Source organism: Episyrphus balteatus, chromosome 3 (assembly GCF_945859705.1).
Source record: "Episyrphus balteatus chromosome 3, idEpiBalt1.1, whole genome shotgun sequence".
Classification (NCBI taxonomy): domain Eukaryota; kingdom Metazoa; phylum Arthropoda; class Insecta; order Diptera; family Syrphidae; genus Episyrphus; species Episyrphus balteatus.
In genome coordinates, this window is record NC_079136.1 from 3,718,947 (window position 1) to 3,791,035 (window position 72,089).

General features: G+C 32.1%; 1 protein-coding gene across 1 annotated transcript; it reads right to left on the reverse strand.

Annotated features, from left to right (window-relative positions):
• Window positions 1-16,008: 16,008 nt before the first annotated feature.
• Window positions 16,009-52,819, reverse strand: LOC129917164 (homeotic protein empty spiracles). The gene is made up of 3 exons (XM_055997549.1): window positions 51,959-52,819; window positions 27,732-27,889; window positions 16,009-16,519 (listed from the first exon to the last, which is right to left on the reverse strand). Exons 1-3 carry the CDS (start codon window positions 52,749-52,751, stop codon window positions 16,151-16,153), a joined length of 1,320 nt encoding a protein of 439 aa, XP_055853524.1. The 5' UTR covers window positions 52,752-52,819; the 3' UTR covers window positions 16,009-16,150.
• Between the last annotated feature and the right edge of the window lie 19,270 nt (window positions 52,820-72,089).

Below are 72,089 nucleotides of genomic sequence, written 5' to 3' on the forward strand. Positions count from 1 at the left end.
TACATTTGAAATGTGTCTCGCTTTCACCATATAAATGCAAGAAAATCAAATTCAGATGACGTCAACAATATGCCGGGTGTATATTATAGCGTAAATTTGTAAATCTTGATTGTTAGTAACCAAAAGACTTTTATTTTTTTCTCTCAGCGATAAAAGTCATCTGTTGACCAAAACCTAAAAAAAAAGAAAATAAAAGTTTCCCACTGACGGAAACCAAAAAAACACTTTGTGAGTGAACCGGTTATTAAGGGATCGTAAATAAAAATCTCAATATTATTTAAAGACCTGCGAAAAAGTTGACTTTTACTTTCAATCTCTGGTTTTATAGTATAATGATATTCCAAAAAAAACTTATTAATAAAAAGATGTACTTTTTTAAAAACTAATATTAGAATTTTTGTATAAAAATTTTTGTGTGCCATTTTTGAGAAAATTTAACTTTTCTGAAATTGGTAAATGCCAGGTTATTTTTGATCTTAAAAAAATTAATCCAAAAACCCATCTGGAGAGTTTCCTCATACAGACAGACTTGTGGAAACCACTTCTATGTGCATTATTTCTCACCGCAATATTATGTTTGATTCCTATCTTAATTTTTTTTTTTTTTAATAATTCATAACATGATTTACAAGGTATACCAAAAGTACTAGTCCAACCGAAATATGCTGTTTATCTTTGCGGGCCCTATATTTTGTTGAAAGCTGAAAACTATTTTTTTTTTAAATAGTTGCAACTCGTTTGTGACGTTATTAAACCACCCGCTACAGGGATAAATCCGTCTAAATTCATGATTTGTAATCTAATTCTTATGCAAGTTATAAGTCCACTTAATAGAAAAATCAAAACACAAATATTGATAAATAAGTGGATATTAACGAACAAATGTTTGCATACTCAACAAACAGCTGATCTTAATCAAATCAAATTTCTTAACTAACTTACGTGCTCAATTTCATTCCCGTTTAAAAAAAGCAGACATACGACGAAATTTGTATCTGATTTATTAGCAATCATAATTTATAATGGTTACCAACCTCACACACTCTGGCCATTAAATCAAACAATCGCTTATCCCACCCGCACTTACCGCCGGAGTCACCCTCACACTATTACTACTTTTAGCTCAGTTTGGTACTAATTTATGTTTGCAGTTGCCATAAATTCCACATCAAATATGAGAGCGCATTAATTTCATATGGGACACCCTCTTTAAAGCCAGGCTCATTCATAGTAAAGTGAATTGAAGTGAATTCGCCGCAATTCGAGTTCGCGCCAATGTAAAATTAATCGGCGGCGTCAATTTCAAATGAAATTAAAATGTGATTTGATTGCTACAACAACAACACAAACATTTGCCAGTCGTCGTCAATAAAAATTTCAAATCAAAATGATTTACATGGTTGAATGCATGATCTATCAAATATCCAATTCAGCCCCAGAGCAAGTTAAGTTTTTCACGGAGGAGGCTTCCGGCAAAATGAGCCACTATTCCCTCTCTGACATTTGAGAGAGATGCGAAGGGGACTTTAATAGCTGTGGAAAATTATTGTATTCCACCAAAGTACTGCTGTTCTTTGCGTTTAGCTTTCAATTAAAATTGATTGCAATTTAATCACACAGTATGAGTTGCATAGCGAACTTATCTCTCTCTCTCTTCGGTTAGAAGGGGGCAGCTTTTTAACAGCAACAAGAACAAAATTTCAAATAAAAAAATAAATAAAATAATAATAAGAAAAGAACATTCATTTGAGGTTGGAGCGATTAAAATAACTGCCAGCTCGATGGAACGGTGGTGTAGGATTTGCGGTGCCTTAAAGCCAGAGCTATGGGATAGAGACTACGACCGACACGATTACGAGAAATGCGAAGCAAATTAATTGGAAATTAATTAAGAGAATTGCAACATGCAATTTGTCATCGTCCGTTCCGTATAGAGAATGATTTCACGGATATTGTGGCATTGTGGAATTGTGGCATCTGAGTTGCTTGTTTCTGTTCGTTGTTGTTGTAAATAATTCTCGTGCTATAATAAAGTAATTGATACCTGCATTAGCGAAATAATTTATTAGCCTGGTAATTATGGTTCGTAATTTTCAATTCTTCCAGAACGTGTTTTGATTTATTTAATAATTGATGAGGAAAAGAAAGCCAGTGCAATTGAAAATGCAATCAATTTACAACAAGTCTTCATGAATAAATAAGTTAGAATCTATTGGTTTTAGTTTTCATTAAAAAGGGGTTAAAAAAAAAAGAATATTTTGTGAGTTATTTTTCGAAGAATTTTACTATCCACACACAGGTACAATGCGATACAAGAATTAATTCGTTAACAGTCAGGACCTTTAACACAATTTGGGTTAAAAATGTAACTAAATGTACGGAATTAAGATCTTAAGCATCCGCAATGAGTTGGAAAAAGAGTTTTAATTCATTTAATTACTCTTCGGCGAAAATGTCAGCAAGAATTTTTTTCAAGTTTTTTATTTTTTAACAACATGTTGTAGGTATAGCATCCATCTCCCCATTTTGGGTTAACAAGATGAATGATATGATAACAGAGAAAAATGCTTTAAAAAACATTTATAGTTGTAAGGATGCTGCTGGGTTTTATGAGCAATATAATCTCCTTTCACAGCTTCTTGTCTTCTGTATCAATTCTTATCATGTTGACAGATTTAGGTTAAGGATACAAAGAAATGAAACCAACTTCTTAACAAGTATGTTGTTAACAATGTCATATTTCCATGTAGACAAAGATAAAAATATCTTGACCATACAATATTTTTTTTTTTTTTTTAAACAGTTTTAGAATATAACTTTAAGTAATGGTTTTTCTAAATTGTAGTTCTTAGAATAGAAGATAAAAAGGTAAGAAGAGAAAAAAAAATCTTTGAATTATAGGTATCTTTAATAGACATCACTTTTTTTTCTCAAGTTAAATCAATGGAGTCATGTGTTTTTTAAGAAATACTTACGGTAAAACTAATTTTATTTAAAATAGTGATAAAAGGAGATGACTCACTCTTCTATGGAACCTGCTGCCCAATTCCGAAAGAGTGAGTTTTTATGTGTCCACGATAAAAAGCGTAAATTGCATTGCGAACTTGAGCCCCTGATGGGACCAGTGTGTACATTAACAAAATTGGTATCAAATGAAAGGTGAGGCTAAGCATATATTATTTGGGTAAAATATTTTTAAAACCGTTGGTAGGGTTTTCGAGATATTTGAGATTAAAGTTGCAGATTTCAAAATCAAGATTTTAGCTGTTTTTGCAAATAGTTGACTGTAGAATGCGTAATAAGTAAATATTAAAGTTTATGACTTTTGCCTCATATTTGCCTAAAATCTTGATTTTGAGATCCGCAACTTCAGGTTCAAATATCTTGAAAACCCAACCAACGATTTTGAAAATATTTTACCCACATAATTTGCTTAGACTCAAATTTCTTTTGATACTAATGGAAGACATGAAAAAGCTGTATTTTTTTTATTCAAAATAGCTGCTTCAAAATGGAGGGCAAAAATAGGCAAGAAATAGACTATTTTTTGGTTATATTGTTCCCAGCTAGTTTTGTTATACTCAACTCGAATCTAGAATTTAAAAAAAAAGTCTATTAGTGGAGTCAATTTTTCTGATTTTTCATGGTTTTTGACTGGCTCCAGAACCTTGGCTATTATATGTAGGAAGCTTATACTTACCAAATATTAAATATAGATATTTTTCAACAAAATAAATCTAAAATGAACTTGATGGCTGTACTCCTTATGCAAAAATTTTAAGTTCAAATTATTGAGTATTTTAAAAAAGCTAATTTTTATACTGTCATTTTCTACGATTTGACTAAACGAAGAAATGTGAAACTTACAGTGTGTTAAGTTAAGAGTACGAACTAAATATGCTATTAATTTCATGCTTCTATCTTATGTCAAACATAGTGCAATCATAGCCTTAAGTAGGGGTTATTTTGGCTTTTTAGCATTTTTGCGAATTTTCAAACAAGCGGTACACTAAGAAGATATGAAAATAACACAATTTTATTTAGAGGACTTAAAGTTAAAAGTTTCAACTTGACACACTGCTAGTTTCATGTTTCTATCTTAAGTCAAATCGTAAAAAATCATAGTATAAAAAAATATTTTTTCAAAAAACTCAAAACTTTGAACTTAAAATTTTTGCAGAAGGAGTACAGCCATCAAGTTCATTTTAGATTTATTTTGTTGAAAAATATCTATATTTAATATTTGCTTCCTACATATAATAAGCCAAGGTTCTGGAGCCAGTCAAAAACCATGAAAAATCAGCAAAATTACCAGTTTTTCAAAAATTATTTTTAATTCAGAGATAATTATTACGTAATTTTTTAATATATATTCAAAAATTACTATTTTTAAGCTTTAAAATGGCGTTTCAAACAAAAAGATATCTTTACTAGACGCAAAGCTATAATAACATAAAAATGAAATTCTGAAAAGTTCTAATGCGGGTAGCGGGGAAACCACGCAACTTAAAATTAAATCTTCATGGAGTTGCTTCTTTACAGTCCTAGAGAACATCCCTACAAAGTTTGAGCAAAATCTTAAATGAGACAGCAATTCCGATTGACACTTGCATACGGAATGACAGTAAACGGTCCATAAAAACTGTTGTAATCGAGAGCGGTGAAATTTTTTTTTTTAACTTTCTTATTTGACCCTTATATAATGCAGCCCTATACTCGTTTTTCAGATGCATCGACTTTCCCTGGATTCCAAGATTTTACAAATTTTATGTTTAATTTGACTCGACTATATGTAATCAAAAGTTTTGATATTATTTTATTTTAATCTTGTGAATTCTTCATTTTTCAAGACTAAAAGCCAATTTTTCAATAGCCAGATAACCCGAGTTAAGGCTTATTCCTAGTAATAAATTATGTATATTGAAATTTATTCTTCTGATAGTCTAACTGACGATTGAAAAATCAAGGCTAAAAGGAAAGAAAAAAAACTATATTCAGAACTGATATACATAATTTTTTTTTTCATGTACCTATCTACAAAAGTTTAGTTTTTCTTTGCTTTATATTTTGGTCGTCAAAAATTATGATCTTTAACACAATTTGGGTTAAAAATTTAACTAAATGTACCGAATTAAGATTTTAAGCGTCCGAAATGAGTTGGAAAAATCGTTTCATTTCATTTAATTACTCTTCGGCGAAATGATGTTCATGTTTTATTTGTTTTGTGTCATTTTTTTTAAATCTTGTGTTCTTACCAACATGCCCGACTAACAATTTTGCTTCTGTAAAGCTTTATACATGCTTCTTTTGCTTCTATAAAGCTTTATAGAAGCAAAATTGTTAGTTGGGTGTTGTTTAGCATCTTTATATCTGATACGAAGATGAATGATAAAAGAGAAAGGGCTTGAAAGGATGCTCGTACTTTTATGATAAATTTAATCTCCTTTCACAGCTTCTTGTCTTTTGTAACAATTCTTATCATGTTGACAGATTAAGGTTATAGATGAAAAGAAATGAAACCAACTTCTTAACAAGATTGTTGTTAACAATGTCATATTTTTATGTACACAAAGATAGTGTATCTTAACCATACAAAATTGTTTTATAGCCCAACGAAAAACGAGAAAGTGAATTAAGGTATTTTTATTACTAAAATAAAACCTTACTTTTTTTTTAATTGAAATTTCTTAGAAATAGAACTAAAATAGTCAAATGAAGGTGAAACAAATCAAAAATTGAGCTCATTTTAATTATTTAATGTATGTTTGTATATAACTCGTATTTTTTAGGAGTGAATATGAAAATATGCGTTTTATGTATTTTTGTAAATTTTAACATTATTAATAGTATCATTCCATATTGATGTCATGATTTATAGAGAATTGTTTAAAATTTGTTTTTCCAACTAAACACAAGCTGGTTGTCAAAAACTACAGGAAACTAATAACCCCCTCAACCTCAATCCATCCAAGATTCATAAATAATAGCTGTTGATTTCTCGTTCCCCTGTTAGCCGCAGCTTGTTAACTTCAAAACCTGACCACTTAATGAAGCACTTAAGCTTATTGCTCGATAAATTAATAGCGTCAATTCATCACGAGTTCATCCTCTTGCAATGAAAATAAAAATAAATACAACATAAAAAAAAAAAAACACAATATTGTACATAATTTCGAAAAATTACTTCAATACGTTGTCGATTAATGTGAGGACAGACATATACGCTCCAACGTATGAGCTAGAGAAGACTTACATACACCCTGACAAGAGAGGAAGACGAAGACAACAACGAACGACGCCAATGACGATGTAGAGAGATGGTGCAGAGCAGACAAATTGCCCTCAGATTAATTTCCTATCCTCGGGAAGTAATGAAAAGCTCTTTCAAAACAGGCTAAAACTTAATTTTTCATCTGCAAACGACAACACCGCACATCATCATGATGACGACGCGACGGCCGGCCGGCGCAGTGCGATGATGTTATGGAGTTCGTGATTCCGGGGGGAATCGAAGGAAAGAACCCAGGCACATTGAATTTAATAACTTTGCCATAGCAAATCCGACCGGACACACATCATGGAACCGAATACAAACAGCCAATTTAGATTATCGCCATTGATCGAGGAGGTGATCCCAAAGCCGAAGCCAAGACGATATTGTTAGGAGACCGCATCCAGAAAAACCAAGGTCCTCCAAACACAACAATAAGACCTGAAAGTCTTTCTGTTTGGGGGAGCTCTTGTTGTGAATAGGAGAGCGCAGAGAGATGTTAATCATCGTTCATTATTTGAAATTTCGTTGAAGGAAACATTTTTATTCTGGCGGACAAAAACATCGGGAGCTATGATTATTACAATACATACCTCCTTTTTCAAATAGAATTGAAGAGGAAGGAAGAGGATCACAAATTGAGCGAGAGAAGAAATTACCAAGTTGCAAGGAATGCCAAAGCCACTTATCACCTCGTGTAATTTATCTGCCCCTTGTTGGCTTCGATTTGCACGCCGATTCAATGGTATCTCTTTTTAACATTTTTATAGTGTGCATTCGATTATGTTTAAGAAATACTCACGATGTTTGTAGAATAGTCTGATGAGATGGCTGAGTTGGTAGATTTGGGCTATATAAATTGGCCAGAGGATAAACATAGCTACTTAATGGGCCATAGATACCTATTGTGTTATGCAAGTATGTACGGTTGTGCTGAGCTTTTTATAATATATGTTCTGAATACTTCTGATTTATTCCTTGTAACAAGGCTTGTATGCTTGGAAAACAGGAAACGGTCCTAATTTAAGGTTAAATTGTATTTGAACTGTCTTCTTCTTCTTCTTTTTCTTCTTTTTCTTCTTTTTCTTCTTTTTCTTCTTACTCTTCTTCTTCTTCTTCTTCTTCTTCATCGTCTTCTTCTTCTTCTCCGTCTTCTTCTTCTTCTTTTTCTTCTTCATCGTCTTCTTCTCCGTCTTCTTCTTCTTCTTCTTCTTCTTCTTCGTCGTCTTTTCTTTTCTTCTTTTTCGTCTCTTTCTTCTTTTTCTTTTTCTTCTTCTTCTTCCTCTTTTTTTTTTTCTTCGTCGTCTTCTTTTTCTTTTCTTCTTTTCTTCTTCTCCGTCTTCTTCTTCTTCTTTTTCTTCTTCATCGTCTTCTTCTCCGTCTTCTTCTTCTTCTTCTTCTTCTTCTTCTTCTTCTTCTTCTTCTTCTTCTTCTTCTTCTTCTTCTTCTTCTTCTTCTTCGTCGTCTTTTCTTTTCTTCTTTTTCGTCTCTTTCTTCTTCTTCTTTTTCTTCTTCTTCTTCTTCTTCTTCTTTTTCTTCTTCGTCGTCTTCTTTTTCTTTTCTTCTTTTTCTTCTTCGTCTTCTTCTTCTTCTTCTTCTTCTTCTTCTTCTTCTTCTTCTTCTTCTTCTTCTTCTTCTTCTTCTTCTTCTTCTTCTTCTTCTTCTTCTTCTTCTTCTTCTTCTTCTTCTTCTTCTTCTTCTTCTTCTTCTTCTTCTTCTTCTTCTTCTTCTTCTTCTTCTTCTTCTTCTTCTTCTTCTTGTCTTCATATTAGGACACTTAAATTTCTTAAGAGGAAAATTTTTATTAAAATTGATTGAAGTTCACTTTGATTTTATCAGGTTTTAAAAGAATTCCATTTATTTTTATAAGAAATCTTATTGTTTTAAGAAGATACATTTAAAAAGAGCATCATCTTGATTTAACCTTCCGATAACAACACACTTTTTGGTTGTGCTAGGATTAAATTAAAAAAAAAAAACTTTTACGTATAATAAATATTATTTATTTAATCATAACACTTCATTTAACAGAATCCGAAAATAGATAATTCATAAAAAAAAAATAATAATTTTCAAAAAAAAACAAAGAAAGACAAATCAAGTCTGGGGTGTTATCATCGGAAGATAAAGTGTCTATTTTTCTCTGTGTAGATTCCAACTACTAGTTCTAGCTAGCTTTTACGCAGCATCTTTATTTGGGCGAACATAATCAGCCAAAATAAGTAATGACTCACTACCTATTTTAAACAATTGCAGAACTTCTTAAAGTCCCCGCAACGAAAAAGTTTAATTAAACTTCTTTTTATATTGAATGAACCAAGGAGAGTCGCAGAAGATTATAACTTCTGAAAATACTTCATTTCTTCAGTGTCTTCAGCCAATAATAGAAAAAAAGGAACACCAGTTCAGTTTTTAGAAGATTGATCAAATGCATAAGATCACCGACCTAATAAAAAAAGTTAAAGAAATCTAAAGTTAAAATTTGAACAAGTTGAAAAAAAGATACTTCGATTCTAAGGGGGCTGTTGCGGAAAAACTAGAGAAAAATTTGGCCTTACTCAGCACTTACCGGTTGTCCTAGCAGGTTTAAGAAAGGTTGCAATACTAATGCTTAGTTGCTTCTAAAAGTCCGAGAACATTCTATTCTATGGGGTACACTTCTTCCCTCCTTACTTATTCATTACTAAAGAACTGTAAAAATTGAAAATTTTACATTTTCTTCGACTTTAGGTCATCTTAAATTAACATCATACATTGAATGCAGGCCTTATAGATGTGTTCGTTTTATATTAGTTTAGCAATGATATCATGTAATCAGATATCTTTTATCAATAGCTTCAATCAAATATATTTTCTGATACGATTTCGTTACCTCATTTAGATAGCTTCATCAAAAAATTGAAAAGTTAAGACTGTCATTATGGCAAAAAATTATTTAAACAACATGGTATTCATTTAAAAACCTTGCATACAAAGTAACTATTCATAAGAATGTTTGACTACTACAGCTTTTATACTTTGTATCATACTCGTAAAACGAAAAACCCTCCTTTAGGGAAATATAACAAAAGCTAAATAAATGCATATTTCAACCTCCATACTTAAACCATCCAATCTAGGACAATACCTGTCCAATTATCGTGGATCTAATGGTACCTCAAATACCATCCACGGCATTATACTAATTTCAAAGTCACGAATTCCGGAAGCATTGCTACCCCGTGTTTTTATATAAACTCTCTACCATTCAAACGAAATACTTAACAACATTTAGTAGGAAATTTGTAGATTTATTCATACCGCACATCACGTTGAATATGCCCTTCGGTTGCATAGTGCATTCCCCCATATTCTGACAGTTGAATTTACTAGCAGCATTACAGCAATTTCACGATTGTGCCCTCTCATGGATTTATCTATGAGTTAAAAAAAGGGAGGTAATCATATATGTAACATAAGAGTAAGTATCTTTATGCACACGAGGACGAGGAGGATTAACAACACACTACCACATTCTTGCCTTTGCAAACGAGAAGTGTTAAAAGCACACACATGAAGTGATGATTGCTTAATTGAACTTTGCAATAAATTTTCACTTGAATAAGAGTGGCTGACACTTGTAAGGAAGTTGAGCGCCCAGACTATGTTTATGACGTGACTGTGGCATTCAGCAGCAGCAGCAGAAAAGAGTTTTAAGGGAACGAGGAGTTTTTGTGGCGCTGGGATGCAGTAAATGGGATGTGTTTTGGATTAAATTGGCGAAATTGAGTACCTTAAGAAATATGTAGAGAAGAAGGCGAAATGGCACCTTTTGAGGAGTTAATAGGTTATAACGTTCGATATAGTGTTGAAGGCTTCAATTACAGGGTATAGCGTATAGATGATGTGTTAAAAGAATGCTGGAGCTACATTTTTTAGATTTACCTTAGACAAATCACTAAATAGGTATAAAAACGAAAACATAAACGAAATTGTTTTTATTTTTTACTGATTTTTATTTTATAAAAAAATGACAGTAGATCAAAGATCTATAGTAGATTCCAAAATTTCATTTCAATATCAAATTATTTATGTAATTTGTCCATGCAAACGAAATATTTATGGCATATATGTATCTTTCTTCTTCAGCAATACATTTTTAATCTCAGAGGTCGAGTATAATTTTAGGATTGTCAAAATGGCCAAGTAAACAGGGCCCTCTTATCTAGAAGAAATAATGACAAAATGACATGTCATGATCAAGAGTCTTGGAGTTTTTGGAGCCACTCTAAACGCAATAATCTTCTATACAATTTGTTTCGAATTTTAACGGCCTGCGTGAGCAAGCTTAACAAACTTGGTAAGAAAAAATTAGCATTCAATCGGTTGGAGAGGTAAAAAATGAGGTATCAAACTCCTTACCGAAGCCAGGAAATTTTTTTTTAATGAAATGAATATGAAATTATCCCAGCTCAAACAATATCGTAATCCTTCTCGCTAGTTTAATTTTATTTCTATCAATACTGAGAATATAGAAAATACAACTTTTGTTCTTAATTTTATTAATAAATTGCTCAGGAAGATATTATACTACTTAACATTGGCTTTAAAAAAAGTTAAGAATAAAAAGTAATAGAGGTTTTATTTCTGTAAACTCTGTTGTCACTTACGCTAAATTGGCAAAAACGGCTCGATAACCTGGGACACCACCAGAAATATAATAATGAAAATACTCCAAACACATAAACTACTCAAATGAAGTGACTCGAACGCAAAGCTATATAAAAGAATATTGTCTTGCAGCCTAAACTGGGGACACAAGAAACATTAAAGGTTGCATTGCGAATCGATTTGTTTATTCAAACTTAACCTTTTTTTTATTCTTATTATTTTGGAATTGATAGATATTTTATTTTTAATAGTCACTGTTTGGCAAATGCTGATAATTTTCTTTTGATAGTGAGAACTTAACGTCAAAAACTCAAAATAACTGTGGCTAAAAAGGAATGAAATTGGTTGATGTTTGGAGAGTTACAAGAACAAATTTAAATAAAATGCACGACTGGGTCGCACGAACTTGCTCTTGGAGTTAAAGTTGCTTAAATTTTTAAGACTTTTTATATAGAAATTTGGAAAATAAAATAAAATTAGTTTTAAAAAAAAATAAAATCTGAAATTAAATTGCCCTCCAAAACAAGTATGCAGTTTTGATTAATATAATAACGTGCATTTTTAGAAAAAAAAATTTCAAAATCGTTAGAGCCGTTTTTTAAAAAAACAATTTTTTATAAATAATTTTTTGGAAAAAAGTTTTAAAATAAAATTGTAATGCCATTTTGTAGAAATCACTAATCAACATCTAAAAACAAAATTTCAAAAAAATTCAATGTCCCGTTTTCGAAAATTTGATTTTTCAAAAAAAAAATTTCAAAATTTTTTTAAAAATCCAAAAATTATTTTTTTGGAAATTTTATTTTTGGTTTATATTTAAATTATATAAATGCTTCTTCACAAAAAGTTTCGTTGAAATCGAATAAGAAATTTGGGAGATATTCGAATTTGAAAAAAAACGGTTCTATGGCAGGTACCGTTAATAATGATTTTCAAAAAAAATTTTTTTCATTGAAATATAGACCTTAGCTTAAAACTAACATTTGAATTTTTTAAACAAAATCGTTGGAGCCGTTTTCGAGATATTTTAATTTTACTAAAATCGGTATATGACAAGTACCGTTATTTTTGGTCCAAAAAAATTAATTCCAAAAACCCCTCTGGAGAGTCGCCAAATAACGCTACATACCAAGTTTGACATTAATCGGTCCATCCGTTTAGGCTGTAGCTCCTTATACAGACAGACAGACAGACAGACTGACAGACAGACAGACAGACAAACGGACTTCCGGGACCCACTTTTTTGGCATTGTCTACCATCGTAATGTCATGGAAAAATGTTATCTCAACTTTTTTTTTTGTACGAATGCATAACTTGATATATAGTACCTATATCGCAAGTAAAAATACTTCCACCATTAAGCCTAAACTACATAGAAACACAAAGTGAAAAAAGTACAAAAAATTTTCTAATTTTTCAAATAATTTATATTTTTAAAAGTCACATCAATAAATTTTGTTTTTGTTATTTTGTACTTTTGTTTACTTTTTATACTTTTTTTGCCTTTGTGTTTCGATGTAGTTCCAGCTTAGAACTAAAAACTTAAATATCGGGCAGTGATAAAATTGTTTTGGATGGATTAGCCCGAATTGAAATTCATTGGAAGATCATAGAACCTTAAGAACACCTTGCTCCTTTGACGTGAACCGTCAAAAAATGAAGGCTCAGAACAGCAACCACCACAAAAACCATCGATAGACCCATAAAATAGTATGCAACGAGAAGCGTGTTAAAGTAAGTGGAATATCCGAAACATATCGTGCACAAAGAATTAGCCATTAAAAAGGAAAATTTGCATCGTTTATAGAATGATCCGATTGAATTTGTGTAGCAATTTATTACCATCTACGAGACTTGGCCCATCCCCGATCGTCTCTGCAGGAAATATTGTGCCAAGAGATTTTTGGGATGTGATAACGATTCTGTTGGTCAATCTATTTTAGAACAACTTTTTTGATCAACTGGAGACAAAATTCATGTTCCTGTTTCTGGTTCCTGTTTTGTATCTTTTTTAATGGCAACTAAAGTTTTTTAACGTCTCTCAAATCTATTTTCTTCCATAATGAAAAATTTCTTCCAAATTCAGCAATTTATGAATTTATTGAGAAATTATGATTTTGAACCAAATTTCATTTATTTTGATGAAATAAAATTGATTTTAAAATCATTCAATTATTTTATTGCCAGTGATAAAAGTTATAGAACATGTGCCTTGGTTTCAAGAAAAAGTTAAAGCTTTTTCGGTCACTGTGGTGTATGTGTAACATTTTTGTTTCTCAGAAAAATTATTTATTCTATCTCTTAGTTTATAAAATTAATCAATTATGGACCATTATTTAATTTTAATTTTTACCATGTAGGCTTTCTGAGATCTTCAAAATTCTAGTTGAATCACTTATTCATCGACCTTACGAAGAAGAAGCCTTATACTGATCATACATTTTCATTGAAAATGCTGACAGAATCAACTAAAAAGAATAGTTCAAAAAGTGGCAATTATTTGTTACTGGGGCATACAAATTTACAACCTTATAAACCAAGTCTTTTTTTAAAGTATTTGATATATACTTTTTTCATAAAAAAAAATAGAAAACTTTTCCGGAATTCAGTTCTATTTATTATTGGCAGATATTAAAAAACTTCCTTTTTATGCACTTTTTCTCAACTGACCATGTTTTTTGGGAGAAGTGGTACTTCGGAAAAATCCAGGGTAGTCCTTCACAAATACTGACGAATTAAGTAAAAAGTTCCTTTATCAAAGTTATTTAAAGTTAAAATTATTAACTAGTATCATTATTAATTACTTTCATTCATGCCTTAACACTTCTTGTTTAACTATGTGCACATTATCAGTTGAAAAGGAGTGAGTTAAGAAAGTGCGGGTTAAGCCCAAACCGGTCAATTTGATATTTAGGCTCACTTTTTCAATTTGATGTTAAATTTAATCCACAGGTTACTCACAGGTTTACTTCTTGGGGGGGGTCATGCCAAAATTTTTGGCACAACAATTTTGATAGGTGGAAAATGTGATAGTTGAATCGAACAAAAACGGAATGTGATTCATTTGCTTCCATTGAATAATTTGCCTAAAAGCAACTATGTATATATTTTTTCCGCTAGCATAAAGTAATTTTAAAAGTTACAATAAAAAATAAAATCTTTTTTTATGTAATAAACAGTGGTAACTTTTTAATTAAAAGTCTTCTTAACCTCAGGCAAACGAATCGCATTTGAAAATAATTTTGTTTTTTAATTTTGTTTTAAAATTGAATGAAAAAATTTAGTTTAGAGTTTGATACACCAAATCGAGCTAAGAAAAAACTTTCTTCTTTTTTTTATATACTGATGAAAATGACACTCGGTTTCGTGTCTACACGGTGCTATTACACCTTAAAGATAATTTTTGAATAAATTACCTCAGTACAGACAAAATTAAAAATTAATTGTCTAATTTTTGTTTTAAATAATTTTTTGTTGTATTGTTTTCGTATTAGAAGTGACACAAAAATGTAAAATTTTCGGGGTGGTCGTGAATTTTTTCTCGTTATAACTTAAACAGTTTTGGGCGTGCAAAAAAAAAACATAATATAAATGTAAATTTAGATTTGTACAAAAATTATGATAAGATTTTTTCGGTTAGATGAACCTTAATCGAGAAAAAAATGTAATATTGACGACTATCTCCGAAAATGTTACCTACATTTTTTCGTTGAAAACTTTTTATACGGAAACATTACAAAAAAAAAAGTTTTTTAATTAAAAAAAAATAGAGAATGAGTTTTTCTACAAAACAAGACAAAACAATCTTTTCTACAACAAACGGAAGCCGAGAAAATCACAAAAAGGCATTTTTCAAAATGGCGGCCAAAAATTGTTTTGTAAAAATGTACTTATTTATGAAATATCAATGCTTTCCGAATATTCTCAGATGATTCAATTATGTAGTTATAGTAAAAACTGAGATTTTTGCCAAAAATTGAACAAACCTCAAAAAACTTCAGTTCTGCAAGATTTCAGCCTGTCCCTATTTTTTCCATTTGCTTCATAGTAAAATGTCTCTATTCATTGGACTAAAATTAAAGTTTGTCTTAAAACGCGATTGAAGATTGAGTAATGTATGAAAATCGATGAGTTCTTGAGGATTAATCCGTTTATTTTTATAGGGAAAGTTGATCTAATGATGATTTTTTTTTTACATACCCAATTCAATTTTTTTTTATTCTGGTTCTGATTTTAAATCTGCACAAAACTCAAGCAGAACTCAACTTAGTGTCTGTCAATTTGTTATATTATCGAACTAATGAAAATAATCCTAATCCAGCATAGCATTCGCTACAAAAATATGATCGCATCCCCAAAAAATGGTAAAATAGCCCGTGACACCCCCCCCCCCCCTTGTATACGCCGTTGGTTACTCAAGCATTTTCTTTAGTCTACTCTCTTAGTTTTAACGTCCGTATGCATTCATTAGTTTAGTTAGAGCTTAATTAATTTGCAGAATTGACTTAAACTGAGTTAACTCAGCATTGAAAAACAGCGACGACAGACGACTTGCTAGAAGCAATTCATCTTAAATTTTCGAGACGTATATTTTAAGTCAAAAAAAAATTATATGTATATCGTCAGTTTTAGTTTACTTTCAGCAATCATATCCACATCTTTTCAGACTTATTTGATAAAAATAAACAAAAATCACCACAAAAGCGATTCTAGAAATCTAATTTTTTTAGACGATTTCTTATAAGTCTGAGAAGATGTGGATGTAGTCTCACCTTCAAAATGCAATATTGCTTCTGTTTTCTAAGATATTAAGCAGACCCTAAATGAATCCAAATATGAGTATGTGTAAGATAATGTTTCCATTTCGATGGGAGCATCATTATTATTTCAAATTCCATGAACAAAATTCTGTTGTTTATGGACAAGAACTGATATTCCAATGATTTCCTCTTGTGCTAAGATACAAAATTATTCCATACGTGTGTTCAGAATTGATTCACAAAACTTAGTTATCCTTTTTATGAAACGCAATTGACTTATTTTGGCATTTAATTTATGATAAAACCTAACTAAAACACATGCATACAGTTAATTTTCTTAAATTTACTTAATTCTTTTTTTTTTTTCTTGTTTTTGTTTATAAACAAAAGGAACACAAAACATTTACAACTAAAATCGAACGACACACGCGTGAAACCTTGGCCCCTTTCCAATTCACACTCCTCCCTCTATTGCTGGCCCTGCAGTTGCATTTGCTGCTGCTGTTGCTGTTGTTGTTGTTGCTGCTGATGTTGATGCAGCAAATACGAATGTTGCAGAAATTGTTGTTGTTGCTGATGTTGTTGGAATTGTTGAGCAAATTGTTGCTGCTGTTGGTGAAAGTCTTTATCATCTGCTTCGACATCACTCGAACAATCATCCATATCGATAACTTCATCTTCATCCTCATCAGCCTCTTCGGCATCTTCTTCTTCAAAACTACTTTGGGTATTGTCGTTGTGTGAACCCTTTTGATCGCCATCATTCTCACCCTTGCCTTCACCCTCTTGCTGCATTCGTTTGTGTTTAGTTCGACGATTTTGAAACCACACTTTCACCTGAAACGAAAAAAACAATAAAAATACCAAATGAAGACTTTAATTAAGTGCTACTCAAGTGAGGATAGAAAAAAGGGTGTTTTTTTTTTTTTAGGTAGAAATGCTTGCAAAACGTGCTTAAGTGCTTACTTTCACACAATCATTCAATTAGTCCGCCCACAAGGAATTTCCATTGCCACCGTTGCCACTGACTGACTTGGAAGAATTTTCAACCCCTTCGCAATGGTGAATGCTTAACGCCCTTCTGTGCTGAGAAAAGGGTGGAAAATTGCTGAAATTTTCCAGCAAATAAAAGATCAATAAATAAACTTAACGAGTATATTTAAAGGGTGGTTATGTTTGCCCGCATTCTTCAAGATATTTTGCTATGGATCTATAACACTTGAAGTAGCACCCTTAAACTGCTTTTGAGTGCTTCCATGGATGGATTAGAAATATATGTTGCTACTTTAAAACAAGGGGAATATGGTGTATACAATACGTAACGGAGGTATGATATGTCTTTTTCGATGGAGGTCAAATAATTGAGCTAAAATGGGGTGATAAATGGTTTAATGTTAACTACTGTTAGACATGCAATCAATTTGGGTTTTATTTTGAATTTTGACGGGATCAACAAAAAGAAAAGGGTTCTGGTAAGAACTCTGTATGAAGTGTGAGAGAAAATACTTGAGATTTGCCGGCGGTATATTTACTTACTTTTAATTTTTGAAAAGAAAGAATTATACTTTCAAAAATTTAAAATCTATCACCTTTTGCAGGGTAACATCTTATGTATGTACTTATCTAAATATAAACAGAGGAAATAGTACACACCCAAGATTGGAATATTCGATAAGAAACAGTTATTTAGAACTTTAAGTATTGCAAATTTTGAACTGGTATTGCAATAAGATAAGCTCTCAACATTAAAACATTAGTTATACAAAAAAAAAATGTAACTAATTTGGTTATTACAAATTAAGGTTATGTTCAAACAAATTTCAAAGATTTTAACAGGAAGGTACTTCAAGCTTCAAGTCGATAACCAGTGCTGTAAATAAGTTTGGGACTTGAAACTTGGGGAATATTTTTTAAAACTTATTTCCAACCAAATTCCAAAATATTCAAAATATGTATGAATTACCCTAATATGTATGCAATTTTTCATTACTGTGGTATTTTTGGAGGTTTTGTCACTTCCTAATGGGAAACAAAATTTTAATGGTTCGTACCTAAGCGATAAAAAAACATTTGTTAAACAATTTTCGGTCACTGTGGCGTATACGCACTATTTTTTTTTTTTTTTTTACTGAATACATAAAATTGAAAGGTTTTTGCCATACCTATATTATATTTAAAAGATAATCTTTGGCGAGTTGATTGTTTTTAATTGTTTATAAAAATATAGAGAGCTTGACGTACATAATGAAAAATTGTGTTATACATAAAAGTAGGTATGGTACTATGAAAAACTTTACGGATGAAATCCGAAACGAAGAATTTCTTTTACAAAATAGCCTGAAATTTGAAAAACCTTAGAACGTTTAATTAGTATGAACATTGAATAATGGTCTTGTGATATAGTGATTTTCCATCAAAAGTTACAACCTAGGTTAACAAAATAGAACTATAGGTAGGTAGGTAGAGATGGCGGTCAAGGCAAACCATGTTTGATTGACCCAATTAGCGCAGGATGCGCCGTTTTGATACCAAAACTTATGAAACCTGTGAGTGATAATTGGATTTATTTGAAATACATTTTTTAATTGGTTTTTAAAAAAGGGAAAAACAAGTGTTAGGCAGTCCTAAATCCACTTTGTTGCATTTAGGAACGAGATCAAGTCTTTGATCTTTGATTCTGAGATGTTATCTATGACATTAAAGAATTCGCTCCCCAGAGAGAGTGCTCTATTCCTAGCAAGGGCGGGACATTGACATAGGAAATGGTAGACCGTTTCTTTTTCTTGCTGGTCCAAGCAGCTGCGACAGTAGGTATTGTGCGGTATACCCAACTTTGCTGCATGTTCCCCTATCGGCCAATGTCCTGTACACACCGCAACGATTCTGCTAATATCTTTTCTGGGTCTAGAGATTAGGTCATATGTTTTGGATTTATTATAGGTGGGCCAGATTTTTCTGGATATGACGCAGCTAGTCAAGTTGTGCCACCTATTGTTAGCTTTTGTTAGGTATTTTAAGAAGATATCGCCCTTCATGACTCCTATGGGAATGTTGACTATTTCTGCTAGTGACTCATGAAGGGCTGATCCTTGCCTGGCCAGTTCATCCGCCTTTTCATTGCCTTCAAAACCACTGTGACCTGGGATCCAGATGAGAGTGATTGTGAGGCTTTCACTCAGCAATGAGAGTTCCTCTCTGCACTGCTGAACCAATTTGGAGGATGTCGTGACCGAAGCAATTGCTTTTATAGCTGCCTGACTATCTGTTAGTATAGCTATATTTTGGTTTTGATTTGGATATACTCTAAGTAATTTGCAAGCTTCTTTAATTGCCAGCAATTCCGCTTGGAATACACTTGCAAAGTTTGGTAGTCGAAAGGATTTTGAGATATTGAGGGATTCATAGTAGACACCCGAACCGACCCCACAGTCCATTTTTGAGCCATCAGTGAAAATGCGGGGATGAATATTCTACGCGCTCAATGATACGAGTATTAGGTAAACAGTGTGCTGGTTTGAAAATATGTCATATAAATGCCCAAAGTTTAACTCCTAAGATAGATGAATTTCGTTACTTGTTTGAAAACTCAAATATCGATATTGTATGTGTTTGTGAAACTTGGCTCTCTGATGATAGTTTTTGTAACTTGAATGGGTTTAACGTGTTTCGTTGTGATAGAAGTGGACGTAGAGGTGGGGGTGTCGCAATCTTCACACGCGTAGATATAAACAGCAAAATAATTCGTAAGTCATCACCAGGTAGTGAAATCGAATACTTATTCATTGAAATTAAATGTAATAACAATAAACTTTTAGTAGGGTCGGTATACCGCCCAAATCGGAATATTGAACTAACGTCGTTATTTTCAATATTGGACGAGTTAACCTTTGTGTCTCCTTTCATAATTGTTGCGGGAGATTTCAACCATGATGTGCTAAGGAACTCAGAACTTGTGGATAGAATGGGTTCACTGAATCTATTTCCTGTAAATGTAGCTACTCCTACACACTTCACCAGGCACGGTAGTACTTTACTTGATATGTTTTTTGTAAGTCATATTGAAAAAGTTCTTCTTTACGACCAGCTCTCTGCACCATGCTTTTCGAATCATGATTTAATTTATTTAACATTTGAATGTTCACCTATAGCTCTTTCTTCTACTTACTGCTACAGAGATTTTAAAAATGTCAACAGGCAGCAGCTAGAAAATGATTTGAGTCATATTGAGTGGTACCATATATATAATATGCCCTCTGTTGATGACCAGGTGTTATTTTTTCAAAATAATTTTGAAAGTCTTTTTAACCTACATGTTCCACTTGTCACAAAGCAATTAAGTAAAAAGAACCAGCCCTGGTTTAACAACTATATTAGGGGTCAGATAAGAGAACGTGATTTTGCATACAAGCGATGGAAGATTTTTAGACTTGAAGCATTACATAACGAATACAAATTGTTAAGAAATAGGGTAATAAGTCTTATTCGGGATGCTAAGCAACAATTCTTTGCTCCAAAATTTGATCCTTCTTTAGCCAAACAAAAGCTGTGGAAGAATTTGCGAGAAATAGGGGTGGGCAAACAAATAATGAACAAAGATAATTCTATTGACTGTAACGAGCTTAATAAAAAGTTTGTTACCTTAAATTCTTCCGGTTTCGAAACGAGAACTTGTGAGTTGATGGATTGGACAAATACCCGTTTATCTTCAACTAGCTTTTGCTTCTCACCAGTTGACGATTGTGATGTTGTGAAAAGTCTTCTAGATATCAAGTCTAACTCCGTTGGAACCGACGGCATCCATCCGGTTTTTCTGAAAGCCATTCTTCCGTTTGTAGTTAAATACATAACTTACATATTTAATAACATTTTAATGACGAGTACTTTCCCCTCCGTTTGGAAACAAGCGAAGATAATACCAATTCCAAAAAATCATGAGGCAGGTGAATATAGACCTATAGCAATATTACCTTTTCTTTCTAAAGTTCTGGAGAAAATTATAAATCAACAAATAAGAACTTTTCTTTGGAACAACAAATTGATGTGTATAAATCAATCAGGCTTTCGCCCTAAGCACAGCTGTACTACAGCTTTAATTGACGTCGTTGAAAATATCAGAAATCAATTAGATAAAGATAAAGTGACTATATTAACGCTCCTTGATTTTTCAAAGGCATTTGATACCGTCAACCGTTTCATACTTTGCGAAAAACTTAAAGATCAATTCCATTTCTCGTTTCCATCAGTCAAGCTTATTCTCTCCTACTTAACCGGTCGATCGCAGGCAGTATTTGCCAACAATGTTTTGTCAAGTTTTCTCCCCTTGCAGAGAGGTGTCCCTCAGGGTTCTATTTTGGGCCCTTTGCTGTTTTCTATGTATATTAATGATCTTCCTTCATGCCCGTTAAACTCTTCTGTACACATGTATGCTGATGACGTTCAATTATACAACAGTTTTCAACTAGGTATGCTTGAGAATGGTGTGCATGAAATCAATGAGGATTTGAATGCTATCGTTATGTGGTCCCGCAAAAACGATCTTTGCTTAAATCCGAAAAAAACTAAATGCTTAGTCATCTCTAGATCCATAATTGATACTTCATATTTTCCTCAGATATATTTGAACAACTGTGCTATCGAGTTCGTTGATTCTGTAAAAAATCTTGGGCTTACATTTAATAAAACGCTAAGTTGGAACACCCATATAAATCAAACACTAGGTAAGGTCTATGGAGGTCTGCGATTACTCTGGGCGTCTCATCACATAATGCCTTTAAAAACACGCCTAATATTGGCCAAAACCTTATTAGTACCCCTTTTGCTTTTTTGTTGCGAGGTGTTTAGTAATTGTGACTCCGAACACAAGCGAAAACTCAACGTTGCATTCAACAGTATTACGCGTTATGTTTATGGTCTTAGGAGATACGACCACATCTCAAGTTTTTCCAAGTCTATCTATGGCATGTCACTTGATAATCTATTCAAGTTAAGAACCTTAACCATGCTTCACAATATCATACAGTCGCATCAGCCTGAATACTTATATAATAAAATAAATTTTACGCGTTCTGAAAGATCATGCGACATAATCCCAGTACGTTACACATTCCTTGTATCTGAACGGCAGTTTTATGTGCATTCTATTCGTTTATGGAACTCCCTCCCTCGCTCTGTTAAAATTATAAGCAGCCCGACCATGTTTGGAAAAACGCTAAGAGAACTCTTCTCCTAGCTCTGTGCTTGTTTTGTGATGTTGATGATGAAGAAGATGATGATGATGATTATGATGGTGATGAGGAAGACGCTAGTTTTTGAATGTTTTTATTATTTTTTATTATTAGCTTTTTTTTTCTTTTGATAACACTTAAATAATCTTAATATTAATTATTTAATACATAATGTACATTTTTCCACTTATAACTCAAAGCACAAATTTTGTAAAAATAGTATTTAGATACTGAAATTTGCTCTAATTTATAAGATTTTGTATCTTACTGAGTATAATTATACAATAAAAGAACTATGAAATGCAGGTGTCGAAGCCTCTCGTCACAATGCCCTCTTCCCAGTCTGATCTCGACGGGAAGCTGACCTTGCAATTCATTACAGTATTCAAAATAGGGGTGCAGTAGTCCGTGGGTGTCAGAAGCATATCCGATGGTATTAAATTTGTTGTGTCACTGTGACCAAAAGATTTTGCCTTCCAACTACCTGTTTCTTTTAGCCTTAAAACGCTACAAGAGACCTGGTATTTGATATGAAGGTCTATGGGTAAGAGGTGCAAGAGAACGTTTAGAGCCTCCGTGGGGCACGACCGGAGGGCTCCAGTCGTCCCTACGCTTGCTGTTCTCTGGATTTTCTTAAGTTTGTTGATGTTATAAGCTTTACTGAGTGCAGGCCACCAAACAATGGCGCCGTAGGTAAGAATGGGTCGTACAACCGCTGTGTAAGTCCATAGAATCATTTTTGATTTAAGACCCCATTTTTTCCCAAAGGTTTTACTGCAGGCATAGAAAGCAATGCTCGCTTTTCTAACCCGCTCTTCTATATTAAGCTTCCAGCTCAGTTTAGTGTCCAAAATTACACCTAAATATTTGGCGCTAGAAGAAAGTGATAAGATTTGGCCGTTGAGCTGAGGTAGAGGGAAGACAGGGATTTTGGTTTTAGTTGTAAAAAGCATCAGTTCCGTTTTACTTTGATTAACTCCTAGGCCACAGCTTGTAGCCCAGTTGCTAACTTTTCTCAAAGCCGTGTCAGTCATTTCACTGATCACAGGTAAAAACTTTCCTGATACAAGTACAACCAGATCATCCGCATATGCCACTGCCTTCACTCCACTTCTCTCAAGCTTCACGAGGATATTGTTCATGACAAGGAGCCATAACAGTGGGGAAAGAACGCCACCCTGAGGCGTACCCCTATTAACGCATTTAAAACAGTTAGAATTTCCTAAGCTTGCTTGAATTCTTCTCTCTTTTAGCATTGAAATAATCCAACTTCTGATATAGTCTTCTACTTCAAAAGTCACTAGGGCTTCGAGAATAGATTCGGTTAGGACATTGTTAAAAGCTCCCTCTACATCCAAGAAGGTAGCTAGGGTATATTCTTTAAAGTGTAACGAGTTCTCAATTGTTCGAACGACTTCATGGAGGGCTGTTTCCGTAGATTTGCCCCTCATATAAGCGTGCTGCGAACTGGCTAGAGGACATCTTTTAAAAATGTCTCTAATATGAGTTTCTAAGATTCGTTCTAAGGATTTAAGTAAGAAAGATGTTAAACTTATTGGCCGGAAATCCTTCGCGGATTCATGTCCTCTTTTGCCCACTTTGGGTATGAAAACCACGCTAACTTGTCTCCAAGACTTGGGCACATGATTAAGAAGAAGGCAGCCTTTAAAGATTTTTTCAAGCCATGGAACTGCTATCTCTTGCTGATTTTGCAGCATAATGGGCAGAATACCATCAGGGCCTGGGGATTTGTACGGAGAGAAAGTGTTAATAGCCCAAGCTATATTTTCTTTTGTTATCAGGAGGTTTACTTGCTCAGTCGTAACTGATAGCAAAGTGGGATTTATGTTCACTTCAGAGGTGCTATCAACGCACCCCGGAAAATGAGTAGTCATTAATAATTCTAAGGATTCAGCTGGAGATATTGTCCAGGATCCGTCAGACTTTTTAAGAAACGAGGGATTTGAGTGTTCCCTCGATAAAACCTTGCTAAGCCTGGCAGAATCCTTAATATCTTCTATGGAGTGACAGTATTCCTCCCAGCTTTCCTTTTTGGCTGATGCTATGCTACGCTTGTAGACTCTTAAGCAATCTTTATAGGGTTCATAGAATTTGTGTTTATGGCAGATGTTGAAGATTGTTCTAGTCATTTTCCTCAGATTAGACAGGTCTTCGTTCCACCAAGGGGGAAATATTTTGCTACTATGTCTCACCGGACAAGAGACTTTAAAGGCAGTGATCATTGCTCGTTCAAAGGTCATTACCTTTGATTCGAGCTCATCCACCGAATCTGTATTTATATTGGGTATATTGCGTAACTTTGCACTAAAAACTTGACCGAAATTCTTCCAGTCAGTTCTTTTGGGATTTCTATAAGGGGGTGGGATTTTGGTTTCAAACTTAAGTTGGAACAGAATCCAACTATGGTCTGAAAAGGATTTTAAAGGGGATACTCTCCAATTTTCAACCTGCAAATTGAAGTTGCTATTTGTAATAGTGATGTCTAGTACATCCTCCCATCCTTCATAGTTCCTTGAACTAGGAAACGTGAATGTTGGAGTAGTACCTCTATTGCAAAGAGTTAGGTTATTTTCAATGATATAATCAAATAAAGACTCACCTCGTTCATTGATCTCAGAACTACCCCAAAGAGTATGACGTGCATTTGCGTCACACCCGATGAGTAGGCTTGTCTTCATTGTACTGGCTTGAGTTGTCAGCCTACGTACTTCCTCCGGCGGTGACTGCTGGTCATGTGCCATGTACGCAGATGCCAAAAGTAGTCCATCAGTATTTGAACCCTCTAATTTGACAACGGTCAAATCAGAGGTGCTAAGATTGGGACACAAAAAAGCTTTTAAGTGTTTTTTAGCTAAAATACATGTTCTTGGCTTACCTTGGCTCGAACTGACGGGCTTGTAAAAAAGGTCATATTGGCTGTCTTGGAGACCTCTCACTCGGAGGCCATTAATCCAGGGCTCTTGTATGATGCCCACATCAAAGTTTTCCTCCCTTAGAAAAACTCTCAGGTTATCTGAAGCACATTTAGAGTGCTTCAGATTAACCTGAACGACGTGCAGCATGTTTTTAATTTATATCGGATTCTGCATCGTCAGTTGCCAGCCTCTCGCCGGAGAACCCTGCCTCTTTGGGGGTATCGTCATCCTCGACGATATCCTCAACTAGGTTAGGGTCCGCTTCCTGACTTTGCAGAATCTTTATTTTGGCATTCCTAATGCCAAAGCGGAGTTTAAAGTCGGCTTTTTCGAGAGCCCCACGACTAACCTCGCAGATCCTCAGAAGGTAAGACGCGCTGTTCTTTTGCGGCTCTTCAGTCTTAATGACTGCCCAGTCATGCATCGGAATCAGCGGGTTTAACCTCTGAAGACTGCGGATCAGCTCCGTTCCACTTGGCTTGATACTCATGAGGGGCAGCCAAATGCGAGCCAGTGGTTGTTTAGGAATCTCCTTAGCTGGGATAAGCTTGAGCTTCAAACCATCCCATTTAGTGCTGATCTCATCAACACTTTTACTAAGGAAATCCCTAGAAAACCCATCCTCGCACTTAATTACCCTGTATCCCCTGAGCATCTCACCAGAGTCGAAACTAGGGTAGGGACCCTCATTTGCCGATAGGGTGTAGAGGAAGACCATCTCAGAGAGTTTGGCCTCGATGGAGTTCCACACTGACATCAGACCTTTGTTGTCAGTGGAGAGCTCATCTACAATCGCCACTTGAAAATCGTCCCTGACGATCTCACTTAAAGTGCGCGATTGCGCCGCTCCCTGAGGTGGCCCTTTCTTTTTGGTGCCGCCGGTTTTAGCTTTCTTTTGAGAACTATAGAACTATACTTTCTCTATTTAGGGGCCCAATTCCGCAAGAGTGAATTCCTCTGTGTACACGAAAAAACTTGTAAATTGTCTTAAGAACAAACCAGAGGAAAACTTACACAGAAAAACTCACTCTTGCGGAATTGGGGGCAGGTTTCTATTCCTACCTAACTTCTTTGTTTGTTGGCCGTTTTCAAGCCTTAATTTTAGTTTGTTAATCGATGTACATATCGTCGGCGGCGTGAAGCAAAATAGTTCTTAATCTACTTTTTACCGAAAATGAGTTAATGATGCAGTTTTACTAATTTGAGGGTGCTCTTTCCGAATTTGAAAACCGTTTTTGTCAACAAAATTTCATTCCGCAGATAATATAATTTAATGGGACATAGATAAATAAAAACAGGGAAGTAGCCTTTTGAAAATGAGCTCGAGTATTCTTGATTTTTCTAAGTCCCATCATATTTTGTTCTAAGTCTACTTTTTATTTTTATAAAGAAAAAACGTACTTGTATAGGAATTGTTCTATGTCCAATTTTGGGTTTTTAGTTTAAAAAAATATGAGGTAAACTTGTATATTTTATTTAAGAGAACAGAACAAACTTTATAAAAAAACATAACTTGAATTGCAAACGAGCAGAAAATTGTCGTCTTAAACCAATTTGAAACTTAAAAATCGTCCCCTGTAAAATTTGCTTTTTGTGACTTAATCACAGAAAATCTTATCAAAAAATGATTTTTGATAGGTTTTCGAGATATGATTTTTCAAGCTTTTTTGTCGTTGGTTTTTCCAAGCATACTTTGCTTTCCATATTTAGGTGGTTTTTGATTTTTGACAAAAAAAAGTTCTTACTGAAAGAAAAAAAAAACTTTATGCAAATATAAGAAGCTACTTTTTATCAAAATCCATGCATAGGTTATAAAAATGTGACTATTTGTGTAGCGATACAAAATTTTGATTCTTTTTGATACTTTTCGAGTTTTTGTCTATAACTTGAAAAGCATGCCGAATTTGGAAATTTTTATAAATTAACTTTTTTTAGATAATTAAATTTCCTATCAATATTGATTTAAAAATTTTTTTAAATTAAAATATTGTAAAATATTTAATAAAAACTATTCGAACAAACAGAGAAAAAAACGACATTTTTTATGTTTCTGCTAAATAGTTCATTTTTATTGATTTGAGCATTTATAGATATCTATTGAGCATTTAAAGGAGAAAAGATATTATCTCGCCTTTTTTTTGTCACAAAAATTGAATACGGCAAAAATTAGATAAAATATGAACTTTCAAAATCTACTGTTTTTGATTTTGTTCGGCGGAAAGCAAAATTGTTCTAAGTTCTCTGAAGTTTTTAAAAAAATTAACAAGAACTCGGAAAACTACTTAAATGCTGCAAAACCGAAACAATACTTTCTTTCCATCAAAAAGTATAACCTCAAATTTTAGTTAAAATTTTAAAAAATGTCAGTTGCCAGTAAAAACCTCTCGGCAACCCTATAAAATTTACCAAAACACTAATTTGTCACCCAAATTTTGTTTTTTTTTTTCAGCATTAAAACAAAGTTGCCAAGTATTTGTGCTGGGCAGATAGATATCTAAGAACTTAATCAATAAGAAACCATTGAAATCATTATTTAATGACAATGACTTCCGACTTTTAACAATATAGACCACCGACAAAGGTTGGTCATTTAAAAAAATAGTTTAGGGAAAGTTACCCCGAGGGTTTGCGTTTCTGTCACCTTCAATTTCTGTCAACTCTTATTTCTGTCACAGTGTCATTACGTGTGCACCTTTGCTAACATGGATTTCTACAGCTGCCTTGTGGTTTCCAAAAAAAAAAACTATCACTGAAATTGAGTTTACATTGTATGTTGAAGAATGTGTACTGGCATCAAACGTTTAGTGTCGCCTCAAGAAAACGAAAACATTTGACTTAAATCGATTAACCCATCAAACGATCAAGCATTCAACAGTAATCAAAACTCACCTGTGTCTCTGTTAAACTGAGTCCTTGTGCCAATTGCTTCCTTTCGGCTCCAACCACATAATGATTGCCCTCAAAAGCATGCTCCAATTTAAGTAATTGTGTCGGCGAGAATGCTGTTCGGATTCTTTTCGGTTTTCGAAATGGCTGCAACAGGAAATCTGTAAATAAAAATAAAAAAATAAACTTAAAATATCGGATGCAAACAAGCTTAAAATAGCATTGAAACCGTACCAACAACAAACAAATATTTTTCTTTATAATAATTGATTGTGGTCTTAAAGATTGCACAGTATCAAAAAGAACGATTAGCAGAATTAGGTCAGAATAAAAAGTTGCAATGTTTTGTGGGATTGCATAACGATGTTCGCTACACAATTGCAGATCATATACGAAGGTTGATGCGAATTGCTAGTTTTGTGTCGCACTCTATACACAGTGTCTCTTCTGTGTCCATGACCAAATGATTGATGTCTGCCAACGGACAATGGTAAAATTTTTTAGCGAGTGAAGATGATCTACTATAGAGGTTTTTTGTATGAGTCGCAATAGGTCAGCCTCTTAATCAACTTGTTTCCCATGGTGTAGTTAGAAAAACGGTTGGTATAGTTTAAAAGTATACTGTTGTTATGTACCATATGCAGGTATTGCCTAAACTTATAATTAGAAAACAAGAATTCAGAATGAAAATCAAGATTTTAGTAGAAATTCTATTCCTTAACAATTCTGAAGATGATTTATTTTACGGGAGATATATTTATTTAGAGGAATTAAGGTAACAATAGAGAAAACAGAAAATTAAAATAATGAAAATAAGTTCTTAATTTTTGTTTACGCGCGTTTTGTGGAATTTATGAAAAAACTTTTTAAATTGAAAAAAACTTTTTAAATTGAATTTTAATTAAATTTAAAAAGTTTTTTGTGACCTGTTGTAGTCCAATATGCGTTTCACCAAAGTACAACAGTAGGGCTCATCAGTTAGATGATGTTGTAACCTTTCTAAGACGCAACATTTTGGCCGATGTTTAAAAACACTTATTAAAATTACAGCATATATGTAAATACACTGTGAATTTGAATATTTTAGGGGATGATGAGCTCAACTCATGTACCTGGGCGAAACGCATTTTGGAATATAGGTTGCAAGAAAATTTTAAAATTGAATTTGGGTAGCTCTTATTTTGAATGACCAGATCGGAAAAGTATGCAATAGTGGTACGGTAATGGTATGAAAAAAGTTTCAAACCTGAATATTGACGCTCCATTTCAGAATTTTTTTTCATACAGGTACACTTTTATAGTGTCATTCTTTTAATCGGTCAGCTATAATTAAAATGTTAGGGACTATATTTGGCCATTAATTTTGAAATTTAAATTAATTTTGACTTCTTTTATATCGATGACGAAAGTTGGTTGTAGAAAATTCAAAAATTGTATAAAAAAAAATTAAGCGATTTTCGGTCCCCGTGGTGTATTCGAAACAAATTTATGCACACCAAAAGTCAATCGGTTAATGCAAATTTGAATTTGAAAAACCAAAATTAAAAGAGCTTTTGGTGGTTTATAAAAAATAAATGCTCCATTAAAAATATCTGCAAAATCGCTTAATAAGTCTTTAATGCTTCAATACACACCCACAAAAACCATACAGAGTTTATATTTAATTAAACCACTTCTTTTGTTGGATTTAATTTTAAATAAAAAATAAGGTACCACATTGTTTTTTAGCAATCATAATCTTCTCCCATTTTTAATTACATTATTGGTATAAACAACGTTCAATTTTATAAAAAAAAAATATTTTAATAAAAAAAAGGAAAATCTTTAAAATCGTTCAAGTCAACTTGACGCAAATCAGACGAGGAGTCGATATTTGGTGATTCACTTATTTTGAAGCTGACATTATTTTTGAATAATTTAACATATAGGTATAACACAGGAATCTTCCTGCATTAAAATATTTCAAAAATGCTGTAAATTAAAGTACAAAATCAAATGACACTCTGGTGTATGCGTAACTTTTTTCTTTAAAAACCCTTACAAAACAGCTAGTAATATTTGTATCGCAGAAAAAAATAATTTTTATTTGCTCTATAGGTACGGTGACCATATTTCTGGAAGCCAAACCCGGGACGGATACAAAATTCGTTGGATCGTTTTGAAAATATTGATTTTTCAAAAAAAAAATTTAAATTTTTTTAAATGAGGAGAGCTGTTTTTTAACATTTTTATTTAAATGGTTTTGAAATTGTATGAACCTTAACACAACTTTTAACATGTCCTTAAAAGTTTTGAAACTTTTCTGGGTTCTTTACTCTTCCACATGTTGTTTTTTATTCGAAAACATTTTTCCTGGTGTACCAACCTGACAAACAAAGCTGGAACTAAATAATTGACGAACATTTAAAAAAAACTAAAGCCTAGTCTAGAGGCAAAACGAAAACTTTCATACAAAACCAGAAAACGCTTTTCGTTGCACAGTACGCAGCTTAGGCAACAAAAATCTTACCTGTGCTAGAATATATGGAGAGTTTTTAATTGTTTTTTTTTTTCACTTTGGAGACTTAGAAAAATTTTCGTTTTGCTTCAGCAGCGTACCTACTAGAACAATTTTAATTTCCAACCACTATTTTCTTGTTTCCCGTACAAAGTATTTAAAATATTGAATACAAAAACCAGAGAATGTTCAAATACGGGACAATCACGGGACAAATTACAAAATACGGGACACTTATACGTCCCGGGTTTCTTAAATAAAAACCCGGGACAAGCTGTAGAAATACGGGACAGTCCCGGGTAAACCGGGACGGATGATCACCGTATCTATAGGGCAAGTATTGGTTTCGTGTCGAAAAAAAAATTTGAGGTTTGAATCAAAACCAACATTACCATAATGGAGAATTCCAAAAAAGTGGGTCTCGCAATTCCGTCCGTGCGTCTGTCGTCTGTACGTCCATTTGTACACATTTCCACATCCTAAATGGGTGGACGGATTTTCTTCAAATTTGGTAGGTACAGATGATTTTTATGGAATTCTGAAAGTTGGTTTTTTTTGTTTTTTTATATCTCGCTTAGAAAGTGTACCTCCCATACAAATTTTTCAATTCAAACCAAATAACTCAAAAACGGCTCTAACGATTTTGATTAAACTTTGCAGACGTAATATTTGAAAGTGTACCTCCCATACAGTTTTTTCAAAATTTTGCCCTAAATGTCGGCTCTTCCCCAACATCAATAAAATTTCTTTAAATTTATACAGAGGCAGCTCTTAAAATCTACAAGTAAATTAACATAAAAGTGTTTTAAACTGCAAGATCAAGTACGTGCGACCCCAGTCGTGCATTTTATTTAATTGATTTTCGTATTGAATTAAGTTTTCGAATTGATTTTGTCCAAAACTAAGCATGTATGGTGTAAAAACTGATAATTTGGGTTAAGAATACGAAAACCAATTGAACTAAATTGATGTTGTTTTAATTTATTCAAGCTGAATTGCTCACAAGTTTATATATCTTTAAAATCATTATGTTTACAAGCACAGTGAAATAACGTTTTAGACACTTTTAGTGCATGTTTTGGGAAATTTTTTTGGTCACCAAAACAATATCTCTGCAGACGGGTATATTAATAGGTTAGGTACATAATAATTGCCCTTGTACTTTTTCTTGTATTAGAGAAATGAGATAAGGAATCAAAATTTAGTTTATCAGTAAAGCATAGTGTATTTCATTTGCAAAGGGTGACATTTTTTTTTTGCAAAAGAATGAGTTTAGGGTAAATATTTAAAAAAGGTGAACTTAATGCAAATACCTTATCCTTATAAAACTACATAAAGTAAACATTGGTTTCGGTTTCACTACAGGAATATGATTTACAGAAACAACGAAGTTAACTGTTTTTACTACTAATTTTCTATTCTGGTTTAATAACTGCTATATTCTCGAAAATTGAACAGCAGTTTTTTTTTTCCATGCTACGGTACTGGCGTTTTTTAGCACATTTTATGTGGGAAAAAGAGGAATTTCAATAAAATGTCTGCTAATATAATTCAATAAACACATTGGATGTGATTCAAATAATAGATTTGCAAAAAAAAACATAATTTATTGCTAATTTAAAATTGCGAATTAAAATAATAAATGGAAAACTGTTCTAAATGTTTGCAACAAAATATTGTACTTAAATTTATTTTGTTGATTTAAATTTCGAGCTACTGAACTCTTTTTTTTTGTACTCATTGTTTTGTTAAAGTTAAGATAAAACGATGCTGCATGTCAACAAATCCAACAACAGAAGCCTTTATACTTTTTTCGCATAATTTCCAATAACAACAATGGCTCAGCAACAATAAAAGCCTTTTTGCGATGCATACCAACGATTGCATATATGCATCAGTGAAGCACCACGATGCGGCTGATGCTGTGGTGTCTAAAGAGCAACGTTAAAGATGATTCGCGGTAGTGCCAAAGTTGCATGCCGCACCAAAGCGATGCGGTATTCCTCTTAAAAGATGAACACTCTGTGGGAAACCCCATCCATATTACAATGGTTAAAGTGTGCAAATAGCTGGCGGTTGGAGCGTTTTGTTTTCGCTCCTCTTCAGAGTGTCTTATCTTTGATTTAAGTTGTTGTTCTCGCTGGTTGGTTGGCTTTTGGTGATGAGATGCAAAAGGCATATAAAGGCACCTTGAATGGTTGTGCCGCCCGTTGTGGATCATGGCATTTGTTTATTGTTTCGTAATGAGGTATTTTTGTTATCAGCTCATACGAAACAGTGTGAGTCGCTGTTGCCTTTTGAAATCAACACAAAAATGTGCGGCTTAATGTCAAAGGCAGGTATCAAATGCATTTTTAGAATTCAGTTCTGTTTTTCTTCTCAAACTTTAAACTGAGCTTGAAGAAATGTCAAATTGAAAGATTTGTGTCTTATTATGATAATTGCGTGTCAAATACCCCAATTCAACATCTCCAACGATGTCAATATCAATATAAATGTCAGTGGCTTCATCCTATCGAGATATAAATCAAGAATTTATTGGCAATCTATGCCTAGTGTTAAAAGAAAAACACTCTTATATCGTAACTTTGTAACCTCAAACCAAACCATCATTGCAACTTTTCCTAACGGTAGCTATTGAATTTCAATTAAATTCTTTTAAACGCGAAGACAGATATCTATTCCACACGGGAATTAACTCTTTTATTAAGCCTCAAAGTCTCTACATTATAGCGGAGTCAGAGTGTCGAACTCGAACGCATTCAATTTTTCCGTAATTTCTTATTCAACCGGTTGGCTTGGCTGACTTGCTGCTTTGTTGGATTGGATTGGATCCATCAAGATGCCATCAAAAACCGGCATCAAACAGGCACCAATTTGACCCTCTGGCATCAGTTTCAGATATTTGCATGCAGATATACGAGACAACAACTGCAAGCATACATAAAATTTGTGATAAAGGCGAGACACACATTAGAACGTCATAAATTATCAAGAAAATTAGTCCTAATAAATTAACGATAATTTAGTCGTAATTTCTTTTTAATTTGAGCTCATGTTCCACTCTGTAGAGCTTTAACAACTGAATTTTTTATCTTGCTGATATAAAAGAAGGGGGCACACATATTATCAAGCAGAGGCTTGGCATAATCCATGGTTGCCACTTTTATAATATTGATACAATTTATTCTTTGATAGTTTTTTTTTCGGAAAGTTTGGCTTGAAAACAGTACTTTTAAAGAAACTGGCTTTGAACTGACAACATCAATCAATGTTCTGATCATTTTTGTTTTATTGGAGTCATTAAATAATTTAAAATTTCTGAAAAGTTGAAGAAAAAACAATTTTTTCGAGTGGCAACCATGGAAAAACAAGCCTGACTTCAAACTTTGTCATGCGTATCCTATCCCAAAACGTGTTATTTTATATACATTATGTGTACCTTCTTGCATGAATTTGACATCAGAGGGTACTTTTCAAGCTCTGTAGTGTTTTGACGGTCTAGATGACAGTTAAATTGTCATGATGTTGTATTAAAGTTGTAATTTTATTGATATCTGTAGTTGTATTAGTGGAGGTTCATTTGATTCGCTCAATTTATCTTTTAGTTCAAAAATTTTATAGAAACATTAGATGCGGGTATTTGAGGTGTATTTAAGTATAATGGCGTATCGAATGAACAGTTTTATACCTCGTTATGGTTGCAAATGTTTTTTCGAGGAGATTTGATGGAAGGTGTGTAAGCTCGGAAAAGAAAGAACAATGATTTGGATAATAAGTTGAAATTAATTAGGTGTATTTTAAGATAAATTTATTTGTTTAGTTGAGTTACATAGAAATGTTTATAAGAAATGAAATTGAAACTTATTTATGAGTAGCGATTCTTTTTGCTCTCACACTTGAACATTTATGGCGTTAATTTTGTTTGGGTATATTTTTTTTTTTTTAATAAAATTGGATTTAGCTTACCGATTTTTTTTCTTTAGCCTTTTAAAATACTCGTAGCTTAGGATTTTTTTTTAGTACGTAATCATACAAAATTAAGACCCGATTTTTTAATGTTCTAATAAACAGTCAGTTAACTATCTGACGAATAAAGATATTAGGCTCATGAACAATCAGATAACAACATTGAATTTTTCAATCTATTCTACAGAATAACTTAAAAATAGTGTCAAAATCAAAAATAATTAAAATTAAACGTCATTTTTATTCAAAATTGTTTTTGTTTTCTATAGTGTTTTTCAAAACTGTTTGACACACTATTATTCCTTAGAATAATTTTATTCGTCTCTGAAAAAAGCAGATACATAGTTTTATTTCTAGGAATAAGCAATATCTGACTGTTGAAACATTGATTTTTTCTCTATCCGGGAAATAAGTACTAACTGACTGTTTAACTGACTATTGAAAAATTGGCCCTAAATGTACTGATTATCATCATCAAATTAAACAACTTATGGGTCACTCTTACGTTTGTGTTTTATTTAGAAAGTAAAAGGCTCCTATAGAAAAAATATTACGCATACGCCACAGTGACCCGTAATTTGTCTAATTTGTTACTTGAAATAAGAATATATTTTTTACACCTTTTTTTTTTCAAACAACTATCTGTTTCGAAGTCATAATTAATTTGTGGGTTGGGGTCAAAATTCTGCGGCGGTCAAAATTCTTTTGTCAAAATTCTTTTGTCAAAATTCTGCTTTACAAAATTCTGCTTTTCAAAATTCTGTTTTTCGAAATTCTGCGCGCTTTTTAACATTTTCCAAACCCTTTTTTAATTTTTTGCAGAATTCTGTAAAATCATCTTGAAAAATGATCTGCTTATTTGATTACTTACCTTAGTAATTTGTCATTCTTTGAATGCAAATTAATTTTTGTTTTATAAATGAATAAATTTGAAAATATTAAGAAAAGCTTTTTAATACTAAACATTTCCGAAAAAAATTCAAAAATTTTTAATTTATCAAATAAAGATGAATATTCAAAAATTTGAATAAGAAAAGGAATATTTTGTATCAACTCAAAAGTAAAAGCCTCCTGCGCATTTCCATGAAAATCGATAATTTCTCGAAAAAAGACCTCCGACTTTATCCTCAAATATCTCTGATATTTTTAAAGGTATAGTTGTAAAAAACACTTCAGTGTACTCTACTTACCTTGGCCCATAGCTGATAATTTTGAGTTATTTTTATTTTCACTTAATACGAAGAAAAAAATTATATCCATGATTAACCACTAAAACTGGATGAAATCAATGGTATCAAACTTTGCACTTTGATGCTTCACTTTTTTAGCTGCTGTGCTTAATTCATGATATAAAGCTTGGAAATAGATAGGGAAGAACATATACTCATGAAATAGAACAAAAAAAAAAAACGTAAAAGTTATAATTTAAGAAATGGACTTTTGGGCATCCCTCCCATATAGTAGGCCCCAGTATGCGACACTTAAACAAAAAAATTTAGGAAAGTACCAATGTTGAATTACATTAATGAGGTGTATTTTTCTTTAGTCAGCGCATATGCTCTAAAAAAAAAACCGAATTGGCAGAATTTTTTTGCTTAAGTATAGTACTGGCAGAATTTTGAAAAGCAGAATTTTAAAAAGCAGAATTTTGAAAAGCAGAATAGAAAAAATGAAGAATTTTGAAAAACAGAATTTTCGTTAAAAAAGCAGAATTTTGAAAAGCAGAATTTTAAAGCCAGAATTTTGACCCGATCCCTTAATTTGTACATCAAAATTAATGCATGATATATCGTCTCCCCGATCCCAGAATTATGTTGAAGTTGTCTTAACCGATTTTGTTAATTTTTACTTTTTACGAAGTATTTCACCAATTTTTCGTTAATGAACTGACATCATTTCCAAATACTATTTGAGGATAATTTAAATTTTTTTTGCTGTTCTATTTATATCACATTTTGAATGAATTTAGTTGCCATCTTCATACTGTCACTTTCTTTTCAGCGAGATAAAAGGTAGTAAGATAAGTTGTTATCTTAACTCTTTTTCTCTATACATAAAGCAAAGTGCATATGTATATGTAATGAAGTTCAAAAAAATTGAAATAAAATTTAAAAAACATATCTGCATATATTTAACATTTGACCTCGAATTGCATTTAAATATCAATTTTTAGAACAGTTTTTTTAACTTTTGCAAAAACTAACACTAATTAAAAAAAAAAATTAACAATATAACCAGGGTTGTCAAAATTCATTTTATTTAATGCATTTGTTTTCCATTACAAATTAAAAAAAAATATTTATTGCAATTTACAAAAACTTGCATTAAGAAAACAATTTTATTGCAACTGAAAAAAAAAATATTAATTTATTTATAAATAAAAAGTTGTATTTATTGAAAAAATGTGTGCATTAAATATTTTCCACTAATATTCGTCGAATTTCTTACAATTTTGGTTGTTTGAGCATACATTAACTATTTCAACTATAATATTGAACCTAAAAGCCGAAATAGTGAGAAATTCGACGAATATTAAAAAAACAATATTTAATGCACACATTTTGCATTTTTATTTGCAATTTTTTTTTTATGCAAAATTATTTTATTTGCAATTTTATTTTTAACGCAAATATTTTTCAGTTGCAATAACATTTTTTTAATGCAAAAAATTTTTTTTATCAACAAAAATTTTTTTTATGCAAATATTTTTCAGTTGCAATACAAATTTTTATTTATAACACAGGTCCACAAAAATAAAAATATTTTTTGTGCTTGGGTTTAATTTGCACTTTTTGGGTTCATGGTAAATCCAAAACAATAGATAATCACCCTTTCCCCTCCTAAGATTTGCTTTTGTAGTGTTGGGAGCAAAAATACAATTTTCATACCCTGTGAGCCTAACTCGAGTCTTATGAGCTATAGTGCAAGAACAGTGCATTGTACAAAAAAACTGTCAAGGTATAAAATGTAGATAATTTAAAGTTCTACATTTTTGCCAAAGCACTTTATTCGGCTTAAATTATAAGAAAAAAGTTATGATGAATACAAGGGTTTTTTGCTCCGAAAAACCCTGTTTTGTTGAGTTCACACTGTAATATTTTTTTATCTACTTTCAACTTTGGCAACTTTTATACTTTTTTGAAAACTGCAATAGTGGGACAAGTTTTAAAAATAATAAACCAGAGTCACACAATACAAATTTCTGTCGTCTTGTTGCTCTGAAATAAAAGTAAGAAATTGAGTTTTTATGAAACTCGGAACTGTTAATTAATTTGCAGAAAAATGGTGAAATAAAACATCTTTTTATTAATTAATTGTTTCTTATTGTTAGGCAATGTTTTAGTGAAAGAATTGTAAAAAATAAAAATCTATTATGGGCAAAGGAAGCAAAATACTGTTGCAAAGTAGGGATTTTTCGAAATTTCACAAGAACTGTAAGTATTTGGGATGAACAAGTTACCAAATTCTGAAAGATCTTAAGTTAGCCTATCAGCCCATTTCGTTTAATCCATTATTTTTTAGACACCCTGTATATGCAACAAAATAATAAGAAAAAACTATGCAAATTTATTTAACTTTTCATAATCCATGAGCAATTTCAATAAATAAAGAATTTCAATATGAACTAATGAATATGGCTACAGTTTGGATACAGCTATTTGTGTAAGCAGTTATTTTTGTATAGTAAAACTACCATCATAGTGAATTACTTTTTACCATAAATAATAAATATTGAATATTGAATTATTTTTACCATAAATATTGAAAATAGAAGGTATCAAATGATGCCTCAAGCTCCCATTTGATAAAAATTCGAACAAAACGAAAATTTCGATTTAATTTTTCTTTTCTGTTCTTAAATTTCCCTTTTTTTTATTTTTCTGAATATGAATATGAAAACAGCATTAAAATGAAGAAAACAAAACAAAAATCAGCCAAATCGGTTAAGACTTTCTCGAGTTTTTGGCAAAATTACGCACAAAAATTTTTGTAAAAGACAGATTTAATTGAAGTTTTTAGTTGAAAAAAATATTTTTTTTTTAATTTAAAATGCATTTTTTTCAATTGATATTTTAACAACCCTGAATACAACTCATCTCTAATGGGGGAATCGTCGCAAATGTGCAATATTTTTTTAGTATTATATTATATCGATTGAAAAAAAAACTCTTAAATTACGTATAAGAAAAAAAATATTTCTGATTGGGTTTCTAGATACCCTTTTTTTTACAATTTTCAAACAATGTGTTAAGACGTGCAATAAACGTTTGTCATTAACAACAACTTGAATGTTGACTAGTCTTTCTTTCAAAACATCAAAAGCAATTCAATTAAATGTCAATAAAAAAGAAAAGAGTGAATTGACTTCAATTCAAAAAGTTAAATATGTTATTAGCCGCAAAGTTACGGTTGAAAGTGGGAATGTATTTTTTTCTGTAATAAACTAGATAGGTAACATGTTTTGAAAGAAGAACGTGCAGAGGGCTAGAATATACAGAAAACAAGACAAAAAAAATTATAAATATAGAACACACATTTATCTTTCTCGTTTACCAGATAAATATCTTGTTAATGCGATTTTAATTGCGGCATGCGGATATCTATATGCTGCATGCATTCGCTCGCTTTTCCTATAAGACTGCTATAAGGCCGCTCCCTCTGCTTCCCAATTGCAGTGTAAAATAACATCAAGTATAATAATCTTCGACAGTTTTCATCCATTAGAATATAAAACCATGCACGACAGAGTCATGTTATTTTTTCGTTATACAACAACAAAACAAAACAAAAAATTATATGAAATAGATTTAACAATTCTACACTTAACTTTTTTATATAATTTGTGTGTGTATCGTCATTTTAAAATCTAATTATGGGGTAAATTTGCTACTTAATAACTTTATATCCAAAATGCGCTACGGTGTAGCGGTGCCTTGTTGTCTCTATATCTAATGGTGTACTAATTTAAATTAAATTAAATATTCTAAAACATGATATTACGAGTACATTTACGAGTTAATTTTGAGATAATTTTCTTTTTTAATTATATGCTATATGAGAGAGACAATGACATGATGGAGTATGGTGAATTTACATGGATTTTAAAGGAAATGGATTGTTTTTGTACCAACCATAACATCGATTCGTTAATTTTATATTTTCGTGTATAATGTAAATCGATATCTTGCAAATTAGTCTTAAATTGTTTTATTTTTTTTTTTTAAATCTGGATCTGAGCCTTTAAAAATAATAATTGTGAATATTGCTATGTTTTGAATTATGATATACTGTTGAAAGTATTGTAAATCTTTAATTTTAGAATTTTTGTTTATTTGAATTTTGTAAGGTTAGTATTAATTTGGGAATATAAGGATAATACATCGAAAAAAAAATTTGATAATAACAGCTATCAAATTAATATTTTTTAGTGACAAAAGTCGTCCAACAATTAAAATATCAATTTTGATATTTTATCATATCATTTTGACATTTTTTAATTTCAGGTGGGATAGTGAAAATTTCACTTTGACAATTAAAATATCAATGTTGACTAGATTTTACGTTTTAGTTTATTATAATGAAACCAATTTCTTTCATTTTTATTATTTTAAGAATTTTCTTTCTTTTTTTTTTTTAAACATTACTGAAAGGGAATATTCTTTACAAAATAATGGTGATATTATTTTTTCTATTATAGGTGATATAATTTGTTTTGTTATTTCCTCCCAAACTATGTGAAGTAAAATCTTAGTGCCGATCAAATTTTCAGTAAATCATACATTTTACTTCGAAAAAACACAAAGCGCCATTAAATTAGTACACATTAAGAATTTTTTATTTAATATTTTTCAATAATTTGGAATGAGAAATTGATATGAAATAAAATGCACGACTGGGGTCGCACGTACTTGCTCTTATGCTAAAGTAACTCTTATGTTAAAGGTTTTTATTCAAGAAAATTAGAGAAAATTTAAAATTTAATATTTTCAAGAAGTTAAAAAAGAAGTGAAATCTGTTTTTAAAATTAATTAAACACCGTTTTAAATGATCTTTTACAAAAAACCAAGTATTCCATTTTATTTCTTGTATAAAAAGGAATTTTTAGAAAAAAAAAGTCAAAATTTTTCACCAACCCGTTTTCAAAAAATTTATTTTTCAAAAAAAAATTTTGAAATATTTTTTAAAAATCCAAAAATAAGTTTTTTTAAAATTTTCTTAAACTTTAATTTAACCTTTACTAAAAAGCTTTTGTGCAAAAATTTTCGTTGAAATCAGTTTAGTTTTGTACGAGATATTCAGAAACAAAAAAAACCGTTCTATGGCAGGTACCGTTAATAATATTCCAAAAAATATTTTTTTTATTTCAAAAGTTGGCTCTTAAGTGTAACACTACACACAAAAATTTTAATCAAAATCGTTAGAGCCGTTTTTGAAAAAAAATTAACTTTTCTATTTCCGTTATATGACAGGTACCGTTAGTTTTGGTCCTAAAAAAAAAATTTCAATTTCCCCTCTAGGGAATCGCCTAAGACTGTTAACTACCAAGTTTGGAGAGAATCGCTCTAGTTGTTTAGGCTCTAGCTCGAGGTGCATACAGACGGACAGACAGACAGACAGACAGAATTGCCGGACCCACTTTTTTGGCATTCTCCATCATCGTAATGTCATGTAAAATTGTTATCTCGAGTTCGATTTTTTTTACGAATCCTAAACTTGCCCTATTATATCGCAAGTAAAAATGATAATAAAATATCAAAAAAAATTTCCAAAATGTTACATTTAAATATCATCCTGATAATAAAAGTGTTGTTTTAACATTTTAAATATATCATAAAACACATTTTATAGAGCATTTTTGGCTGATATTTAAAAAATGTTAAATTGATATTGGTTTTTTTTTCGGTGACCTTATACTTTTAATTTTGTCAATCACTCTTGTGAGGTGATTGGGTTTGAGAGAAGGAGGCTTCCTATAATTTTAACTCAAAGGTTTAAGATTAATTACTGCTCTTAGAGAACTTATTCCATACTATTGGCAGAAAGGCACTTAATTAAAGGAATTTTGACAAATTCTGGAAACTTTTAGAGCGGTTATATGACTCAACAAACTTTGCGGTGACCGTTACCTGCAAAGTATCTAACAGTTTCTTGTTGTAAAAATCAATTTTTAAAATGTAGATTGACTATATTTCAAAGATATTCAAAATGGATAATAGTTAATAGATGAATTTGGATTGGATTGCCTTAGAAAATACTAATGCTGGTAATGGGAAACGTTTTGAGTAATTTAGTGCAGTACCGCGGACTCTGGCTCTCTTCAATTCAATGGATGGACACGTGGATAAGCGAACTATACAAACTTATCAGTCTAGTAGATGAAAAAAAATGAGAAGTTTGAAAATCCCAGAAGCTCGTTCAATGGGAACATTTTTGTGCGCTACTTGACTTCAATTTGATTGTTAATAATTATGTCAGATTGAGTTTTCAACCGACCTTATATCACTTGCTTTCAGAACACGAGAGGAGTTCTTATCCTGATCCGTTTAATTTAAAGGAGTGACCTTCAAGAAACCTGCGACTTGTGCAACCTCAAGGAAACAGAAAACGTATTTCTTGGGGATGTTCTATGCTTTTAGAAACTAGGAGAAAGGTTTTTGAAAAAAATGAAGCTGAAATTGTTGACATCCTAAATGGAAGAACAGACTTGGAGATCTTGTATAAATATACATGCGTTAAAACAGTATTAATTTACAGAACACGAATATTTAAAGAACTTTCTAAAACAAAATACACTCGTAAAGGTTCTACCGAATATAATTTTTTTTTTTAATTTTTAAAACCTTAAGGTATTATTTATTATTAATTTATATTTATTTAAATATATTATTTGCCAACTGGTCAAAAGTCAATTATCTGAAAAGCAAAATTGACAGCTAAAAATTTGGCAAACTGGGTGCTTAATACACATGGGTCAATAAACTAAACTTTTTAGATCTTGTCTTGTTACAAAATTAATTTTTATTTCAATGCGTACTAACGTGGTAAGTATTATTCAATATGTGATACCGATGTGTTGTGATAGAAATGAAGAACTGTTGTTCAGTTATGTATCTACAATATTAATTAGGTTTTGGAAATATTAGACGACCTTTTCTGTTTCAATTCGGGCTTAGAACTGTTTTATCAAATCTCATAATTTTGTAAAGTTATTTTTTGAACTTTAATGTTTTAGTACGAGTATCTACATATCGACGGTTAAACTTCATAACCTCGTTATTCGTTTTTGACTTTTTTTTTAGAAATCGAAAAACACCTCTTAAAACAATTTAAAAAAATTGTTTTTTTTTTTTTAAACTCAAATCAACTATTTTTTTATTTCTTTCATTTTTTAAAAATTGTTTTAAGAGGTGTTTTTCGATTTCTAAAAAAAAATTCAAAAACGACTAACGAGGTTATGAAGTTTAACCGTCGATATATCCCGTTATTCTGCAATGAGTACATAATCGAGGTTCAATTAGTTTTTCACTTTCTGATAGAAAATACTCCATACAGTATGCAACTTTTTTTTAATTTTAAATTTTAAGTGATTTTATTTTTGTATGTATTTTAATTTTATTTGGCCTTTATTAAAATTAGGGTATAGAAAGAAAGAGAATAAAAAAAATTAAAATATTTAGGTATTTGGCATGGAAAATTAAAAAAATAATTTTTTTAGTTTTTAAAATAAAATTGGTATGCCATTTTGTAGAAATCACTAATCAACATCTAAAAACAAAATTTCAAAAAAATTCAATGTCCCGTTTTCGAAAATTTGATTTTTCAAAAAAAAAATTTCAAATTTTTGTTTAAAATCCAAAAATTATTTTTTTGGAAATTTAATTTTTGGTTTATATTTAAATTATATAAATGCTTCTTCACAAAAAGTTTCGTTGAAATCGAATAAGCAGTTTCGGAGATAATCGGATTAAAAAAAAAAAAACGGTTCTATGGCAGGTACCGTAAATAATGATTTTCAAAAAAAAATTTTTTCATTGGAAGATAGACCTTAGCTTAAAACTAACATTTGAATTCTTTAAACAAAATCGTTAGAGCCGTTTTTGAGATATTTCAATTTTACTAAAATCGGTATTGCATATGGCTTGAAAGGGTATCAATTTTAGATAGTAAATATGAAAATTTTTTCGTCAAAAAACATCCATTAATAAGTCAATGAGTAACATTTGACTTTTTTTTATCTGATCACTATCTGACTATCTAACGATAACTACTAGAAGAATTTTAAAGTCTGTCTTATCGAATTTTGGAAAATATACCTGATGTTAATTGTAACTGTAACGATTTTTTTAACAGGTCCTTCTCTAAAAATTAGTTCCTCTTCTCTTTTTGACTTTTCAATTTTTCCACTTCTAATTGTAACATTCTACCTTAAATGAAAATCTCATTAACTCAAAATATATGGAATATCCTTTCAAAGTCTTAAACTGGTCAGCCTTATGCATTTACCATTTAGGTATACCCTACAAAATATGATTAACCTAAACGTCATTAATCATCATTCCATATTGTGTGCATGTTATAATTTTGACAGCTGTACATCGTTATTAGGTATAGACAAGTTAAAGTTATCTATCTTACTTTGATGAGCTCAACTGAAATGTCCATCACCTAATTTTTCATAGAGGAGAGTCCGAAAAAAAATAAAACTAATTTATAAATTTCCACACCATGACCATCCTCATCAAAAGATATTTCATTATTACTCCTCAATTCTTCATCATCATAAAAGATCCCAAATCGAGCGCCACTTTCTTTGGTAGTTTAACAAATACAAAACATATTTATGCCATGTCCACTTCAAAATTGGGATTATTACCTATTCGATTTAATAATAAAATTCTTTGTTTAGTTTTAAAGAATCGGCGGGAGAGAGAATGAAAAAAAGAACAAAAATCCTTAACCCATCATCGGGCAAACACATCGAACCCTGTGACAGCTGACAAGGGTGTCTCGAACAATTCTCCAAGTCCCGATGCATTCCAAGAAGCCACCATCAACTCTCTCTCATAATAATTGGATGGCAGCAACTACATAAAGGAGCAGTGACAATGACAAACAATGATTTTTAAAGTAGCTCTGAGCTCGCATTATAAACCTATAAAGATTCAATAACCGACGAAGGAAGGTATCATTCTCGAATATTTAAGTCGCTTTATATCTGGATATCGGGATCGCAGACAAAAATAATTAACTTCTATTATGTGCCATTTGCTGTGAGATGCACCACATCAAATGACAGAAGGAGGGTGAGAATCGAAATCCGCTGCTGTCGATAAACCAAAAACGTCAGAAATGTGTTTGTAACCTGGAATAAGGCTCACTCGCATTTTAATAAACAAGAGTAAATCAAAAAAACAAAACAAACCTACAATAACACGAATGAAAAAAAAAAAAAACAACAACGAACAAACCTTTTTTATAAGTTAATAAAAAATGGAATCAAAAAGCGATCAAATATCACACTTGGTTGCATCTGTCAGTTAGGCAATCAACATGAGCCATGCGTTTGCGTTTGCAAGTTCATGATGATACCTACTTGCCTCGCTCGCAATCATGACACGAGGGGTGTTGTGTTGTGTGTTGCATTGAAGAGCGTCAAGCGCGTCAGATTCTTGTTTGCCATTTTGTTTCATATTTATTTTCGTGTCACTTTTTTTTTAGGGTTTGACGCGATCGGTGCGTGTTAAAAAAAAACATAATAACAAAAAAAAAAGTAACTAAACAGGATTAAGAAAACAATTGTTTTTTTTTTCGTTTTTGTATTTGTGTTGGTTCGTGTGAAGGAACAGAATTAATTTAATTTAAACGGATCTTTAATGTTGTCAAAGGAGGGAGTTTTTGCTTTGTTTTTTTTTTTTTTTTTAACATGGCGTAAGGGTTTTTAGCCTTCAAATGGAAATAGATACTTATGTGTTGTTTTGTAAGGGTTTGGTTTAATAAGTGAGATAATTTTATAATTTAACAGATCCTTTGTGATTTTGACCTTCTGTCCAAAATTAAAAATGGAGACACTGTTTTAATTTTAAATCTTATATTCTGATACAAGTTCTTGCTAGCAAAAAAAAAGGGCTATCAAAAATAAAGTGTTTTCAACATCGATTTTATAACAACTTCAGAAATTTACTAAAAATCTTTAAAGTTTCATATTAAAACGTAAAAGTTATTTGGATTTAACGTCTCTAGTTAGGTTCATTAAATTATAATGCTATAGCGAAACTTCACAAAACTGCATACGGGCCTCTGATAGACACTACTGTCAGTTGGTAGCCAGATAAATGTTGGAGCAAACTGAACTGATGTCCGTAGGCCGTTCAATTTAAATAAAAGCAGATCGATTTAAGATTTAAGATTTAAGAGCGGCTGCCCTCACCGGCGAAACCAGGGGGGGGGGGGGGGGGCACGGGGGCACGTGCCCCCCCCCCCCCAAAACTGGTTCATACTTAAAGCAAATCAAATTATAAGAGTTGTTAAACTATATGAATAATAACAGAAAGAACTTGGGTGAAACTCTTGTCTATTTCTGGCTGAAAATGCGAATTTTATTGTTTGTTGCATCCCTTTCCCATGAAAAGCTGCACCTCACAAATAAATTATAAATATTTGTTGAAGGGTAAACACGACTGTTTTTTCGATTAAAAAAAAAGTGAATTTTCTAAGTGTTTTTTTTTTCTAACTTCAAAGTGATTTTGGTGAAAAATTTTGATATGGAAATCGACAATCAAGGTATGAATGTTATTCTAAAAAAAATTATATACATATATATGCAACTCTATTTTTTCATACGGAGGGATTGAAGTTCACACTTAAAAAATTTGCACTTTTTTCGTTGTTTTTTTTTAACATTAGTGTTTTTAAAATACCGCAACACTCCACAACATTGCCTATATATTATTGAACTGCTGGATATATAGAACAAACTTGCATTTCAGAAGTTTGCAAAAAATTGCACCCCTTGAAAAAAACTCTACTTATAGATTTTTATAAACATTATGTTATTGAGAAAATTTCTCCAGGGATACCTTTAAAAATATGTAAAAAAAATAGTGTCCCAAATTTTAAAAGAATAGGCGCATTAGTTTTGAAGTTATGATGCGCACCGGCTTTGAAAACATTAGTTGTGGGGAGAACGGTTTAAAGTTTTGAACTCTGGACTAAAACGTTCGTAAGCGAAGTATTAAAATATCCATAACTTGGTCAATTTGGCTCCAATAGACCTACAATTTGAACACAATATTCTTGAGATATAAAAAAATTTTGGGTAATGCAAATAAAAAAAAAAAACAAAACTGGGTTTCCCGGGGAAAAAGTATGTTTCAGTTTTTTTTTTTTTGTTATTCTTTTAGAATTTTAATATTTATTAGAATGAAGATTTAAGTATTTGACTAAAAACTACTAGGTCATCAAATAATGGTATAAATATGTCCATGATATTGCAAAATTTTATACAAAATCAATTAAAAAACGTAAAAATTTTTTTTTCTAAATTTTATCTACTAAATTTCTCAAAAACTATTTAATAAAACAACTTAAGTCAAAAAATAAAATAAGAAATAGATTAGGTACTATCTTTAATATATCACAGGATTGTACTTGCATTTTATGATTTTTTATATTTTTTTTTCTCCCGGCTAATCAGGAGGTAAGTAGGTAAGCACTTAAGTGGCTTTTACTGTAACAAGAAAATGAAAATTTTTCTTTCCGAATAACTTTTTCGTTATTTGGTACCTATTTGATGTGAAAAGTGTGACAAAATATTTTTTGCCAGGTTTTAGACCAAAATTCCGCACTGTGCGTCGTTAAAATTCGCTGCTTGTCAGTCAGTCTTCATTTTATTTCTAACTGTCATTTCTGATTTTTTTGCCAATCCGTCTCTTGTGCCCCCCCCCCCAGAAAAAATCCTGGATCCGCCCCTGGCTGCCCTGATGAACATACATATATGAAATTGAGGGTCGTGATATAAATCTATCCTATCCATTAGCATTTTGAAAAAAACTAGTTTGAATTTGTTTTTCATTTTGTTTTTGAAAATTTATGATAAAAGTGATCAACGTAGTTTACGAATATGAGTTTTAAGGTTTTCGCGGTTGTTAAGACATGACATTATTAGGGTTTTTCGGATTATCCGCGTTATATATAAGTAAATATAAAGTGAGTTCACTACTGTACTCACCCCGAACGTTTCGCTTCAAATTGCAATGAGCGTGGTCACCGGGAAACTGCCAGCGAGATGTTATTAGCGATTTTGGCTACGCAAGTTGTAGCGGGGCGTAGGAGGTTCCGTGTTTTGTTGTAGGCTTGCAAGTTGGGAGCAAACCGTACTCACTGTATCCTTGTTGGTGTGAAGCGGCAATTGTATGGAACGTGACGAGTTGATTAAGGGGTCCCACGTACGAGAAAGCTTAAAACTGTCGTCCCGATTAAAATTTTGATGTCGTTTTATTTCGATCGCTTCACGAACCAGGCGCGGTATATATAAGGATACTGTGAGTACGGTTTGCTCCCAACTTGCAAGCCTACAACAAAACACGGAACCTCCTACGCCCCGCTACAACTTGCGTAGCCAAAATCGCTAATAACATCTCGCTGGCAGTTTCCCGGTGACCACGCTCATTGCAATTTGAAGCGAAACGTTCGGGGTGAGTACAGTAGTGAACTCACTTTATATTTACTTATATATAACGCGGATAATCCGAAAAACCCTAATAATGTCATGTAGTTTACGAAATTCATTATAATTTTTTAACGTATTTTGTGTTGTTTTATAGGACAACCTTATACAGTGTTTCTGTATGGTGAATTAATTTTTTTAAATTTAAATACAGGGTGTCCCACCGTCACCGCCCCAAACGATAACCATGGATTCCTGAGGTCATTTTAAGTCGAAAAACTTAAGTGGTAATTTTCTCGTTTTCGTCCCTTTTCGGAGTAATGACTCTCTCTTTTCCGTTAACTAGCTTTATCTTTGCTAAACTACGTCTGATTTGAAAGATTTTTTTTACAACCAATCAAGAATTGATTACAGTAGTTTAAGTTTGTACCAAAACTTTTTTTTTCTGCGGACAACCGTTTCTCCGCATTTTACATCAAATCCAATTTTTTTCGTTTTTTAAGTTGTGTTTTTCACTTTCATATCATTTTATTAAAAAAAAAAAAAAACACGTGAAAGAGTATTAATTTTGTTCAGTTATTATTAAAGCCCAGTTTATTTTCTTATAAAAAATAACTTTTATTTCATTTTAAAGACTACTGAAAGTAATTCAAAAAAAATAAACAAACTGAGTGAATTTAACAACAAAATAATTTTTTAGAGCAAAATTAACTTAAATGAATTTAAACTTTTTTCTGAGCTTAATCTATTAGTTCTTTTCTTAACCATAAGCTCAGTTTTTAACTCTTTTAAATTAATTTAGTATTTAAAAAATATTTTTTTTTTAAGTCACTTAGTTTGTTTATTTTTTTTTTAAATTAAGTTCAGTAGTCTATTCAGTAGCTAATTAAATATTTTTCTGATATTTTTTACCAGGAAATTAAAACACTAATTAAAACTTAAGTTTGCAACATAATAAAAACATTGTCTATAAACGCGTTGACGAAGTTTGCAACAAATTGCGTGAGTCGTTTTTGAGAAATCTTTAAAAAAAAGTCTACTACACGTTAAGCCTAGTACATACTTGTGAAGCAAGTCGTGAAGTGAATTCATACAATTTTTGTTTGTTTTTAGTTTTCAAATACATCTTTTTTTCAAAAAATATATGAGAAGAGTAGATTCACGAGTGAAAGAGATTCCCGTACATTTTGCACGTGAACCACTTCACGTCGTGAAGCAAAACTCTCCAATTTTTTTTTTTCACCACGAAAGTTAACAGGAACATTCTCGGGTGACCAAAAACAAAATGTATGGGTTCACTTCACGACTTGCTTCACCAAGTATGTACCGTACCGATTTCGATTTCCTTTTCGATTTTTTTGTGGTTCAAGAATTTATTTTTAAAAATATCTTGGAATGCATTTTTACTAAGGATTATTGTTAGTATAATTGTGCTAAATTAGAACAAAATCAATAAAGCCGTAAAGGAAATATATGGAAATAATCCAAAAATCCGACGCAAAGTTACAGGGCGAGTAAGGGGTATAGACAGCGATGCCACACTTATCAATTTTACTCGAAAAGAATTTGCCAAAAGCGATTATTTCTTATTTTTGAAAAAAAAAACGGGACGCTAATTTCTTCCAATTATGTAAAACAATGTAGTAGTTGCCTTGAAAAATAATAAATTGCCGTTTCGTGACAAATAAGTAGCCTAAATGTTTCGTTTTGTGTATTTGAACTTTTTATATATATAATTTTTCAAACATAAACTAATAAATCTAAATTGAGGCATAATTTTTTTGAAAAGGCATCATTTTTTTTTCAAGTGCTGCATAATTACATTTTGTGCATTGACAAAGCTTGCACTTCGGGAGAACTGTGTCCAATTTTTGCACGGTTAGTCCCCCCTCCACTTCCTCCTGCACTGGGTCATAGCCTAATTAGCTTCTTTTTTTTTACCGACTTCCAAAAAAAAGTAGGTATTCAATTTTGTTACCTCATAACTTTGGAATGGGTGAACCAATTTTGATAATTTTTTTTCATTTCTGGCCATAGGAACTATTAGAAAAAACCATAAAACCCAGTTTGGATCCATGGAAGTCGGTTTTGTTTTTTGATAAAAATGAGTATTGTAAAACACTTACGGGGACTTTTCTAGGTTACAGATATGTACTGTACATTGGAACATAATATGTAACCGAATTTTTGAGCTGATCAGTTTTTAAAAAAGAAATCGTGTCTACCATTCTTTGCCTATCAAAAAGATTTGTACACTTAAAAACTTGTGGTTTTCAACATTAGTCACCCATGATTTAAATCTACGGTAGACGATTAACGTCCCAAACCTTTGCTGCGCTTTAAAGTTTCTACTGAATAGTTGTTAGTGTCTCCAAGTAGATCCAAGGCGAATTCAACTTGATCTAAAATAGCAAAATGGTGTTTAAAACTTTCTTCAAGGAAGAGAACGCAATTTCCAGATAGGCATGTTGAATTAATAAAAAAAAATTTTGCGATAAAAGGAAAATTAGAAAGAAGGTTGTTAAAGATTGAAGAATAAGGCATGAAGCTGAAGAAAATTGCAGTAAGTAATATTACACAAGTCAACAACGTTTTTGGTGCCGAGACTAAGATATTTTTTTCTAAAGGTTTTTGGTGTGCTGAACTCGAATCTGAAGTCAAAAACATCCTATCAGCTCCCGTTTTTTGAACTATTACCGTTAGAAGATACAAACATAACTACTTTTGAGGTTATGCTATTATGTGAAGAAATTTTTTTTAAATACAATTTATTACGGTTTCTGTAAGAACTGTTTTCCTTCTTTCAAGAATTTTTTAAATCGTTTCGATATCTTTTTTATTGTTGGAGATATCGTCAGTTTTATGGCTTATTGTAATGTATCACGTTTTCATCTCCTTTTTTGATAAATTAAGCCAAACATTCTTACTTCATTTTAAGATATTTCGCGCAATAAAAAAGATATTGCAAAGATTTAAACGGGTCTTAAAAGAACGAAAATAGTTCTTATAGAAATCGTTATGATTTATATTTAAAAAAAATTTCTTCAAATTAAGGCATAGCACCAAAAGTAGTAAAAAAACATTTTTTTGCATTTTCTAACAAAAATATTTCAAAAACGTGAACTGCTAGGATATTTTTGACTTTGGATTTGAGTTCAGCACACCGGAAACCTTCAGAAAAGTATATTTGGTTCATGTGTGGAAAATCTTGTTAACTTCAAAATAAGTCAAAACACGATTTTTTTTAACTTTCAAACGGTAATATTTCAAAAACGGGAGCTGATAGGATATTTCTGATTCGAGTTCAGCACATCAAAAACCTATAGAAAAGTATATTTAAGTGCCCGCACCAAAAAAAAATTAAATTTTGTAGATAATTATCTATGTACTAAAACATAGGTACATACATAAATACCTCATTTAAATGAATGACATTACAGCACCTAATTGTTTCAGAATTGTGTTTTTATACGATTATGACAATAATTTGCCAGATCTGAAAGTTGTCACTTGGGTATCTAAATTGATTTTAGTAGTTTTCGGTAAGTTCAAAATAAATTGTAAAATTTTGCAAATGCTTTATTAACTTTCATATGACCAGGGTTGCCACAGTTTTATTATATAGTTTCAAAAACTAAATTGGAATTTTTGCTTAAAATTAAACTCGATTGTGGGATTATTGTCGTAGATAAACAATAAAGATTCAAGACACAACTGAACCTAAGGCTATATAACAACAATCAATAACCATGTTCAAAATTACCATTATATACATATTTTACTGGTTTTGACAAAACAAAACATTAAAGTATTAATTGGGTTTAAGTTTAGCGAGTTTATTCAAAGATTACCATTCAAATTAAAATTTGAATTCAAAATTATCTTTCAATCAAAATTTTTAAACAAAAGGTAACTAGTTTTCTAATTGATTTGGTTCTTGCTGTGAAACCATTTATAAGACTAATGATAAACAATTTTACAATCGGAATAAAATTAAAGTTATATTTCTGCACCTGCTGTTCTCTATGTTAATTTTGTTCAAGTTTTGCAGATTATCTGTGTTTATAGTAATAGTAAACTAGTCCAAATTGTACTTACTGCCAGGAAATCTTGGTGGAAATATTCTCCCATGTCGACTTAACAGCCATGGATAAAGTGGATAACTATCTCTGACCATTCCTCCACCAAATTGCGGATGTGATGCTGGATGAAACATTATCCCAGGTCCAGCCTGTCCATGCTGATGGGCTAAAGCTGCAGCCATTTGAAATTGGGCGGCTAGAAAATGAGGATTCGGTGCTCCATGATGAGGTAATCGTAATAAGCCCGCTTCTTGATTATTGATATATCCCGGTGGAAGCGGCGCCGGATGATGTGGTGGCTGTGAATTGGGTTTGTTCAAATCACTCGGTGGCTGCAGGGGAAACGGTCTTATCAGTCCAGCTGGCAGACCGGGCACTACAATGGGCCTGCCATTCAAAGTGACCGGTGGTGTCGTGTGCGAAGATGATGGCGGTGGTGTTGCTGATAACGGTGATGAGGAATTGACATTTCGCCTGTCAGAATCTCCGCCATCGATTGGTCGGAAATCCTCACTGTTTCTTAATTCTAATGGCTGCTGATGCTGAGAAGAAGGTTGTTTTTGTTGGTGATATTGTATTTGGCAATTACTTCCGCTACTATTCGAGCTCAATGGCCGCTCCGGTGGGCTGTCACAACGAACTGACGATGACGACGGCGAGGCTGGTGGTGCGTCACCAACTATCGAGTCGATGCTAAAAGCGATTTTTGGTTTTGTTGACGACCCGCCGAAATTGTTGTTGCCGCTGACAAAAGGATTTGTTACCGTTGCCATTGGCACTATGACACGCTGTTGACCGCAAGTGACCATTTATAGAGGACAATAGTTTTTTGACAGTTTATCAACCGATATGACAGTTCAAAGAAATAATATTTGGCAGTGAACTTTTTGAATAAAGTTCGATTCTAAGGACAAATTTCTGTTTTTTTTTTTCAAAATAACTTGCACTATTTTATTAACTACTTGCACTTGTGGTTGCCATTTGACAGATGTCAAAATGTTATTAAAACTCGACGCCAAACGAAACGACGACACAATAGCGGCGGCAATTTTCACTATAAAATCTCACCGTGTCAACGAGAAGAGAATCAAAACACCAGAATAGCTGTAATATGTGCACAACTAACGAGTGTTAAGCACACAATGAAAACCTATTGGCATTCGATTGTGAATTGCTATCGCGTGCGTGTGTATACGATAAAAAAAAAAAACCTATACAACATTGACAAAAATATATTCCCGCATCGTGATTGTATTTGTGTGCAATCACACAGAACCGAAAAAAGCAATAATTCCCAACCAGACAGCTGGGCGCAGTGTATAGACACCAAGTCACACAGAGAGTCAGAGGAGTATAAGTTACATGCTCATTTGAGTCAGTTCAGGCCAAAGAGAACAAAAACAAGAAACGTGAAATCGTATCGTGAAAACCTGATTTCCAACACAGCTTTACACTACTCTTTTTCTGTATTATTTTTATGTCCCACCACCATACCATGTCAATGGGGAGGAACTGACATAAAACTTGCTACGAAAAGGCGGATCCCAGCCGCCATCGAATTGTTTGCTTCAGCACGCTCTCTCTCTGGGCTCTTGCATTGTGTTTCCCCCCTGGAAAGTTGTGTGCTGCAAAAGCAAAACGATTCAAAAAGGCAATAATATCAACGTGTTTGGTGCAATTGGGCAATTAAAGTCGCACTGCACACCTCTGGGCTTAAATAAACAACCTGTATGCTCTGCTGTGTGTGGAATGGCATTTTGTTGTTTACATTTGCAAGCCGTTTAATGTTACCAGAGAAGAAAATAATTTTGTACAAAATTAAAAAGGGAAGCCAATATGTACGTTGGTAATTAATGGAGTTGAACTCTTATTTAATTATTACCTGTAAGTTTGTTAATACAAAATGAGTATTTGCTAATGATTAGGCTTTTGGAAATATCGAGTAAGCCCTCAAATCGGAATGGTTTATGTTGTATGGGGACTAAAGAATAAGAAAGTGTTTGGATTAGAGTAAATCTTTGGGGTAGCTGCCGATTATTGGACTTCTGGAAGCACTTTTTTGAACATTTGCACTATTTTGAACATAACAAGTATTTCCCTACGTTCAATTGGATTCAACTATTGACTTTTGAAGTCGAATTTCAAAACAGGCCCCTGGTGTATACATTTCCCTTAGGATTGCTTGCAAGCTGATAAATTCTGCACTAAACCGAGAAATAAACTCCTGCACCTCCATAACTAATTTTTCCCAACTTCAATTTGATATTTTGTTTTGCGAAACGCATTATTTTGGACTATCTACGGGTCAAAACAAAATATCAAATTGAATTTATTCAATAAAGTCCACAAAACAAAAACAAATTCTTGTTTACGTTTTCTTCTTTTTCTAAATTTTCCCAATTTTTATTAACTTTCAGTAGAACATCCGTGGGCCGTGGCGTCCAGAATCTTGATCCTGGTCTTAACACATATCCTCCAATTTCCTGATCCTGAAGTCTCTTTATAAGGGTGAAAATATTTTTTTTCGGAATTGTGAATACAATATTCGAATTCCTCGGAATATTCTACATCAATTTCATACTTGATTCTCTATAAAATATTGTGACCGAAAAAAGTTCTAGCGACATGAAAAAGTATAAACCAAATTCGCACCCGTGTGCCTATCACGCCTACAGAGGGTTAAGAGCGAGTCATTAATTTATTGTCGTACTAGTGGCAACTTGAGCAACACTCAGAGTCCACCGAAATTACCGTTAAGATAGATATAGTTTTTTTTTTTTTTTTTATTGTTGAGAAAGGATGGTGTGAACTATAAGTGTGAAGTTTAATACCATAGTTTTAACAGCGTTTACTATGCCACGTCGCGACGTGGAGCAGAATAGGTCGATTTGTGATATTAATTATTTCTACTAACAATAAGACATTTTTTGTCACTTACTTTGGTTTTGTAACTAAAGTTAACAGACTTCTTGAATTTTATGAACTTTTTTCCATTAAAATTTTTATTTTTCTCCAGGAAATTAAGTAAGGGCACAAAATATTAATACATTTGAAAAAACCTATAATTTTGAATTATGTTTTTTTTGTTTAAAAAGTGAACTTCTTCAGTTTAACCTAAGAAAAAAATTGTACGGGAAGGGGGCTTTATCACCCCTCGTTCCGGTGGCAGGGGCTATTTTCTGAAAATTTGACCTTAAATACAAAAAAAAATACATAAAATCAAGAAAAAGACATAGAATACTGTGCAATAGCACATTTTCCATTCTTTCAAATGCTTTTTGATTAAAGTAGTTTTCGTGAATACTTTTTGTGAAATATAATTTCAAAGTCAAAACTTTGAAAAAAATTGTCAAATTTGATGTTCAAGTTATTTTTTGAACTTTTTTGCTTTGTAAGATGGGACTTTTTTTAAAAAACCTTATAGCCGCATCAATTTTAAAAAATTTAAAAAATATTTTAATAAAAAAAAATAAAAAAAAGCACTAAATTTATATAACAAATCACCCTGTTTCACGAAACTTCTTATAATAAAATAAAAAAAAAAACAACTTTTAAAAAGAAACAAAAACATTGTTTATAAGTAATCAGTGCTAATTGTCAAAAAAGAATGGTTTTACAATTTATTTTAATAAAAACAAAAAAGCACGTTCTTAAAAAAACCGTTTTTTGAAGTTAAAAATTTCATTAAAAATATTTTAGGCAAATATTTAAGCAAAAGTGTTTATATGGCCTTATATAGAAATTGCTTATCATGCTTTCTCCATTTTTAGACTTGCTAAATATTTGCCTAAACAGAAGATTTTGAGAAAAAACTTTAAGATGCGTTTAAAAAAATTCATTATTTTCTCATTCAATTTTTAAATATAAGAAATTTTTTAATTTTTTTTTTTTGAAGAAGAATAGTAATTTACTTACTTTTATCTATGCGAGAAATTTGTATTTTATTTTTTTCTCAAATAATATTGAGTTTAAACAAAAAAAAAAAACAAAAAAACACCTTTTTTATTACATTGCACATTTCTGGTGCACTTGAGAACAAATACTTTTACATACATAACTAAGAACCTTGTATCAGAAGAGGAGGAGGTCCATATGCTAATAGGCAGATCCAAACATTAAAAAATCGCAGTAATTATTTATATTCTTTACTTAACCTATAACTTGATTAAAATCAAATGCACGACTGGGTCGCACGAACTTGCTCTTATGGTAAAAGTTACTCTAATGTTAAAGTTTTTGATTGAACAAAATAAGGGAAAATTTAAAATTTGATATTTTAACGGAATTTCGTTAGTGGTGCAAAAATAAATAAAATCTGTTTTTATAAATTACACTGGTCAACAAAATTGAACTTTTTTTTGCCACAAAAACCAAGATATACTTTTCTAGTATTTTTTGGGGTGCTGAATCCGAATCTAAAGTCAGAAAAATTTGATTGGCCTCCGTTTTTGAGATATTGCCGTTATAAAATGCTTAAAAACGTCATTTTGGCTGTTTTCGATCTTCTGTTTTTTTTGTGGGGTAATTCATTATAAACAAATTTGTATAGATGATTATAAGAACAGATATTCTTCTTTCAAAAACTGTTTAAATTTTCCCGATATCTCTTTTATTGCTCGAGATATTTTAAAAAATCAGTTAGTAAGCCAAAGAGACACTAATTTTATTCTAAAGTTTAAGTCCCTGGGCATAAAATTTTTGCCACAAGAACCAAAATATACTTTTCTAGAGGTTTTTGGGTTGTTAAACTTGAATCCGCAATCAGAAAAATTCTATTGGCCTCTGTTCTTGAAATATAACCGTTATAATAAAAACCATTTTTTGCATTTTATAACGATAATATTTCAAGAACGGAGGCCAATAGAATTTTTCTGATTGCGGATTCGAGTTCAGCAACCCAAAAACCTCTAGAAAAGTATATTTTGGTTCTTGTGGCAAAAAAAGTTTAATTTGGTTGGCCAGTGCCGCTTCTGAGTCAAAGACCGGTACTTAGTTTTTTAATATCTCGGGCAGTAAAAGAGATATCGGAAAGATTTAAACATTTTTTGAAAGAATAAAACCAGTTCTTATAGACACCGTTATAATTTTTTTCAAAATGAATTGCCCCACATAAAAACATAAACTCGAAAACAGCCAAAATGGCGTTTTTCGGCATTTTCTAACGGTAATATTTCAAAAACGGAGGCCAATAAATATTTTCTGACTTCAGATTCGAGTTAAGCACATCAAAAACATATAGAAAAGTAAAAAAGTTCTTGTGGCAAAAACCTTGTTGACCAGTGTTATTAAATACCGTTTTAAATGATCTTTTACAAAAAAATAAGTATGCCATTTTATTTCTAGTATAAAAATGAATTTTTAGAAAAAAATTTTCGAAAATCGTTAGAGCCGGTTTTTAAAAAAATAATTTTTTATATAGGTATACAAATTTTCTAACATTTTTTCAAAAAAAAGTTGATATGCGATTTTGAATAAATAATTAATTTACACATCAAAACAAAATATCAACATTTTTCACCAACTCGTTTCCAAAAAATTGATTTTTCAAACAAAAATTTTGAAATATTTTTTAAAAATCCAAAAATGTGGTTTTTGGAAAATTTTAAATTTTTTTAAATAACGATTGTTTAAACGTTTCTGTATTAAAAATTTGGTAGAAATCTGTTTTGTCGTTTATAAGAAATTCATAAATCCAAAAAACCGTTCTACGGCAGGTACCGTTAATAACGGTAAAAAAAATATTTTTTTATTATCAAAGGAGGCTCTTATCTGTAACAGTAAGCAGAAAAATTTTAATCAAAATCGTTAGAGCCGTTTTTGAAATAAATCAACTTTTCTGTTTCCGTTATATGACAGGTACCGTTAGTTTTGGTCCTAAAAAAAAACTTCAATTTGTCCTCTAGGGAATCACCCAAAACTATTAACTAACAAGTTTAAAGAAAATCACTTCAGTAGTTTAGGCTGTAGCTCGAGGTTCTTGCAGACAGACAGACAGACAGAATTGCCGGACCCACTTTTTTGGCATTCTCCATCATCGTAATGTCATGTAAAATTGTTATCTCGAGTTCGATTTTTTTTACGAATCCTAAACTTGCCCTATTACCTATATCGCAAGTAAAAAATTGGTCATATTAGGGACCACGTGCAGTCGAACAACTAACGGAGGCCCTAGACCGTTGCAAAGTAGATATAACTGCCATCCAAAAAGCGATGGGAAAGGAAGAGTAACAGAATTTTATACTGTTGTCACGGAGATGCAGAGATGACGGTTTACAAAGCAGAAGCATATGAGGCTCATGCCGAAGGAAGACCTTTTATTTTTCAAGAAAGTTGGAGGAATCATACAATGGTAATGGACTTTGCTGTCTTACTTAAAAATATGTATACAGAATTATGTATGCATATCAAAATTTAGCGAAACATGTTCTGCAACTCGCAAATTATTCAGTTGACAGATATTCACTTTTCTTCGTGCAACTGAGAAGCAACAAATTAACGTTGAAGTATTTATATTAGATTGGATTCCTCAAGGCTGAAATCTTGGATTATTGCTGTACAGAATTCTGACTTTTGACAGACCGAATAGGTACAATTTTAACGACCTGCAAACAGCATTCAAAGGCTTTACTGACATTGTATCGCTTGCAATACAACTAAACTGTTAATACCTACATATTTACAAACAGCTCCTTAAACCAGCAATAAAGAATCAACTATTGCTTTCCAATTAAAAAAAAAAATCGCTATCATGGTGCTCCAATTTACGGTTTTTTCCCCTTTCCATTTTTTTTGGTTTCTCATCAAATTAAGCTCCGCTTCTCTTTCCAATTTTAGTAGCACAGATAACTAAGTGGCTTTCAGTCTTAGTGCCGTGCCTCGTATTCTTCCAACTTCCTGGAGTCCTTCTTTTTCTATAATCGGGTTGTCCGTGCGATGAATGATCCATCCCGATCGTTATTAAGTGCTGGTCTTCGCTAAATCTGGCTATATTCTTCCTTCTTAGCGATTTTTCTCATGATTTTTTCGTAGCCCCACGTTGGGCGCCAATTTAAATAAAAATCAAAATTTGCATCCACTAAGAACACCCCTACAGCTGCCATCAGCCTCTCTCACTGTTGAAAACAAGGGTATAATAAAATGCAACGGAAAGTGAAATCAGGCCAAAATTTTAAATTTCTTAAAAATTGTTCCAAGTTTGATTTAAAGATGTTTCGAGTTCCATTTTTCCCTCAATGTTAATGATCGAAAATATGCGTTAGTGCTTGTCAATACTTTTATAAACTGGTTGAATTCTTCTCTAATAAATACAACATTCTTCTATTTTCTTTGTTGTTTTTCTTTTGATTTTTCTATTGATCCCACGTTGGGCGCCAATTGTGAAAGTAGTTCCATAGTCTTGTTAATCGTTTGAATTACTTTATTTTTTGTACTTAAAATAGTTAAAATATTGCTAAAACTAATATTTCAGTTTACAATACCCATTTAAACCCATAAAAAGCTTGAATAACGAAGTGCCAAACAGAAATTTTTCAATCTCCATACACCATTTGAACAGGGAACAAACTATACCCGTGAGGAATACCTATACAAAATAAATTCAATTAAAAATTGAAAGCTTAAAGCAATTTAAATACAAAGCATCTGGCAATACCGTTAAAAAAATCATTTTACGTCTGATTTCAGTGCCAATGATCGTTTTATTTATCAACAAATGACACCTCTTAAATCTGCCATTCCAGAGCAGCAGCAGCAGCAAGAAGTTCATCCAAATCGAACGAACAATATCCAATATAAACACAAAAACACACACACACATCTAAACACAGAGCGCACACTTTTCCAATTAAACATGCATCTTTACCGTTGATATTCATCTTTGTCAGACATTTCGCGCACCTTCTTCCATTGGTTGTTGCCCATCTAGCTTTGTTGTTAACATTTAGGGTGTTCAAACCACGCCTCGTGTGGAAACTGTTATATATACTCATACTTTTATAATAAACAAATAAAAAGAGATAGAAATATAAAATTGAGAAGTGTGTCTATGTGTTAGTTGGTTTGCTAAAATTTTCACAAATCATTTTGGTAAATTGTCATTTTCATGCCAACTAGCGGTTTGTTTTTCTTCTTTCTATGGGAATTCTGTGAACGTGTGTGCGAGATGTGAGAATGAGTGCGAGGAGAGTGACAATTATAACATTTTAGGAAGGAATATCGAAAGAAATGGCTCACTAACCGGTCTCGTTAGTATTTTATTAATTCCACTTTGCCAAAGCCCTAATTCATTTCTTGCTGATTTCCCCTACCATTTGCTTCTATAAGACCACATTTGTGCACCGATTGCGTTCCGGGAGAGTAAACTCAATTCAGGCAATGGGGTGTCAATTAGTAGATAAACCCGTTGATTGTGAACGCGCGTCGCGATGCCGTTCGGTTTTTCAGTCGAGTGTAAGAGTGTGGGTGAGAAGGCATAGAGAATAGTGAAGAGTTGTTAATTTCCAAGATGGAGTCTCATAGCAATTTGTGTTGTTTTTTTATTTGAATTTTTATTTCGACCAGTTGTAAGTTGTTTGTTCATTTTTATACCAATTGATGTAGCAGAAGGGGAAACAGCCGCAGCTCGTGTAGATGTGTAAGATTGATATTAAAATGGTGGTGTGTTGTGTTGAAGAGGATGGAGAAGTGGAATTGATGTCGTTTTGTGTTTTTGGGATTTTTTTACTGCCTTCTCTACCCGGGAACGCTTCCCTATATTGTTGACACAACTAATTGGAATTATTTGCTCAACAAATGAGCGTCTGGCTGTTATTCGGGTCCAATTAAAGTGGAATCGCTGTGTGAATGGATGTGGGGCGTTGTGTGTTTGTTAAGTAATATCTATAAAAGGGTGATATTCTATGTCGATGGTAGAGGTGGGGAAGGTATATTTACTCGGGGATTTGTCACATTTAAGGGTTAAATTGGACAATGTTGAAAGAATTGTGGGGTTTGAAATTATTTTCGTTGTTGTGTTTGTGGGGGAATGAAATCGTTTATTTTTTGTTAGAATAATGAAAAGGTAGATTAGATAGTTAGATACCTTAGTCCTTACTTAGCTATGTGTAAATTGATCTCATGAATAAAATTGTCAGGGTTTACATTTGACGATTTTCCAATGACGATTTTCTGCTGTTGTTCCGTAGGTAGGTAGGTACTTGGATAAAAAATTTGTTGTTTAAGTCTTCCGAATTCGAAAGCGAAGTTAAAAATGCTATAATAAAAATGCTTCCTGCACATTGACAAATGACAATATTGAAAGCTTTTCTGGACAATTGACAAGAATTTCAAAAATATTTTAACTCTCATTCAAACAGTTGATAATCAAATCCAAGCAATTGATTAATGCAGAAGTAACGAGCAGATATCGAATTACATCAAGTAATATTTATTTACACCAAAATGCACTTGGATATAAACTTATTTTTTATCCGGGACTTGATTTGAAAAAGGGTGTAAACTTAAATGTCTTCGATTCAAATTTTGTACCTAATCTGCTTAACATGCAAAATTAACATGTTGTATAGACTTTACTTTATTTTATAGAATAATCGTTTTTATCAAAAAAAAAAAAAAAACAACACCGACTTCCTTGGGTCAAAACTGGGTTTTATGGTTTTTCTAATAGTTTCTATGGCAATAACTGGACGAAATTGAAATGGGACCACACTGCAGGCACCAGCTAACCATTTGGTTAACTAAGTCCACAGTTATGAGGTAACAAACATAGAAAAAAAATTGAATACCTCCTCCTTTTTGGAAGTCGGTAAAAAGTAACAAAAAATGAGGAGAAAAAGAATAAAGTACACTACCTCTATATCTCAGGTAATTATCCTAAAAATCTTCGGATAAAGATATAAATTTGTGTTCAAAAGTATCGAAAAGAATGCTTACTTAAAATCTATTGTTTAAGTCAATATGTCCTTACCTTAATAAAAAGTAAACTTTTATCCAAAATTTTATTTAATATAAATATCAACGAAAAGTGTAAACCAAAAAAAAAAATTATAGTTCCATATAAGCTATAATATCTTCGGATAACCAATTGAATTATTATGATCTACACTCCGCTTCAACTGAATAAGCACACAAATTTTCAGAGGTATTTTGTCCATTTTTTCCTAAGATTGATTTTTCATGTAACATTTGATGATGTTTACAGTTAGCTTACGATGTTGAGAAACCAAATCAGAAAGAATAATTCTCAAAGTACCGCTATTTTTTTTCGTGTTCTCTTACAAAGCGTCCCATATGGAAAAATGCAGTTTTTTTTGCGTCAACTGAATAGACACACGGTCTTTTAAGGTCAATATCTTCGCTGTTTATGAGAGTTTTGAGGTGTTTGGCATACCAAATCAAAGGTTGAAATGTTCTCAGTGAGATTTTGTCATTTAATTAAAATTTTAAAAAAGTAGTAGATTAAAAGCTTTGAATACTGTCGACAGAGCTAAAATTAATTTGTTAACGGAACAAGTACTGACCGGGTCTGCTATAGCTACCAAAATTGATCGGAGTTTTAGTGTGTTGCCTATTCGTACCTCAAAAATAAAAGTTCGTACAGGAAAAATATGAATTAAGGTAAAAAACGGCAAAAATAGCAGTTAATCGACGAGACATTTTGAGATCTGCCTCCAATTCATTTGACTCTGGGGCAAAAATCAAACAAAAAGCTGGTGTTTCTGCAAGTGTTTCAACACTCCGCAGAGTAATTAACAGCACGGATCATTTTAACCCATTAAAAGTCCAAAAGAAACCAACTTTAAACAAGCAACAAAAAGGTATTCGTTTAGAATTTTCTAGACTCCATATGAGCTGGAAAAATGAGTGACGCAAAGTGGTTTTTCTCATTTGAAAAAGTTTAATTTTGATGGATTCATAATTGAAGTCATCGGGGCCATCAAAATTGACCTTTTTCAAATGAATAAGCTAACAGTTAGTTTAATTAGATTTTAATAAAAAATTGGTTACGGTAATAATGAAATTACCTGTAATAAATGAAATGGCTTAATTATTTGAGCACTTGCCTTACGAAGCTATCACAAACAACTGCAAGCGATTAAAGAACTAATTCATTTTCTTCTTGATTTGGCAAGTGTTTTTCTTACAAGGATAACGGTAGTTAGTAACCGTTAAACAAAAGAGATAAAAGGTGATATAGGAAAAAAAAAATTGAGAAAAACGTGTTCGTTTGTTTTGTGGCTTAATTTAGTGAGCACAAGTGTACTTCAGAAAAAGAATATCGAAAAAACAAAAAAAGAAAATGAAACGAAAAAAAAAACAGTTTTTTTTTTTTGTTTTCAAGACCTTAAAGTTCGTTTAAATAATCACTTATGGCCAAAGTGTCTTCGGATAAAAAACAATCTTTTGTTGGTCATTTGCTACGAGGCTTCTTCGTTTTTCGTAACTTCAAAAAATCACTTGATACCTACTAGGTATCGATTCAACCCTTTTCTTCTATACAGAAAAATTACTTTTTTTATAATTTCTTCAAAAACCGAACAGCTGCAAATTAAAAAACAAAACCACATCCATCAGAGGCCATTACGCTGCATATTTAACAATCGTCTATCATATTTCACTAATGATAACCGATAAAGTTTCCCAGCTTAACTTATTGAGTTTATTCGATTGATGAAAAATGTTTGTACTAATTCTTTAGAATATTTGTAAATCCACGCATCTAAATACATCGATGGGAAACGCCCTCAAAAATCCTCATTACAAATATTTTACTTTATCACGCCAATATTTGATCCTCGCTTCGTAGAATCAAATCCCATAGCTTAGGATTTTCAATGCTAAACGATCACAGATCCGTGTAGATCACACTGAAAAATTCCCAAGAACACAAAACAAACAAACATTGCCACAAAAATAAAAACCAATAATTACTAATTCACGATTTATAATATACCTTAGAGAAAGGATATATGCGAGTTCCGGAAAGATTGCAGGTAGATCCTGAATAAGTTTAAGTATGCAAATGCGATATCTTCTTATCCTGAATCCAATTATCGATGGTTATTAAGGTGCTTCTGTGTACCTAGCCCGCAATCCCGCTAAAGAATTGCCTTTTCGAAGATCCGCAATTTTACAACCATCAACGCCTTCGCCATAAAAGGACTCTTAAGCTGCCATCATAAACCATTCTCTCAGTGACAAACCATATGAAAGCGCAATTTCGTCATGAAACAGTAGCTCAAGCCTGCGTCGCATGGAATTGTATACATCAAAAAAAACTATAGATACAGTAGGCGTGACAGAAGAAAATTGCACTGATGTCGCGTCGGTCGGTCGATCTCGGGCAGTTTTTAAGGCAGGCACAGAGAGGAGAGCAAACAGATTATTACTGCGGTATTACCTTAAGTTGAACACAATTAGCTTCCTGCTCTCTGAATTACTCTTGATGTGACCATAACTAATGTTAGACACAAATGGTTATAGCCGTTACTCATATAATCTACCTGGAAACCTGAATACCGAAGCGAAGCTGACTGACGACGACATTGACGACAGCGTAGCATACTGACACGAGGATTTCGAAAATTGAAATTTCTCGCAGATTATGCGAGGAGGACAATAATAATTGTTGCTGTCATTGTTTGTCAAAAATCTGACTTTAACGGTAGAATTAATTTTCCCATGTGTTTCATTTATGGAGATAGATAAAACCACCTTTTTGAATCTCAATCTCAAGGATTTATCATATAAAAAAATATAAACTTGATCCAAAGTGTCGTTTGAATTCGTTAAATTGATGTCGAATTAAATACACACCCAAAGCCTACAATTTTATTTATCATTTATGTGAGTAGTTGTCATTTTCATTGGTCGTTAAGTCTTGAAAATAACGAATACAAAAAAAATGTTTGCATAATGAGGCCATAACACCCAAATCTCTTTTTGACTGACTAATTTGGGCATTGATGGCTGGCCTGTTTTGTAGTTGTCATATAGCCGCACCCTTGCTTGCTTGTCAAACCAGACGATCATTGATGTGCAAATTTCTCACCTGCGTATCTGCATTTCAATGACCAAATTTGATTTGAACAGACAAAGTTATAATATAACAAGGATTCACACCTTGTTATGAGATATGAGGCTTTGAGTCGTTAAAAAACGTGTGTAGATCAAAATGTGTGCGTTATTATTTGAACCTTATATTCGACTGGAGAAATACTTATATTTGGGACTTTCCTATCTATCTTTTCCTTATAACTAGTGCGAGTGCCGTGCAGTATGCATTTAAAAGATCTTAGGTCTTACAGGCATATAGTTAAAATAAAAAAAAAAGAAATTTTTAAATAAAAACAATTATGTAGAGTTCTCGCTTTATAAAGCCTTACAGAAGCTAAAGTTGTAAGAATTAGTAAGCGTTTTTAGACTTTTGGATTTACATTAAAAAAAGAGGTTGTCTGTAAAGCCGGTTTACGGACGATGATTTTACGTGATAACGTCGTCAGAAAACAGGTTATGTGCTTTTGTTTAAAACGAGTCAATTGAAGCGTTTACTTTTTTCAAACAATCATAATTTACAAGAAAAAGCTAAAAAAAACCTTTTTTATTTTCTCATTATATTAATTTTTTTATTTTAAAAGCTTACAAAAAAAATTATGCAATTTAAAAGCCAAGTATTTCTTCTTAAGAATAAAACCATTTTTAAAAGCAAAAAGTATAAAAATAATTTATTGAAAACAATCATTTTCATCAAAAAAAGCAAAAAAAAACATGAATTTTTATCTTCTCACGTCATTAATTCCATTTTTTTCTCTAACAACCTATACAAAATTTTATGCCATCTGAAAGCTTATTGTCTTAGCTCAAAATATATATAAATCGATCAGGTCTATGAGACATCTACAAAAAGAGCTAGAATTTTTTGAACTCGATCAAATTTCATTAAAAAAAACAAAAAAAAAACATTGATCTCACGCTATTAAATCTATTTTTTTGTTTGACAACCTATAAAAAGTTTTATACCATGTGAAAGCTTATTATTTCACCTTTCATACGTATCAATCTAATTTCAAAGATGCCTACAAAAGAAGTTAGAATTTTTTAAAGTCTACCATGTCGAATTTCCCACACTGGTGGCTGTTCGGGGGGCAACAGATCTCCACTGGTGTTTTGAGGTTTTTCTCAAGTTTCTTGATTTAACATTGTGTAGCTTGTAGTTAGTCTACCGTAATGTGTGATATACCAAATGAAAGGTAATTGTATCAGGATGCTCATAAAAGTTTAATAAAATTTTTATCTGCTCTTGGTCAAAAGTTATAACCTGTTGAGTTCTAAAATTTTATTTTACCGTTATCTCAAAATTGTGTTTACGAAAATGATTGAAACTTCGCACACATTTATTCGTGGTCATGGTCTATCATTATTCCATATACTTTATTCCTGTATCTATTAAAGAAAAAACGATGAAAATCGGTTAAAAACGGTCAAAAAACTTGTTTTTTTTTTAAACTTGTTTCTTCCGTTATTCAGTCAAAACTCACTAAACGATTCCAATTTTTTGCACATGTATGCATAAGGCCGAAACCTACATGTCCTTTAAGTTTAAGATTTTTTAAACGCTCCAAAAAAGCTAAAAATCAAAAACTACCCAAAAATACCCCTAAAAAACAAGGTGTTTTTCAAAAATTGGAAAAAAATCCGTACCCAAAAGACGTTTTCTATGGAATTCATTATCGGAGAATTACCAGACCAGTACCTTACTTTAATATGACAAGGACCATATCTTCCATAAATATGGAAGATTCGAGCCTCGAGCCTATTCAGAAATCGTAGAATCAAAACGTTCCAAGCTTTTAAGAAAGAAAAAACTACCCCAAATCTTAGAACATTACCTACTGTCCAGACGACCAGAGCTTCTATATATTTATGCAAGATGGGATAGTCGCCATAAAGTTAAGATAGAAAAATTTAAGTATTGGATCTATCGGGAAATTCTCCGGGTAAGAATTCCATAGAAAACGTCTTTTGAAGACTATCCCACTTTGTATGTTATTTTTTCTTATCCTATCATATATGATTTCTTTAACTTTTTTAAAGCTAATCCGTATCTAAATGATAAGTGTAAATAAATGAGACCAACAAAAATTTAAGATATTTCGACAAAACCTTTAAAAATTCAGCAACATGAACCAAAAAATTGTATTGTACTGTAGTCAATAATTTACCTCGACCCATTGTTATTCGAATGATTGGAAGAGCATAACTGAGTGATAGCTGATTGTGAAACTTCACAAAGAAAATCTATAGAGAATAGAATATTTTTTTGTACAGAAAATCAAAAAATGTCATATTTCGCACACTTGCCCTTTTGAAGGGGTAAGCATGCGCAGAGTTCAAGGTAAGTTCGCACATGTACTTGAAGTTTGAACTTACTTTTTCTTATTAAACTACATAGTTGAATATTGTTTTTTTAACTCTTTTAGATATTTAAAACCCTGTTTTCTAATATTTGATCTTAAATTATCAAAAGTATTGAATAATCACGGGTCGTTTGAACGCGACACTACTCGAAGTGTCTTGCACTCCAGATTTTTTGATGCAGAAATGTTCCTTGGGGTCTAAATAGTAAGAAAAAAGCTTTTTTTTAAAATCTTCTATCGAGCTATTCGTTTTTTGCGTTTTTCACTCACGTTTTTGTTAATAACTCTGTTAATAATAACGGTAGAAACTCAAATAATGGCTCTATTTTTAGAGGAAATATTACTCTTTTTAACTGCGTTTCAATCAGATTGGTGTCATTTCTAGATCTTCAGATATTCGAATCTCAGTCCGTAAATTTTTTCTGCCCTATTCGATTTCACTAATCAAAAAGTTTTTTTTTTTTATATAAGTCAAGGTATACTTTTCTAATGGTTTTTCGTATGCTGAACTCGAATCTGTAGTCAACAAAATTCCATCACATCAAGTTTTTGAGATGTTACCGTTAGAAAATCAAAAATACCCTTTTTTAACAGTTTTTGAGGTTATGTCCTTTTGCGTGATAATTTTTTATAATTACATTTGTAGCGGTTTCTTAAAAAACTAAATTTCTTCTTTTAAAATCCGTTTGAAACTTTTTAATATCTCTTTTCCTCTCTGAAAAATCCTAAGTTGAATTCAACATGTTTGGTGCATATTCTCTATGCAAAGAATCTTATGTTCGTTTGGCGTTTCATAGCAAATCTCAAAAATTTAGACATTTCTGCATCAAAAAATCTGGAGTGCAAGACACTTCGAGTAGTGTCGCGTTCAAACGACCCGTGTAAGGACAACAAAAATAGTACAAAAACTCTACGAAATCAGAAAAGAAAGAGAGAGGTTTATCAGCCAAGTATTGTAAAATCAATCATCCCGATCCATGGAGCTAAAACTGACGTCAAATATCTGGAAGTCAAATTCAATGAGACTAGGACATTCATCGTATCCATTCACTGATGAGGAAACGGAACGAGCAACTTATAAGGCCTACATAACTCAATCACCTACAGCTTCAAAAAATGATTCATATGGCATCCAAAACTCTTAGTTTTGGGTTATTCATTACGTTTTGGTCCTGAAACATCTTTTATGCAATATAATTTCAAAAAAGGAAGCTTATTTTAGTTACTCAAGTAGTATCTTTTATAAAAACCTTGTAATCTAATAATTAAAAATCACCGAAACAACCAATTTTAATGTTTCTGAATTAAATCTGACTGAACCGTGGGATCTTCTGCGCATCAAACATTCAACCTAATCAATACCAAATCCATAGTTCCCAACAAATTTATCCAATTTCATCAAGTTTAAATCAAATTCTTAACAAACTAAGTTAATCAAATCAAAACATTTATCTTAATTCAAAAACATTTCCCCAAAAACCACAACAACAACAAAAATTAATTAATTAATTGATTGCCTTCAATAAACCAATTTACTTTTCCCACGAACAAAACCGCACTAAAGTGTTTTCTATTTAAAGACACTTTACGCGCGCTCAAACTAAATGTATCTCCAGAAAACCAGGATGTTCCTATCTCCATGTCATCATCATTTTTTTTTTTTTTTTTTTTTGAACAAACTTGCATCTGCAGATTGAGGTAATGATCAGCGCGTTTAAGTGCAGATATCATCACCGCGCACTCATTGCACCAGTATTTCCCTCATTGACTTTGGTGTTTTTCATTTAATTGACTTCTCTATTCCTCCAACAGAATTATAATATTCCATCAGCTCTACAACAGGAGGCACAGTGTAGTAGAGTAGAGCTATTGAAACAGGGTGCTGACAAGCACCCCACACTTCACACATTGACCCGAAAGTAGAAAACCTCTTAGTTAACAACACGAAATCATTTTGTGGCAATTAATGTTAACAAGGAGCCAATGGAGCAAGCAGCTAGCAGATGGGAATGAGAATGGGATTGCCAGTGTATAGTCATAGTCGGCGCCGATTCCGATTCCGCTCCTGCTGCCGCACCCTTGATCCCGATCCCAACTATTTCAGTCGAACTTTCCCGAAATGGAAATGAAAATGAATTGTTTTCTGGAGAGTTTTTCCGCACTCGTCGGTTCTAAATTCTGTGGTATTTCATATTTTGTTGTTGGTGTAGTTTTGTTTTTCCGGGAGTGGCAGCAGAGTTATAATATATTTTGGCCGCTCCGGCACCGCAAATGGGTGCACAATTGATGATGAGTGGATAAATTAATGAGCAACGATTTGACTATATTTCTCTTTTGCTTCTTGCACTGAACTTCGACTTGGGTCGTGTTACGAGTAACGACTTGAAGTTTGAGTCTCATAGGAAATTCTCCTTCTTTTTCCAGCAATTTAGCTAAGTGGTGAATGCTTTTAATGAGGTTCGATAATTTTCAAACAAATTTTATGGCAACATTTTCACAGATTTTTTTTTTTGTATTTTTTTGTTGTTGTTTGTTTCTGAGAGTTTTTGGACTTGATGGATGTGTAGTAAAAAATTTAGTGAATGTGTCGAAATGTGTTGCAGGAAACATTAGTTTTTGAGTTTTTAGAAGAAATGTTTTGGTGCGGGGCATATCTACAAATTATTACGAGCTGGCATTTATGATTTTTCAAAAAATGTGTTGTGGATTTAAGTTTTGGAGATTAGTTTAAGTTAATTGTTTTATTAAAACTGACGGCAGAAAACAACGTGTGAAACAGTTTTTGGTGTTATCTGTCTTCTGATGATGACGATAAAGAAGATTTATGAGGTTTCAAAACTTATAAACAAAATAACTTCTTGTTTGGAAATTTCTTGGTTAATTATAGGACATTTTATTGAAGACTTGTGGAAGTTCTAAAAACTTATAACTGATACCCTTAATTCTTTTGGACTAAAAAGTTCTCACTATCCTGAACGCACTCGAAAAAAATTTACAAGCCAAATCACAGTAAGAAAAAAAGTCAATAAATAAATAACCCATCTGGAAGTGTGGGCCTCCCAAGGGAAAAATCCTCTTCCGTGTTTATGTCCGTCCATCTGAACTTCGATTTCAGTTTGTTGTTGGAATTTATGTCCTCTTTGCCCATAAAACAAGTGCACCAAAAAACTTTCTTGTCACTTAAACAGTTTTGTTCCCTCAAACGAGTTGGTATTTATACACTTCGATGCTAAGTCAATTCCACATCAACCAGCATATACCTACATATATTTACCTTACCTACAAACCAAGGTATATCCTATGGTCAAATCGTGAATTCGATTTGACGATGATTCCCCTCAGGTTAAGTTTCATTTGTGCTTTGGCAAACAGATTTACGAGCGATCTGTCAATTAGGTATCGAATTACAACTTGTTTAGTGCCCGCAGCAAATTTGTTTCAGAAAAAAAATATAATATTCTGGTGGAAAGGGAATGTTTTTTTGGTTTTGATGATGTAGAGATGGTCCAGAAAGAAACTCTGAATGAGGAGTTCTGTGGGGAGGAAGTTAATTGAAGTTGGGATGAATTGAAGGAAATAAATTCCTCAATTGACTTTTTTGTGTTCGACATGCAAAAAACACTCAAATAAATTGTTATACAAGATCATGCAATGTTTTTTTGTTTTTTAATGGATGTAGAGGAAGATTTGAGGGAATTCTTCTCAAGTTTCCGTAATATGTGTTCTTTGATTGTTTAAGGGACATGCACCGTAATTGTTCGGAAGGGGTGTTCGTTTTGGATTTTTACAAATAAGGGGGGTTTGCTTGGTTGTAAAAATTAAAATGCACGACTGGGTCACACGAACTTGCTCTTAGAGTTAAAGTTGCTTAAATTTTTAAGACTTTTTATATAGAAATTTGGAAAAAAAAATAAAGTTCGTTTAAAAAAAAAAATAAAATAAAATCTGAAATCAAATTGCCCTTCAAAACAAGTATGCAGTTTTGATTGATATGTTAAGATGCATTTTTAGAAAAAAAATTTTCAAAATCGTTAGATCCGTTTTTTTAAAAAACTAATTTTTTATAAATAATTTTTTGGAAAAAATATTTTAAAATAAAATTGGTATGCCATTTTGTAGAAATCACTAATCAACATCTAAAAACAAAATTTCAAAAAAATTCAATGTCCCGTTTTCGAAAATTTGATTTTTCATAAAAAAAATTTTCAATTTTTTTTTTAATCCAAAAATTATTTTTTTGGAAAAAAAAAAGTTTCGTTGAAATCCAAAAAGCGTTTTCGGAGACACTCGGATTTGAAAAAAACGGTTCTATGGCAGGTACCGTTAATAATAATTTTCAAAAAAAAAATTTTATTAAAAGATATACCTTAGCTTAAAACTAACATTTGAATTTTTCAAATAAAATCCTTGTAGCCGTTTTTGAGATATTTCAATTTTACTAAAATCGGTATATGACAAGTACCGTTATTTTTGGTAAAAAAAAAAAAATTAATTCCAAAAACCCCTCTGGAGAGGCGCCAAATAATGCTACATACCAAGTTTGACATCAATCGGTCCATCCATTTAGGATGTAGCTTTGTTTACAGGCAGACTGACAGACAGACAGACGGACCCACTTTTTTGGCATTCTCTACCATCGTAATGTGATGGAAAAATGTTATCTCAACTTTTTTTTTTACGAATGCATAATAAATTGATAAATAGTAGAGTCAGTTGGGGTAAGTGCGCGCACTT

Bases quoted from the DNA above. Each gene is read 5' to 3' on its own strand.
- LOC129917164 (XM_055997549.1), bottom strand. From the start codon at position 52,751: ATGGTCACTTGCGGTCAACAGCGTGTCATAGTGCCAATGGCAACGGTA. The intron at 27,890-51,958 runs GTAAGTACAATT...TTTTATTTACAG, and splicing joins TCCACCAAGATTTCCTGGCA to ATTTCCTGTTGCAGCCATTT. The intron at 16,520-27,731 runs GTGAGTTTTGAT...TTTTCGTTTCAG, and splicing joins TCAGTTTAACAGAGACACAG to GTGAAAGTGTGGTTTCAAAA.